The sequence below is a fragment of the Bos mutus genome, unplaced genomic scaffold, assembly GCF_027580195.1.
Source record: "Bos mutus isolate GX-2022 unplaced genomic scaffold, NWIPB_WYAK_1.1 CTG254, whole genome shotgun sequence".
NCBI classification, from domain to species: Eukaryota; Metazoa; Chordata; class Mammalia; order Artiodactyla; family Bovidae; genus Bos; species Bos mutus.
Window position 1 is genome coordinate 1 of NW_027219758.1, and position 68,926 is coordinate 68,926.

Sequence of the window (68,926 nt, forward strand, 5' to 3'; positions counted from 1 at the left end):
ACATCAAAATAATAAAACCTCTGTGTGTTTATTGGCCATCTGGATGTCTTCTTTGGACAAATCTCTATTTAGATCTTCTGCTTATTTTCTTGATTAGTTTGTTTGTTTTCCTAATATTGAGCTATACCAGCTGCTTATATATTTTGGAGATTAATACTTTGTCAGTTGTTTCATTTGGAATTATTTTCTCCCATTCTGAGGACTGTCTTTTTATCTTGTTTATTGTTTTCTTTGCTGTGCAAAACTTTTAAGTTTAAATAGGTTCCATTTGTATATTTTTGTTTTTATTTCCAATACTCTAGTAGGTGTGTCAAAGAGGACCTTGCTGTAACTTATATCAAAGAGTGTTCTGTCTATATTTTCTTTCAGAATGTTATAGCTTCTGGTCTTATATTTAGTTTAGTTTTGTTTTTTAATTCACTTTGAGTTTATCTTTGTGTATGGTGGTAGGAACTGTTCTAATTTCATTCTTTTACACATATTTGTCCAATTTTCCCAGCACCACATATTGAAGAAACTATCTTTTCTCCATTGTATATCATTGCTTTCTTTGTCAAAAATGAGATGTCCATAGGTGTGCAGGTTTATCTCTGGACTTTCTATCTTATCCCATTGGTCTATATTTCTGTTTTTGTGCCAACCCCCCAAAAATGGGCAGAAGACCTAAGTAGACAGTTCTTCAAAGAAGACATACAGATTACAAATAAACACATGGATAAAAAGAATGCTTAGCATTGCTTATTGCTAGAGAAATGTAAATCAAAACCACAATGAGGTATCACCTCACACAGCTCACAATGGTCATCATTAAAAAATCTACAAATAATAAATCCTGGAGAGAATGTGGGAGAAATGGGAATCCAATTGCACTGTTGGTGGGAATGTAAATTTATACAGCCACCATGGAGAACAGTATGGAGACTCCTTAAAAACACTAGGCATAAAACTACCATATGACCCAGTGATCCCACTACTGGGTATATACCCTGAGAAAAACAATTGGAAAAGACACACGTGCCCCAATGTTCATAGTGGCATTATGTACAATAGCTACAATGTTGAAGCAACTTAGATGTCCATTGACAGAAGAATGGATAAAAAAATGTCATACAAATATACAATGGAATATTCAGTTCAGTTCAGTCACTCAGTCGTGTCTGATTCTTTTTGACCCCAGGAATCGCAGTACACAAGGCCTCCCTGTCCATCACCAACTCCCGGAGTTCACCAGACTCACGTCCATTGAGTCAGTGATGCTATCCAGCCATCTCATCCTCTGTCGTCCCCTTCTCCTCCTGCCCCCAACCCCTCACAGCATCAGAGTCTTTTCCAATGAGTCAACTCTTCGCATGAGGTGGCCAAAGTACTGGAGTTTCAGCTTTAGCATCATTCCTTCCAAAGAAATCCAAGGGCTGATCTCCTTCAGAATGGACTGGTTGGATCTCCTTGCAGTCCAAGGGACTCTCAAGAGTCTTCTCCAGCCACAGTTCAAAAGCATCAATTCTTCAGCACTCAGCCTTCTTCACAGTCCAACTCTCACATCCATACATGACCACTGGAAAAACCATAGCTTTGACTAGACGGACCTTTGTTGGCAAAGTAATGTCTCTGCTTTTGAATATGCTATCTAGGTTGGTCATAACTTTCCTTCCAAGGAGTAAGTGTCTTTTAATTTCGTGGCTGCAGTCACCATCTGCAGTGATTTTGGAGCCCAGAATAATAAAGTCTGACACTGTTTCCACTGTTTCCCCATCTATTTCCCATGAAGTGATGGGACCAGATGCCATGATCTTTGTTTTCTGAATGTTGAGCTTTAAGCCAACTTTTTCACTCTCCTCTTTCACTTTCATCAAGAGGCTGTTGAGTTCCTCTTCACTTTCTGCCATAAGGGTGGTGTCATCTGCATATCTGCGTTATTGATATTTCTCCCGGCAATCTTGATTCCAGCTTGTGCTTCTTCCAGTCCAGCGTTTCTCATGATGTACTCTGCATATAAGTTAAATAAGCAGGGTGACAATATACAGCCTTGACGTATTCCTTTTCCTATTTGGAACCAGTCTGTTGTTCCATGTCCAGTTCTAACTGTTGCTTCCTGACCTGAATACAAATTTCTCAAGAGGCAGATCAGATGGTCTGATATTCCCATCTCTTTCATAATTTTCCATAGTTTATTGTGATCCACACACTCAAAGGCTTTGGTATAGTCAATACAGCAGAAATAGATGTTTTTCTGGAACTCTCTTACTTTTTCCATGATCCAGCAGATGTTGGCAATTTGATCTTTGGTTTCTCTGCCTTTTCGAAAACCAGCTTGAACATCAGGAAGTTCACGGTTCACATATTGCTGAAGCCTGGCTTGAAGAATTTTGAGCATTACTTTACTAGCATGTGAGATGAGTGCAATTGTGCGGTAGTTTGAGCATTCTTTGGCATTGCCTTTCTTTGGGATTGGAATGAAAACTGACCTTTTCCAGTCCTATGGCCACTGCTGAGTTTTCCAAATTTGCTGGCATATTGAATGTAGCACTTTCACAGCCTCATCTTTCAGGATTTGAAAGAGCTCAACTGGAATTCCATCACCTCCACTAGCTTTGTTCATAGTGATGCTTTCTAAGGCCCACTTGACTTCACGTTCCAGGATGTCTGGCTCTATGTCAGTGATCACACCATCGTGATTATCTGGGTCATGAAGAACTTTTTTGTACAGTTCTTCTGTGTATTCTTGCCATCTCTTCTTAATATCTTCTGCTTCTGTTAGGTCCATACCATTTCTGTCCTTTATTGAGCCCATCTTTGCCTGAAATGTTCCCTTGGTATCTCTAATTTTCTTGAAGAGATCTCTAGTCACCAGATGGTCAACACCGAAATCAGATTGATTATATTCTTTGCAGCCAAAGATGGAGAAGCTCTATACAGTCAACAAAAACAAGACCAGGAGCTGACTGTGGCTCAGATCATGAACTCCTTATTGCCAAATTCAGACTGAAATTGAAGAAAGTAGGGAAAACCACTAGACCATTCAGGTATGTCCTAAATCAAATCCCTTATGATTATACAGTGGAAGTGAGAAATAGATTTAAGGGCCTAGATCTGATAGATAGAGTGCCTGATGAACTATGGAATGAGGTTCATGACATTGTAAAGGAGACAGGGATCAAGACCATCCCCATGGAAAAGAAATGCAAAAAAGAAAAATGGCTGTCTGGGGAGGCCTTAAAAATACCTGTGAAAAGAAGAGAAGCAAAAAGCAAAGGAGAAAAGGAAAGATATAAGCATCTGAATGCAGAGTTCTGAAGAACAGCAAGAAGAGATAAGAAAGCCTTCTTCAGTGATCAATGCAAAGAAATAGAGGAAAACAACAGAATGGGAAAGACTAGAGATCTCTTCAAGAAAATTAGAGATACCAAGGGAACATTTCATGCAAAGATGGGCTCGATAAAGGACAGAAATGGTATTACTCAGCCTCAAAAAGAATGGATTTAACTCCATTCTAGGGATGTGGATGAAATTACAACCTGTTATATAGAATGAAGTAAGTAATAAAGAGAAAAACAAATGTTGCCTATTAACATACACACACACAAACACACACACACACATATATATATAGAGAGAGAGTGAATCTAGAAAAAAATGGTATTGATGAATCTATTTGCAGAAAAGGAATGGAAACTCAGATATAGAGAATGGACTTGTGGATACAGTGGAGGAAAAGGAGAACACGATGAATGGAGAAAGTAGCACTGACGTATATACACCTCCACATGTAAAACAGATAGCTGGTGAGAAGTTGCTATATAACACAGGGGCCCAGACTGGCACTTTGTCATGACTTAGAGGGGTGGAATAGGTGGAGGGGAGGGAAACCTCAGCGGGATGTGGTACATGTATAATTATGGCTGATTTGCATTGCTATATGGCAGAAAATAACAAAACACTGTAAAGCAAATTTCCCTCAATATGAAATAAAATAAGAAAACTTCTGGAAAATCTCCAAAAGCAGTTTCATCTAACACACTTATAAAAAGTCCAAAAAAATCAATAAAAGATTGATTAAAATGGACAAAATTTAGACACTTTAAAATGTATATATATATGAATGACCAGCAAATACATTGACAAATGTCCAATGTCATTAGTGATTAAGTAAATGAAAATTAAACTCACAATGAGATAATTTCATCTCTATTTCCATTTATAAGTGGATTCATTTTGATATATGGCAAAACCAATACAATATTGTAAAGTTAAAATAAAATAAAGTAAAAAAAATCCTATCCAATGATGATGATTTGCTTGCAATTTTATCATAACTTCTGAAACAGTTGTAATTTTACTGTGAGAAAGCACATCCATCTTTTTCATTGTTACTGTAATAGCTGTCTTTAAGTAAGTGTCTCCCTGCAACTGTACAGATAAATTATACTGTGTTCTTCCTTTCCTTAAACTGTTCCTTACAATTTTTCGCTAGGGAATATGCAGGTTATCCTAGGTAATTCAAAGACATCACAGGCAATTAAAAAAAAAAAAACTCATATAATTTGGGGAGAATCATCTGAATAAATTTCATACTACTTCCTCAGGGAACATCACAAGGAGAGAGGGAACATATAAATTGCCCCTACCCAAAGACAAGTCAGAGTAATCTGAGAGCAGAAATTCGAATTCTTCATTAAAGGTGAGTAAATAAGAATTGTAGATGTTGCTTAACACCACGATTTTGGTAATTTCACTTAATTCTTAACTATGGATACTCTTTCAGTCACTGACAGCTTATTCTTTACATCACAAAAATTTCATTATCTCTTTTGTTAACTGGTTTCCCTGGAAAAGCATGGCAGTTTTAGGATATTAAATCCTATGAATTGACTAGAGGTCATATATTCATTTGGTTTGTGAAAATGAAAATTGGTAGTTGGATATTGCAAGTGAAGAAGTAATTAGGAATATCTGAAAATCATCAGCAAATTAATCTGTTAAAATTAGTAAAGTTAAGATTTCCAGATAAAATACAGGATGTTCAGTTGAATTTAAATTTCAGGTAAATAATAACTATGTTTTAATATCTGGCTCATTTGGAGAAGGAAATGGCAACCCACTCCAGTATTCTTGCCTGAAGAATCGCAGGGACAGGGGAGCCTGGTGGGATGCCATCTATGTGGCCACACAGAGTCAGACACGACTGAAGTGACTTAGCAGTAGCAGCCTGTAATATTTGACTTTTTTCCTATAAATATACCCAACACAGGTCTTCTTTGGTGGATCAGTGGTAAAGAATTCCCCTACCAATGCAGGAGACTTAGATTTGATCCCTGGTCTGGGAAGATCCCCTGGAGAAGGAAATGGCAACCCTCTCCAGTATTATTTCCTGGAAAATCCCATGGATGGAGGAGCTTGGTGGTCTACAATCCATGGGGTTGCCAGGGGTTGAACATGACTTAGCGACTGAACAACAACAAAAACAAACAGCCAGTGCAATCTTAGAAAAATAATATTTTAAGATATGTGTTACTCATGAATCATTTTATGAACTGAATAATTTTACTATATTATTCCATATATATGTGAATAAACTCCCATGCTTAAATTGAGAGATGTTTTAGTTGTTTTCCCTACTGATTGCTTATGCTTATGTTTGTTCATATGTTTGTTTCTTTTCAGACAAATATTTACAAACTGAGTGAATAGACTGGCAAATGAATAGAATTAAAAAAATGTTATGGAGTTACGGAGTTTTTTTTAAGAGTTATGGAGAAAGCTATGAACCTCAAATAATTCCTAACTGCTATCACCAAGTCTGAAGATTGAAAAGTCAGTCATCCCATTGCATAATTTTGTACTCTGTGATTTAATGTCTAAGTCGTGTCTGACTCTTACGAACCCATGGACTGCAGCCCACCAGGCTCCTCTACCTGTGGGATTGTCCTCTAATGGTTAGCCCTAAATGAAAGTATATAAAATGTTTAATCAGGATATTAGAAAATGACCAGAGATATCATTTCCCAAATTAGCAGAATGGGTAGGGTTTCACTTTCTCTTAAACATCCTGATAGCAATTCCTTTTGATAAATACCTGGAAGTTGTAAGCTGGACCATATAGACAGTTGCTAATCAACAAGTATAAAGTTTCAGTTACATGAGGTGAATAAGATCTAGAGATCTGCTGCACGGCATTGTGTCTGTATTTAACAATACTGTTCTGTTCAGCCATAAATCTCTTAACAGGGCATATTTCAAGTTATGTATTCTTACCACATTGTTTAAAATAAAAATTTTTTTAAATGGGCAAGGTGCAAGGATCTGGAAATGTAGAAGAATGTAATAGCTGACACTGAAAATGAAGACATGTCTAATAAACATAAGGATGATTCTTAGTAGAAATGAAGACTTCAAAGTGGTAAAACTGATACTATAAATCTGAATTCCATTGCTTAATCCAATGTGTTTCTCTTTCTATTTAAAAAAAAAAAAAAAAGATAGCAAGCCATGTTACCCCTGTAAATCAGAGTGCGACTCAGTAGAGAAACAGCTGCTGCTGCTGCTGCTAAGTCGCTTCAGTCGTGTCCGACTCTGTGCGACCCCATAGACGGCAGCCCACCAGGCTCCCCCATTCTGGGATTCTCCAGGCAAGAACAGTGGAGTGGGTTGCCATTTCCTTCTCCAATGCATGAAAGTGAGAAGTGAAAGTGAAGTCGCTCAGTCGTGTCCGACTCTTAGCGACCCCATGGACTGCAGCCCACCAGGCTCCTCTGTCCATGGGATTTTCCAGGCAAGAGTACTGGAGTGGGGTGACATTACCTTCTCCAGAGAAACAGCAGACAACACCATCTAGAAAGAAGGAATAGAATTGGCTCAGCAATCTCCAGCACTGTCTTTCCTTCTCAACTCCACTCCTTGGATCAGACCAGATTTCTGGTTTGTGAAGTCAGAACCTCTGTAGTCTCTTAAAGAGAAAAGAAAATCTGAGGGGAAAAAATGTTTATTTTCTAGATTGCTTGTCTTTACTCAACTGGTATCTTTTAATATCAGTAGGGAAACAGAGGGACTAGTGTTGAGTGTATGTCTGGTGGAACGATATGACTAGAAAAGTGATACAGACCTGAGTGTGGAATGCATTGAATATGAGACCAAGGCTTTTTCAATTATTCTTAAAGATATCTCAGATTACATGTTTGATTAATCAGAAAGTTTTAATGACTCCTACTTACTTATCAACAAATCTGAGAGAATGGTAGCCTAAAGAAGAGAAGGATACAGTAGTCCATGAAAGTGTTAATGACAGCTTGACCTAAAGAAGGAGGAGAGGGGGTGCTTAAGATGGCAAAGAAATATGGAAATTGGCAAAAAATACAACGTGGAGCTTTAAAAGAAACTTAGAGGAAAAATATAATATCTGTGATTTAAGTGATAGCTTTTCAACATTTACTTTTGCAATTTCTCAAGCGCACATGGAACCTTCTCCAGGATAGATCACATCCTGGGCCATAAATCTAGCCTTGGTAAATTCAAAAAAATAGAAATCATTCCAAGCATCATTTTTGACCACAATGCAGTAAGATTAGCTCTCAATTACAGGAGAAAAACTATTAAAAATTCCAACATATGGAGGCTGAACAAAACGCTGCTCAATAACCAACAAATCAGAGAAGATATCTAAATTCCCATAGAAACGAATGAAAATGAAAACACAACAACCCAAAACCTGTGGGACACGGTAAAAGCAGTCCTAAGGGGAAAGTTCATAGCAATACAGGCATACCTCAAGAAACAAGAAAAAAGTCAAATAAATAACCTAACTCTACACCTAAAGCAACTAGAAAAGGAAGAAATGAAGAACCCCAGGGTTAGTAGAAGGAAAGAAATCTTAAAAATTAGAGCAGAAATAAATGCAAAAGAAACAAAAGAGACCATAGCAAAAATCAACAAAGCCAAAAGCTGGTTCTTTGAAAGGATAAACAAAATTGACAAACCATTAGCCAGACTCATCAAGAAACAAAGGGAGAAAAATCAAATCAATAAAATTATAAATGAAAATGGAGAGATCACAACAGATAACACAGAAATACAAAGAATCATAAGAGACTACTATCAACAATTATATGCCAATAAAATGGACAACATAGAAGAAATGGACAAATTCTTAGAAATGTCCAACTTTCCAAAACTGGACCAGGAAGAAATAGAAAATCTTAACAGACCCATCACAAACATGGAAATTGAAACTGTAATCAAAAATCTTCCAGCAAACAAAAGCCCATGTCCAGACAGCTTCACAGCTGAATTCTACCAAAAATTTAGAGAAGAGCTAACACCTATCCTACTCAAACTCTTTTGGAAAATTGCAGAGGAAGGTAAACTTCCAAACTCATTCTATGAGGCCATCACCCTAATACCAAACCTGACAAAGATCCCACAAAAAAAGAAAACTACAGGCCAATATCACTGATGAACATAGATGCAAAAATCCTTAACAAAATTCTAGCAATCAGAATCCAACAACACATTAAAAAGATCATACACCATGACCAAGTGGGCTTTATCCCAGGGATGCAAGGATTCTTCAATATCCACAAATCAATCAAGGTAATACACCACATTAACAAATTGAAAAAAAAAAATGATTATCTCAATAGATGCAGAGAAAGGCTTTGACAAAATTCAACATCCATTTCGGATAAAAACTCTCCAGAAAGCAGGAATAGAAGGAACATACCTCAACATAATAAAAGCTATATATGACAAACTCACAGCAAACATTATCCTCAATGGTGAAAAATTGAAAGCATTTCCTCTAAAGTCAGGAACAAGACAAGGGTGCCCACTTTCACCATTACTATTCAACATAGTTTTGGAAGTTTTGGCCACAGCAATCAGAGCAGAAAAAGAAATAAAAGGAATCCAAATTGGAAAAGAAGAAGTAAAACTCTCACTATTTGCAGATGACATGATCCTCTACATAGAAAACCCTAAAGACTCCACCAGAAAATTACTAGAACTAATCAATGATTATAGTAAAGGTGCAGGATACAAAATCAACACACAGAAATCCCTTACATTCCTATACACTAATAATGAGAAAACAGAGAAATTAAGGAAACAATTCCATTCACCATTGCAATGACAAGAATAAAATACTTAGGAATATATCTACCTAAAGAAACTAAAGACCTATATATAGAAAACTATAAAACACTAGTGAAAGAAATCAAAGAGGACACTAATAGATGGAGAAATATACCATGTTCATGGATTGGAAGAATCAATATAGTGAAAATGAGTATACTACCCAAAGCAATTTATAGATTCAATGCAATCCCTATCAAGCTACCAACGGTATTCTTCACAGAGCTAGAACACATAATTTCACAATTTGTATGGAAATACAAAAAACCTCGAATAGCCAAAGCTATCTTGAGAAAGAGGAATGGAACTGGAGGGATCAACCTGCCTGACTTCAGGCTCCACTACAAAGCCACAGTCATCAAGACAGTATGGTACTGGCACAAAGACAGAAATATAGATCAATGGAACAAAATAGAAAGCCCAGAGATAAATCCACACACATATGGACACTTTATCTTTGACAAAGGAGGCAAGAATATACAATGGATTAAAGACAATCTCTTTAACAAGCAGTGCTGGGAAAACTGGTCAACCACTTGTAAAAGAATGAAACTAGAACACTTTCTAACACCATACACAAAAATAAACTCAAAATGGATTAAAGATCTAAACGTAAGACCAGAAACTATAAAACTCCTAGAGGAGAACATAGGCAAAACACTCTCCGACATACATCACAGCAAGATCCTCTATGACCCACCTCCCAGAATATGGGAAATAAAAGCAAAAATAAACAAATGGTACCTAATTAAACTTAAAAGCTTCTGCACAACAAAGGAAACTATTAGCAAGGTGAAAATGCAGCCTTCAGAATGGGAGAAAATAATAACAAATGAAGCAACTGACAAACAACTAATCTCAAAAATATACAAGCAACTCCTACAGCTCAACTCCAGAAAAATAAATAACCCAATCAAAAAATGGGCCAAAGAACTAAATAGACATTTCTCGAAAGAAGACATACAGATGGCTAACAAACACATGAAAAGATGCTCAACATCACTCTTTATCAGAGAAATACAAATCAAAACCACTATGAGGTACCATTTCATGCCAGTCAGAATGGCTGTGATCCAAAAGTCTACAAGCAATAAATGCTGGAGAGGGTGTGGAGAAAAGGGAACCCTATTACACTGTTGGTGGGAATGCAAAGTAGTACAGCCACTATGGAGAACAGTGTGGAGATTCCTTAAGAATCTGGAAATAGAACTGCCTTATGATCCAGCAATCACACTGCTGGGCATACACACTGAGGAAACCAGAAGGGAAAGAGACACGTGTACCCCAATGTTCATCGCAGCACTGTTTATAATAGCCAGGACATGGAAGCAACCTAGATGTCCATCAGCAAATTAATGGATAAGAAAGCAGTGGTACATATACACAATGGAGTATTACTCAGCCATTAAAAAGAATACATTTGAATTGGTTCTAATGAGGTGGATCAAACTGGAACCTATTATACAGAGTGAAGTAAGTCAGAAAGAAAAACACCAATACAGTATACTAACGCATATATATGGAATTTATTCAGCAGAGTGTTGTTCAGCCTCCATATGTTGGAATTTCTAATAGTTTTTCTCCTGTAATTGAGATCTAATCTTACTGCATTGTGGTCAGAAAAGATGCTTGGAATGATTTCTATTTTTTTGAATTTACCAAGGCTAGATTTATGGCCCAGGATGTGATCTGTCCTGGAGAAGGTTCCATGTGCGCTTGAGAAAAAGGTGAAATTCATTGTTTTGGGATGAAATGTCCTATAGATATCAATTAGGTCTAACTGGTCTATTGTATCATTTAAAGTTTGTGTTTCCTTGTTAATTTTCTGTTTAGTTGATCTATCCATAGGTGTGAGTGGGGTATTAAAGTCTCCCACTCTTATTGTGTTATTGTTAATTTCTCCTTTCATACTTGTTAGCATTTGTCTTACATACTGCGGTGCTCCTGTGTTGGGTGCATATATATTTATAATTGTTATATCTTCTTCTTGGATTGATCCTTTGATCATTATGTAGTGACCTTCTTTGTCTCTTTTCACAGCCTTTGTTTTAAAGTCTATTTTATCTGATATGAGTATTGCTACTCCTGCTTTCTTTTGGTCCCTATTTGCATGGAAAACCTTTTTCCAGCCCTTCACTTTCAGTCTTTATGTGTCCCCTGTTTTGAGGTGGGTCTCTTGTAGACAACATATATAGGGGTCTTGTTTTTATATCCATTCAGCCAGTCTTTGTCTTTTGCCTCGGGCATTCAACCCATTTACGTTTAAGGTAATTACTGATAAGTATGATCTCGTTGCCATTACTTTATTGTTTTGGGTTTGAATTTATACACCGTTTTTGTGTTTCCTGTCTAGAGAATATCCTTTAGTATTTGTTGGAGAGCTGGTTTGGTGGTGCAGAATTCTCTCAGCTTTTGCTTGTCTGGGAATTTAGAAAGATGGTAACAATAACCCTGTGTACAAGACAGCAAAAGAGACACTGATGTATAGAACAGTCTTATGGACTCTATGGGAGAGGGAGAGGGTGGGAAGATTTGGGAGAATGGCATTGAAACATGTATATATCATGTATGAAACGAGTCACCAGTCCAGGTTCTATGAATGATACTTGATGCTTGGGGCTGGTGCACTGGGATGACCCAGAGGGATGGTAATGGGAGGGAGGAGGGAGGAGGGTTCAGGATGGGGAACACATGTATACCTGTGGCGGATTCATTTCGATATTTGGCAAAACGAATACAATATTGTAAAGTTTAAAAATTTAAAAAAAAAAAAGAGTATATAACCAGCCTGCGTGTGCTCAGTCACTCACTCATGTCCAACTTTTTGCAACGCCATGGACTGTAGACCACCAGGCTCCTCTGTCCATGGGATTCTCCAGGCGAGAATACTGGAGTAGGTAGCCATTCCCTCCTCCAGGTGATTTTCCTGATCCAGGGATTGAACCCATGTGTCCTGCATTGGCAGATAGACTGTACTACTGCACCCTCTGGGAAGTTATAAACCATCAGGACACTTGATTTTAGCAGAAGTAAGGGAACTGATGGGCTTCACTGGTGACTCAAACGGTAAAGAATCTGTCAGCAATGAGGGAGACCTGAGTCCTATCTGTGGGTTGGGAAGATCCCCTGGAGAAAGCAACAGCTACCCACTCCAGTATTCTGACCTGGTAAATTCCATGGACTGTAAGGTCCATGGGGTCACAAATAGTCAGACACAACTGAGTGACTTTCACTTACTCAAGGGAATGGATATATTTTCAAAGTATAATTCCAGGAAATCTTACCCCAGAAATTGCCCTTGCCATATAACAACAGTCCTGGAAATTTTTAAAAACTGTAATCACTCTCATTTCTTTCCCAGATGACTTTCTACACTCTTACATGGCTAATGGAAATTTCACCCGAGTCATTGAATTTATTCTCACAGGAGTCTCAGAACATCCAGACCTCCAGATCCCACTCTTCTTTGTCTTCCTGGTCATCTATGCACTGACCGTGACAGGGAACCTAAGTATCATCACCCTCACCAGTGTGGACTCTCGGCTTCAGACCCCATGTATTTCTTCCTCAGGCACTTGGCTATCATCAATCTTGGCAATTCAACTGTCATTGCCCCTAAAATGCTAATCAACTTTTTAGTAAAGAAACACACTACCTCCTACTATGAATGCGCCACCCAACTGGGAGGGTTCTTGGTTTTCATTGTAGCTGAGGTGCTCCTGTTAGCTGTGATGGCCTATGACCGCTATGTGGCCATTTGTAACCCCCTGCTCTACATGGCGGTTGTATCTCGGCGGATCTGTCTTCTGCTAGTTTCCCTCACATACCTCTATAGCTTTTCCACAGCTATTGTGGCCTCATCTTCTGTATTCTCTGTGACTTATTGCTCTTGCAATATCATCAATCATTTTTATTGTGATATCGCCCCTCTGCTAGCATTGTCCTGCTCTGATACTTCCTTTCCAGAAACATTTGTGTTTATATCTGCAGCTACGAATCTGGCGTTTTCCATAATTATAGTTCTCATATCTTATTTCAACATTGTTTTGTCCATTCTCAAAATACGTTCATCAGAAGGAAGGAAAAAAGCCTTTTCCACCTGTGCATCACATATGATGGCGGTATCTGTCTTCTACGGCACAATGATATTCATGTATGCGCAGCCTCAAACTAACCATTCTATGGATACTGATAAAGTGGCCTCCGTGTTTTATACTCTGGTGATCCCCATGCTGAACCCCATGATCTACAGCCTGAGGAACAAGGACGTGAAGGCCGCCTTAAAGAGATTTCTGACAAATTCATGCTGTTCTTTTAAGCTGATGCAATTTTAGAAATCTGTAAATAAATAGAGTTAAGACAAACTGCCATTTTGTCAGAAAAAGCAATGGTTAGATGACTGATTAATAGGTATGCAGCCTACTCTGGGAATTAAAAGGTGCTAGAATTTAGGATGCAGATTTAAAAAATAATCTGAAGCTCCTGGATGTATGAATTTAATACAGAAACAAAGCATTATTCACTTATTTTCTCAAGGATTATACAAACATCTACATTGAAATAAATATTTCCAGGAGTCAGGAGATATGAATTTGAAAATTTTAAATAAGTCAAAACAGAAGAAGGAAAATAATAGCTGAGGGAAGTAAGTGGGTTTTTCTCATTCTTTGGCTTTCTTTTACTTTCTGTGCATGTAGCAGATCACTGCATCTGGAATTGCAGAAGGCCTAAATCCTTTTCATCACCAAATAGCAAAATTAAACTGACAAATTTATTTCAAACAATCCTTAACTCTTTCTTAGTATGGTTTGAAGGAAAAGCTACACACTCCTCATACATTTGTATTTTGAATGATAACCAAAATGCAGTTGAAAGTATTTTTAGGGCAATGAATACAATTTATACAACTTATTAATGAAGAACACAAGGCATCATCACTGATGGCTTTCACTCTGAGCACTACTGTATGATAATTGTAGTGGAGTTTATAAGAATTTTCCTTCTCCTTACTCCAAGTGTCAGTTTTCTGTAGTATGTTTAATAAATGTACTGAGTTTTGATATAAGTAAGCATTCAATGAATCATGTTTTTGAAAGTTCCTTGCATTATTAAGAAAAAAATTTAATTGTTTTTGCAATTTTTTGATTTCTGATAGTTTTTGAGTGCATATCAAAATTTATCATACAATTTGCATATATGCAGGTGACCAGAACGGAGTTAACCAATATGAGGATAAATTAATGGAGTATTATTTATATAGTACATGTAACCAAGCTGGGCATTTCCAGTGAAGAAGAACAGTAAGTCTTGTTTGGTACTAATTTACTAAAAATGTCTGGATTTCTAGACTAGCCATGTACCTGGTACACAAATAGTATCCCTGAAAAAGGTTAGTTTCATTTGGATCCTCAAATAGAGAATATTAAAACCCTCAGTGGTTCATGATAAAATGTATCAGGTTAATTAAAAAAAAATCAGGTTGTACAAACTAACAGTGCTATGGGTGTAACTGCATTTGGAAGGAAATCTCTGAATATCCTTTTTTAATTTCAGAAATTTTCTTCTCAACAACACTGGGTAAATATTTCCCAACTGTGTCTCTTTTACACCTCTCTTCTGTGGACCAGAATAAATTTGTCTTGTCACTTACTTCTATTTATCATTTGCCTTTAAAATGATGTCATATTTAAAATACAAAGAAATTGCACAGTGAATTTGCTATATCTGTACATGTGTAATACCACTATTAATACCCTTATGGCAGAAAGTGAAGAACTAAAGAGCCTCTTGATGAAAGTGAGAGAGGAGAGTGAAAAAGTTGGGTTAAAGCTCAACATTCAGAAAACTAAGATCATGACATCTAGTCCCATCACTTCTAGGCAAATAGATGGGGAAACAGTGGAAACAGTGGCTGACTTTATTTTTGGGGGTTCCAAAATCACTGCAGATAGTGATTGCAGCCTTGAAATTAAAAGGCACTTACTCCTTGAAAGGAAAGTTATGACCAACCTAGATGGCATATTAAAAAGCACAGACATTACACTGTCAACAAAGGTCCATCTAGTCAAGGCTATGGTTTTTCCAGTAGTCATGTGTGGATGTGAGAGTTGGACTATAAAGAAAGATGAGCGTAGAAGAATTGATGCTTTTGAACTGTGGTGTTGGAGAAGACTCTTGAGAGTCCCTTGGACTGCAAGGAGATCCAACCAGTCCATTCTAAAGGAAATCAGTCCTGCGTGTTCATTGGAAGGACTGATGTTAAAGCTGAAACTCCAATACTTTGGCCACCAGATGTGAAGAGCTGACTCATTTGAAAAGACCCTGATGTTGGGAAAGATTGAGGGCAGGAGGATAAGGGGATGACAGAGGATGACATGGTTGGATGGCATCACTGACTCAATGGACATGAGTTTGGGTAAACTCTGGGACTTGGTGATGGGCAGGGAGGCCTGGCGTGTTGTGGTTCATGGGGTTGCAGGGAGTCGGACACAACTGAGTGATCAAACTGAACTATTAATACTATCATTGCAAATAGAAATGTGTGATCTTATTAGAAAATGCTATTTATTAAAGAAAATGAAAGAGAGTAGCTTGTAACCAGGCACTCAAAATTGATACTGTGGTATTTCCTTGGCAGTTCAGTGGTTGAGACTCCACACTTACAATGCAGGGGGTGCAAGTGCAATCCCTGGTCTGAGAATTAAGATCCCTTATGTCACACAACACAGACAAAAAAAGAAAAAGAAAAAGAACTGACATCGTTTCAGGTCAAACAGTGTGATATGACAGGCAAAAATAGCAACACAGATAAATAAGTCAGGTACCAACATGAATACAGTAAGACAAGAGATCAAAAGAGAATGAGGAGAACACAGAATGCATGAAGACATTATAGTATAAGGTGCACTATGTTATATTGATGAAAGTGAAAGAGGAGGGTGAAAAAGTTGGGTTAAAACTCAACATTCAGAAAACAAAGATCATGGCATCTGGTCCCATCACTTCATGGCAAATAGATGGAGAAACTGTAACAGGCTTTATTTTGAGGGGGAGCTCCAAAATCACTGCTGATGGTGACTGCAGACATGAAATTAAAAGACACTTCTTGGAAGAAAAGTTATGACCAACCTAGACAGGATATTAAAAAGCAAGAGACATTACTTTCCAACACAGGTCCGTCTAGTCAAGGCTATGGTTTTTCCAGTAGTTATGTATGGATGTGAGAGTTGGACTATAAAGAAAGCTGAGCACTGAATAATTGAGGCTTTAGAACCGTGGTGTTGGAAAGACTCTTGAGAGTCCCTTGGACTGCAACGAGATCCAACCAGTCCATCCTAAAGGAGATCAGTCCTGGGTGTTCATTGGAAGGACTGATGCTGAAGCTGAAACTCCAGTACTTTGGCCTCCTGATGTGAAGAGCTGATTCATTTGAAAAGACCCTGATGCTTTGAAATATTGAAGGCAGGAGGAGAAGGGGACAACAGAGGATGAGAAGTCACTGAATGGTTGGATGGTGTCACTGACTCAATGGACATGGGTTTGAGTAAACTCTAGAAATTGCTGATGGACGGGGAGGCCTGGCATGCTGCAGTCCATGGGGTTTCAAAGAGTCAGACATGACTGAGCTGAGCTGAACTGATGTTATATGCATTCACAACCTACAGGGGAAACACTCTACAGGTTCAAAGCCTAAACATTCTTAGAAGAAGGAAATGTCAATCCACTCCAGTATTCTTGTCTGGAGAATCCCATGGACAGAGGAACCTGGTGGGCGATAGCCCATGGAGTTGCAAAAGTTGGACAAGACTGTGAGACTAACACACACAAATGGTTTTAAGGACTGTATATAATTAGAAAGATGTAAGGCAAGAGAAACGTACTACAAGGACATGTAGTGTGACACGAGAAGACTGTGTGGTGGTGACTTGAGCATATTAACCACTTGTCATTCAGTAGCGCAGTCGTGTCTGACTCTTTGCAACCCCATGAATCCAAGCACGCCAGGCCTCGCTGTCCATCACCAACTCCTGGAGTTCACTCAAACTCATGTCCATTGAGTCAATGATGCCATCCAGCCATCTCATCCTCTATCATCCTCCTGCCCCCAATCCCTCCCAGCTTCAGGGTCTTTTCCAATGAGTCAACTCTTCATATTAGGCGACCAAAGTATTGGAGTTTCGGCTTTAGCATCACTCCTTCCAATGAACACCCAGGACTGATGTCCTTAAGAATGGACTGGTTGGATATCCTTGCAGTCCAAGGCACTCTCAAGAGTCTTCCACAACACCACTGTTCAAAAGCATCAATTCTTCAGTGCTCAGCTTTCCTCACAGTCCAACTCTCACATCCATACATGACCACAGGAAAAACCATAGCCTTGAATAGATGGACCTTTGTTGGCAAAGTAATGTCTCTGCTTTTCAATATGCTATTTAGGTTGGTCATAACTTTCCTTCCAAGGAGTAAGCATCTTTAAATTTCGTGGCTGCAATCACCATCTGCAGTGATTTTGGAACCCCAAAAAATAAAGTCTTACACTGTTTCTACTGTTTCCCCATCTATTTCCCATGAAGTGATGGGACCAGATGCCATGACCTTAGTTTTCTGAATTTTGAGCTTTAAGCCAACTTTTTCAGTCTCTTCTTTCACTTTCATCAAGAGGCTTTTTAGTTCCTCTTCACTTTCTGCCATAAGGGTAGTGTCATCTGCATATTTGAGGTTATTGATATTTCTCCCAGCAATCTTGATTCCAGCTTGTGCTTCTTCCAGCCCAGTGTTTCTCATGATGTACTCTGCATATAAGTTAAATAAGCAGGGTGACAATATACAGCTTTGATGTACTCCTTTTCCTATTTGGACTCAGTCTGTTTTTCCACGTCCAGTTCTAACTGTTGCTTCCTGACCAAATAGATGGAAGCAAAAAGTTAGAAACTAACATTTCCTGACTTAGAAAACTTTCATACAGCCTAGTAGCTTCTGATATTCAGTGGGGACTGATATTGCTCATCATGACTTATTTGTGACAATAGAGAGAAACCACAAAGACCTTTAATGTACAACAAGAATAAGATTACAATCCATGAAAAAGCAAAGTTGAACCAACTCTTAGACAAGGAACAAAAGTCATCACAATCCCTAAAATAAGAAGACATAAGAAAAGATAATTTAAAATGTTATGTCATCTATTATGACCACACTTTGAAATAAAAAGTTCATTTCAGCTTGTGAATTAATTTATGTGGAAATAGTTAATTAAATAAATAACAAAAATGGGAAAAATAATTTTTGATTGCTATACATTTTTGAAGTGTACTATTTCTGACAGTGTGTTAAGCAGTTTATAGACATATTGACTACTCAGTAGTTACATTAAATCCATTTGTTTTTTTTTTAACTCAAATCAAACAGCATTTGAATTTGAAACAGATTTTCAGATAAAATAACGATGACTTTGAGAAGAGTAATTGCCAAAATATTCCAACTAATAAATGACAAAGTTGGGATTCAAAATGGAAATTTGACTCAAAAGCTCACACTCCAAAGAACTAAACACAATTGCATAGCATCAAATCATGTTCAGTTCATATTTTCACTACACAAAATTCAACTAAATTTAAATATTTATAGCATATATATAATTGATTATACAAATGTTATAATGACTGGATAAATTGGGCCTTAGCCAAGAGATGAAAAAATATCCTCTACATTGAATTTGATAATGTTTTAACACCTTTAATAAAGTATACATATGCAACATAAAATGCACCTATTGTGAGGAAATAAATTTTAAGTGAATTAGTATTCTTTTATTAGAGTAAATTTATAGTAATTATGCAACCATATCATTATCCAGATTTAGTTCCAAAGTTGCAAGTTTATAAAGTATATATTTATAAATAGAGTTGTACATATGCAATCATGTTCCAGTTGTAAACATTTATGTTGTCACCACATAAAGTTTCTTTCTGCTGATTTCCTGTTAATTTTCACTTCCATCCATATCTCCAGGCAGCTTGTGATCTACATTCTGTCTCATATATTTGCCATTTTAGGAATTTTCATTAAAATAGAGTCATAAAATGTGCAAACTTCTATGTCTGACTTCTTACACTAATAAAAGATTTTGTGTTTCAGTCATGTTGTAGCATGTGTTAAAAATATTTTTTTATTACTGAATAGCATTTGCTTATATGCATATACCATTTTTGTTTCTTCATTTATTGATTTGTAGACATTTGGATTATTCTACTTTTTTGCTTATTATGAATACTATTGGTATGTATATTTGTGTGACTGTCTCATGTTCATATTTTTATCTTTCTTGGATTGATATTTTGGAGCAGAATTGCTAGGGTGATTGGAAAGTCTTATGTTAAATCTTTTATGAAAATACCAATAGAAGTTTTCCAAAGTTTTTATTCTAACAGACAAATGAGTATTTTAACATCTTTACACTTGGTATTGACAGTAATTTTCGTTAAAGTCATTCTAGTGTATTCGTAGTGAAGCAGTGCTGTGGTCTTAATTTGTTTTTCCTTAGTGGCTGATAATTTTGAGTTTGATATTGCTATTAAATAGGCAGCTGATCTGCTAGTCTATTGTTTTTGTCAACCAGTACTGTGACTTCACATTATCTACAACTTTAGTGTTTCCAAGAAAAGCCACTGAGATCACATTTGCTTTGAAATTCATCTCTAGAAATGGATTTCTTCAAGCTCTGCATCATATTAAATTAGCCCATATCTAGCAGCAAAGCTGTAGATCTCATGACACCTCCAAAATGACATTTCTAGATAGTTAGCCAATAGATTTTCTTTATTCAAACTGCAATTTTATTTATTGCAGCCATATTTATAATTAATACTGAAAACAACCATTTATCCTTTAGTAGGTGAATGGATAAACAAATTGTAATACATCCATACAATGGAATACTATCCAGAAATAAAAGGGATTGAGATATCAAGGTACAAGCAGAGATGGGACATTTGTTCAAATGTAGATTCATTTATAAATTTAATTAATGAAATAAAACAGGCATTGCATATTCATAGAATATTTAATATTTCCAATATACTTTTTCTGCCTATATAATTCCTATCCTGATCATCACTTATAGAATATAATCAAGCTGCTATTTTTAAAATATTTAACGCCTCATTGAAAGGACTGATGCTGAGGCTGAAGCTCCAATACTTTGGCCACCTGATGTGAAGAGCCGACTCATTGGAAAAGTCCTGGATTCTGGGAAAGATTGAAGGCAGGAGCAGAAGTGGACAGCAGAGAATGAGATGGTTGGATGGCATCAATGACTCAGTGGACATAAGTTTGAGCAAACACCTGGGGATGGTGAAGGACAGGGAAGCCTGGTGTGCTGCAGTCCATGGGGTCACAAAAAGTTGGATATGACTGAGTGAACAATAACCCTTTAGATATTTCATGAAATTTTTAGCTGTAGATATGCAGTTCTTCAAAAATGGACTTGTGTTAATATATCTTCAGTCAGCCTTCGCCTCCCAACTGAGCACAGACTATAATTTTTTTGATGATCTCACTTACATTACGCTCAGAGATAAAGTCCTTTCGGACAGAGATACTGGCAAAAGCATGCAGTCATCTGTTACTCAAACTATTAGGAAGAGAAATTTGTGCGGCCTCTGCTCAGGTAGGTTAGAAGAATGCATTTCAAAATGGCAAGCTATGAGTCACAGATGTGGAATAACATTGCTATAGTTGCTCAAGATAAGAATTTTTAGAAATAAAGAGTATAATATTAATACAATAAAGTGAAAATGAAGTGAAGTCACTCAGTCGTGTCCAACTCTTTGCTACCACATGGAATGTAGCCTACCAGGCTTCTCCGTCCATGGGATTTTCGAGGCAAGAGTACTGGAGTGGGTTGCCATTTCCCTCTCCAGAGTATCTTTCTGACTCAGGGATTGAATCCAGGTCTCCCGCATTGTAAGCAAGACGGTTTACTGTCTGAGGCACCACATAACTGGGCTAAAGTAAGACAATTTGAAATAAATTTTGTAACCTAAAGATAGTGCTTTATCTGTATTTATATTAGTTTTGGCAAAAGTATCAAAAGCATCTAGTTTTTCAAGTAAACAGTTAAAGAATTAGAAGGAAGTGGAGAGATAACCTATCCTGCTGCTGCTGCTGTTAAGTCTCTTCAGTTGTGTCTGACTCTGTGCGACCCCATAGATGGCGGCCCCCAGGCTCCCCCATCCCTGGGATTCTCCAGGCAAGAACACTGGAGTGGGTTGCCATTGCCTTCTCTGATAACCTAGTCTAGTGCCTTTTTTTTTTTTTTTAAACTTTACAATATTGTATTAGTTTTGCCAAATATCGAAATGAATCCGCCACAGGTATACCCACGTTCCCCATCCTGAACCCTCCTCCCTCCTCCTCCCCTACCCTCGCTCTGGGTCGTCCCAGTGCACCAGCCCCAAGCATCCAGTACCGTGCATCGAATCTGGACTGGTGACTCATTTCATACATGATATTATACATGTTTCAATGCTATTCTCCCAAATCTCCCCACCCTCTCCCTCTCTCACAGAGTCCATAAGACTGATCTATACATCGGTGTCTCTTTTGCTGTCTCGTACACAGGGTTATTGTTACCATCTTTCTAAATTCCATATACATGTGTTAGTATACTGTATTGGTGTTTTTCTTTCTGGCTTACTTCACTCTGTATAATAGGTTCCAGTTTTATCCATCTCATTAGAACTGATTCAAATGTATTCTTTTTAATGGCTGAGTAATACTCCATTGTGGATATGTACCACAGCTTTCTTATCCATTCATCTGCTGATGGGCATCTAGGTTGCTTCCATGTCCTGGCTATTATAAACAGTGCTGTGATGAACATTGGGGTACACGTGTCTCTTTCCCTTCTGGTTTCCTCAGTGTGTATGCCCAGCAGTGGGATTGTTGGATCATAAGGCAGTTCTATTTCCAGTTTTTTAAGGAATCTCCACACTATTCTCCATAGTGGCTGTACTAGTTTGCATTCCCACCAACAGTGTAAGAGAGTTCCCTTTTCTCCACACCCTCTCCAGCATTTATTGCTTGTAGACTTTTGGATCGCAGCCATTCTGACTGGCGTGAAATGGTATCTCATAGTGGTTTTAATTTGCATTTCTCTGATAATGAGTGATGTTGAGCATCTTTTCATGTGTTTGTTAGCCATCTGTATGTCTTCTTTGGAGAAATAAAATACATATTGTTGTTAGTTGTTCACTCACTAAGTGGTGAGTGACTCTTCATGACCCAATGGACCTTGCGACATGCAAGGTCCCCCCTATCCTTCACTATCTCCTGGAGTTTGCTCAAATTCATGTCCACTGAGTTGGTAATAATATCTAAACATCTCATCGTCTGTCATCCTCTTCTATCCTGCCTTCAACCTTTCCTGGCATCAGGGCTTTTTCCAACAAGTCAGCTCTTCGCATCAGGTGGCCAAAATATCAGAGCTTTAGCTTCAGCATCAGTCCTTCCAATGAATATTCAGGGTTGATTTCCTTTAAGATTGACTGGTTCAACATATATACATGAATAACTTGAACTCCAAAATGTTCAAGTGGGTTTCCCAAGCTCATGTAACTAATTAAAGACAGAACCAAGTCTAGAAGGTAAAGTTGAATACGCATGATGTATGCATATGTCTAGAATTTACAGAAATTATGCATGTACTTAACTAGTTGCTCAGCGCCTAAGCTCCTAAGCTGAGTGCTGAAGGATTGATGCTTTTGAACTGTGGTGTTGGAGAAGACTCTTGTTGTCCCTTAGACTGCACAGAGATCCAACCAGTCCATCCTAAAGGAAATCAGTCCAGAATATTTATTGGAAGGATTGATGTTGAAGCTGAAACTCCAATATTTTGGCCACATGATGCAAAGAACTGACTCATTTGAAAAGATACACTATTGTAAAGTAAAAAAGAAAAGAAAAGACCCTGATGCTGGGAAAGATTGAAGGCAGGAGGAGAAGGGGACGACAGAGGATGAGTTGGTTGGATGGCATCACCGACTGGATGGACATGAGTCTGAGTAAACTCTGGACATTGGTGATGGACAGGGAGGCCTGTCGTGCTGCAGTCCATGGGGTCTCAGAGAGTTGGACACGACTGAGTGACTGAACTGAACCAAACCATCTAGTTGCTTTTTCACATATTCTCTGCTTGAAACTTCCCTTGTCTTAAATCTTTCCATGTTAAGTTTTACATGTATATCCAGGGAAATCTTCCCTTAACCGTCCCCTCCTCAAAGTCTTCTAGTTTTCAGGCCTCCTCTCATACGTGTTTCTGGTGTACAGCACTGAGCTCCATGAGATTATTATACAGTAACTCACTATTCCGAATAGGCTTGATTGCTCTCTTCCTGTTTTTACTCGCTGATATCTGAAGTCTGACTTTTATTTGATGTCCCCTCAAAACACAGAAAGGTATTTAATAATATGGAGTCAGTAAAGATGTTTTAATGCATTCAAATTGCAAATTAATGACTTATGTTGCTCTTATATATGTGTATATGTTTGTTATTAAAAAATAAAGAGTACAGTTTTGACTCTATGAGGAGATTTGAAAAAAGCAGGCATATGATTGACGACATTGCAATCTATGTTAAAACTATGCTTTCTACTTTGGGAGGATTATATTAGATAAATGTCATCATTATATGCTTAGAGATAGCCACCAAAATGAAGAATATAACTTAAGAATAAGGAAATGAAATGGTTAAATACAATTAGCATGATATGAATCTTTAATTAACCCAGATAAGATTTAATTTCCCATTACCCTGGTGGCTCAGTGTTAAAAGAATCTGCCTGCCAATGCAGGAGACCTGAGTTTGATTTATCCCTTGATCAGGAAGCTCCTCTGGAGGGGGAAATGGCAATCCACTCCAGTATCCTTGACTGGGAAATCAATGAACAGAGGAGTCTGGTAGGCTACAGTCCTTGGGATTGCAAAGAGTCGGACACAGCTCAGAGACTAACACTTAACCTAACATTTAGAAGAGACATCACTAAAAAATAATTTTAAAAAATAACAAAAACAAAAGCACTGAGAACAAGGCTGTCAAACACAAAGTATCAAAACTCTATCAAGGACAGAGTTATGGAAACATTTGGTTTTATAAATGTGAGAGAAGATAAAAATAGAGTATGTCTGAACTGATTTTACAACACAAATATGAAATGTGTTAACTAAACTTGGGAAGCAACTTCAAAGAAGAGGTGATAATTAAATGGGCCTTAAAAGTAAATAGTTTTCCCTTTGTGTATTTTTCTTGTAGGGAAGTGTACTAGGAATGGCAAAGACAAGTGGAAGAGAAGCAAAGCAAGTCATGTTTTTATTGACAAAGAGACCAGTGGGCATTCCTTCTTGGCTGAGAGAGTTGAATGGAATCAGAACAATAAGACTATTCAGGGACACAATTATGAAAGGTCACATATATTGTAAAATATAGTTCACACCTTATTTTTGATATACAGCAAAATGATTTGAAATGTATAAATGTCAAAGTTTTGTGTTTTGGAAGTAGAGAAAGATGACTGAGAGGAAGAGCCCAGAAAAATAAAGAACGTGTGAATAGAGCTTTTTTTTTTTTTTCTTTTTTCTTTCTGATCTAGTCTACTGTCTTTTCTTTGAGACTGTAAGTAGTATTTAGAAATTAATAATTCTCAACATATATTCTTGAATGAGAGAATGAGTGAACTGAAATAGGCTCCTAAAGAAGCAGCATTTAGACATGAAAAGCCCTGAAGGTGAAGTTGCTCAGTCGTGTCCTACTCTTTGCGACTCCATGGACTGTAGCGCACCAGGCCCCTTGGTCCAGGGGCTTTTCCACGCAAGAATACTGGAGTGGGTTGCCATTCCCTTCTCCAGGAGACCTTCCCGACCCAGGGATTGAACCCAGGTCTCCCACATTGTAGGCAGATGCTTAACCGTCTGAGCCACCAAGGAAGTCCTTTAGACATAATCAAGACAAATGTTACGGATAGGAGATGCACAGTCTTGGCTATAGATCAGAGAGGGAGGTGTAGCCTAGACCTGTTTATCCATAAGTTGTTTATCTGTGTGTGTGAAAATGGTGATGGTGGGGGATGGGCTAGATTACAGTTTTTGATATTGTGCTTGTAGTGGCCTCTATATAATGAACTCAATTTTTAGAGTCTTGGCCTGTATAATTTGGACAAATTACAATAGAACAGATTATAGTACAACACAATGGACCATGCAAGGTAAGCGATGCCAGGTAATCAGAGTAGTATTCTAGATGCATTTATTTGTCAACACCATCAAGTAAAAGGTATTTATTTCTGTGATTTGTAGTCAAAAAGTTTGAGTCTGAAAGCTAGTTGTCTAGAGAAGTGGCTTGGTCTGGGCAGTTCTATGAACAAAAACATTGTCTCTTTTTTTTCTTTTTTTTATTTATTCAAAAATTACATTTTTTTTTTAAATTTAATTTTATTTTTTAACTTTACAATATTGTATTGGTTTTGCCATGTATCAACATGAATCAGCCTACTCAGCCATTTGTTTTTTAAAATGCAAATTATTTTCATTTCTTTTGATCATGTAAATTCCTGCTTTAGAGATAAAAATGTGCAATATATTAAAGCAAAAAAAATCTGGAAATAATTTGCTTCTTACCATAGAACTAATAAGATATAGTGATAGGATAGTAATAAGGTGTGGACTTAAGTCAGAAAATTCACAGATTTGTAACACAACTAATCATATGCAGACCAGCCTGCTGATTTTGTTTGAGATGCTTGTTTTGATCTCCTTTTCCTCATATGCAGAATGAGTGTAATGATATGATTTTAGGTTTAAAGTTTTGGTAAAACAAATGAAGTAAATAAACTCCTCATTGTTTCCTTCCATACTTACCTATTTTCAGTACTTGCATTATTAACATAACTAAGAAGATAGTCTATAATTGATAGTGACCTTTTAGTGATAAATTATTAAAGGAAAACAGAAAATGCAGAACTGTTTCCGCCTGCCTTGGAATAATATGGAGTTCTGTCTGCACAGGTACAATGACAGATACATCAAAGACACGTACCACTGCAGAATATTTCCTTTATGCTATTAATGCTAACAGTTTCTCAATAAAAGAAAAATAGCTATGGACTTCCAGTGGTTAAGACTTTGCCTTTCAGTGCAGGGGTATGGGTTCCCAGATGGCACTAGTGGTAAGGAAGCTGCCTGCCAATTCAGGAGACTCAAGAGAAGTGGGTTCTGTCCCTGGGTTGGGAAGATCCCCTGGAGGAGGAAATAGCAACCTCCTCCAGTATTCTCGCTGGGAGAATCACATGGATAGAGGAGACTGGCAGGCTACATACAGTCCACTGGATCACAAAGATTCGGACATGACTGAGAGTCTGAGCAATAACTGGATAAAATAAAATAAAACAGATTAATTAGGTAAGATACCACTTGACTCAAGGCCAAAAAATAAAATAAAATAAAACATAAAGCAGAAGCAATACTGTCATGAATTGACCAAAGACTTTCAAGAATGGCTGAACATTTTAATAAGTCAGATTAAAGTTGCAGACAGCTTAATGTTCAGGAACTTTCAACAGAAACCAGAATGTTCCACAGCTCCCTTCTTTGTATAAACAATGAATCCGGGAAAGGAGAGCTATGCCTTTCCCATGTTTATCTGTTTCTACTCTCCATCCCATTCCCAGAATCCCTGTATGCTAACTATATGTTAGCATTAAATCTCCTTACAAAATATCAAAGCATAAAAATACCACTTATATAACGGCAACTTGAATTTGTCTTTTTTTATACTTCCTCATGCAGATATCTGGAAGAGATATGGCACAGATCAACTGCACTCAGGTAAAGGAGTTTATTCTCGTTGGCCTCACGGATCAAGAGGAGTTGAAGACGCCCCTCTTTGTCCTGTTCTTATCCATCTACCTCTTCACAGTAGCAGGCAACCTGGGTCTGATCCTAGTCATCAGAACAGATTCAAGACTCCACACGCCAATGTACTTCTTTCTTAGCAGCCTGGCCTTTGTTGATTTCTGTTATGCTTCTGTCGTTACACCCAAAATGCTTGGAAATTTCTTGTATAAGCAAAATGTTATCTCTTTCAACTCATGTGCTGCCCAGTTAGGCTGTTTCCTCACTTTCATGGTATCCGAGTGCTTGCTACTGACTTCCATGGCCTACGATCGATACGTGGCCATTTGTAACCCTCTCTATATGCCCTCAATGTCCCAAAGAATCTGTATTCAGCTCATAGCTGTCCCCTACAGCTATGTCTTTTTGATGGCGCTGTTTCACACCATCTTCACTTTTCGTCTCTCCTATTGCCACTCAAATACCATCAATCATTTCTACTGCGATGATATGCCTCTTCTCAGGCTCACCTGTTCAGATACACGTTCCAAACAGCTACGGATTTTGGCCTGTGCTGGTGTTACTCTCATCTCCTCTGTTCTGATTGTCTTTATCTCCTACATGTTTATTATTTCTACCATCCTGAGAATGCACTCAGCTGAGGAAGACACAAAGCATTCTCCACATGTAGCTCCCATATACTTGCAGTCACCATATTCTACGGGACCCTCATCTTTATGTACTTACAGCCAAGTTCTCAGCATTCTCTTGACACAGATAAGATGGCCTCTGTCTTCTATACAGTGATCATTCCCATGTTGAACCCTTTAATCTACAGCCTCAGAAATAAGGATGTTAAAAATGCCCTGAAAAAAATCATCACCAATAAAAACCAGACTTCTGTGTTCACATTTAAAATATGATTCGAATAAATAAATGTGGACATTCTCTCATGGTGCATTTTTTTTTTTTAGTTGACTATGAAAAACTAGTCAAATGACTTGACCTTATTTGGTGTTCAATAAAGATTTCTTCAAACTAAAATAAATTCATTCCCTGAATTCTTTGTAATCAAACTTGACTTAGAATAATAATTTATATGTAGAAAGTATCATAGGAACTTACATTCCATTTCTCAAATTTTATATATGCATATATATATTTACACATAAAAGTACATATAAGTATATTTATATATTTATAAAAATCCATTTCATCTGATATCAACATAACTAGACATAAGCCAAAGGTAGGCAAAACTGAGTTCCCTTTAATACCCAGTTTAAAATTATAAGAATGCTTTAGTAATGTATCTTAGAGTGCTTTTGTAATATATTCCCAATTAAATGCTAAGAGACAACTGTAAATCAGTGATTTCAATCTGAATTGATTTTTCTCCCAGGGGCTATTTGGCAATGTCTGGAAATATTATTGATTTTCACCATGATAAGGTGGTGTAAACGAGTAGCCTTGTTATGTAGACAATCAAGGGTGTGGGTGTGTTAGTTGCTCAGTCATGTCCGACTCTTTGTGACCCCATGGCCCATAACCTGCCAGGCTTCTCCGTCCATGGGATTCTCCAGGCAAGAATATTGGAGTGGATTGCCATCTCCTTCTCCAAGGCTGTAGATGCTGCTACATAAACTGTAGTGGACATGAAAAATTCATCACGCATAAAACAATTATACAGTTCTAAATGCTAAGTTTCAATGCTGGGAAAGTCTTCCCTCAACAGCTGTTTTCTAAGAATTGTAGACTTCATCCTGGTCATACTGGTGAATGGTGTTACTAAGGCTTCCTATGTTCTTGGCCACTCAGTCGTGTCTGACTCCCTGTGGCCCCATGGACTGTAGCCCATCATGTTCCTCTGTCCATGGAATTTTCCAGGCAAGCATACTGGAGTGGGTTACCATTTCCTCCTTTTGTGTCTCCTGCCTTAGCAGGTAGATTCTTTACCACTAGCCACCTGAAAAGTCTCCTATAGACTTGCCGATTTTCCCTTTATTTTTTTTCCATCAGTTCAGTTCAGTCGCTCAGTTGTGTCCGACTCTTTGTGACCCCATGAATTGCCGCACGCCAGGCCTCCCTGTCCATCACCAACTCCCGGAGTTCACTCAAACTCACGTCCATCGAGTCGGTGATGCCATCCAGCCATCTTATCCTCTGTCGTCCCCTTCTCCTTCTGCCCCCAATCCCTCCTAGCATCAGAGTCTTTTCCAATAAGTCAACTCTTCGCATGAGGTGGCTAAAGTACTGGAGTTTCAGCTTTAGCATCATTCCTTCCAAAGAAATCCCAGGGCTGATCTTCAGAATGGACTGGCTGGATATCCTTGCAGTCCAGGGGACTCTCAAGAGTCTTCTCCAACACCACAGTTCAAAAGCATCAGTTCTTCGAGACTCAGCTTTCTTCACAGTTCAACTCTCACATCCATACATGAGTACTGGAAAAACCACAGCCTTGACTGGACGGAACTTTGTTGGCAAAGTAATGTCTCTGCTTTTGAATATGCCATCTAGGTTGGTCATAACCTTCCTTCCAAGGAGTAAGCATCTTTTAATTTCATGGCTGCGATCACCATCTGCAGTGATTTTGAAGCCCCCCAAAATAAAGCCCTACACTGTTTCCACAGAAAACTAGTCAATCTTTTTTCCATCAAGTGCCATTAAATCCCCAGTTGAATTATGCTTTTCTGTTCACATATGTCACTTTCTATTTCATAAATCTTGAGGTGACTGTGTCACTTGTTCATGAATTTATAATTGCAAATTTACTGTGTTTTCCTGTTATTATTATTAAAAACCTGTCTTTGTTTACTGTAGTCCTATTTTTCTATGACTTTAATATAAAATTTCAGCTCTTTTATAGTTACTATTTTCATGGAATCACTTTCTATCATTTTACTTTAAAATATATATTTATTATTTTATTTTTGGCTGCACTGGGTCTTCTTTGCTGTCAACTGGTTTTCTCTAGCTTTGGTGAGTGGTACTACTCTCTAGCTATAGTATCTAGGCTTCTCACTATGGTGAGTTCTCTTGATACAGAGTTCTGGCTCTTGAGCACAGTCTCAGTAGCTGCAGTGCACAGACTTAGTTGCCTTGAGGCATATGGAATCTTCCTGGACCAGTGACTGAACCCATGTCCCCTGCATTGGCAGTGGCAAAAACTGAGTGAAAATTGTGTCTTTTTTAGACAGGCAGCTGTTGGATTTTGCCTTTTTAAAGTAACTAAATATATATGCCTTTTCATTGGTGTAATTAGTACCTTTCTACTTAATGACATCTGGAGGGCTTGTTAGAACACTTATTGGTGGATCAAACTTCCAGAGTTTAAGACCAGTAGGTCTGATTCTTTGAGGGATTCCCTGGTGGCTCAGACGGTAAAGTGTCTGCCCACAATGCGGGAGACCCAGGTTCGATCTCCGGGTCGGGAAGATCCCCTGGAGAAGGAAATGGCAACTGACTCCAGTATTCTTGCCTAGAAAATCCCATGGATGGGGAAGCCTGGTGGGCTACAATCCATGGGGTCGCAAAGAGTCGGACGTGACTTAGCAACTTCATGGAGGTTTCATGGAGGTCTGATTCAGAGCAAGAAAAAAAAAATTGCATTTGCAACAGCTACTTATAGTTTCCAAGTGTTGAATGAGGTTACTGAGAGGATGTGACCTTTGGTTGGCTCTTGAGCTGGACCTGGACAATCAGAGGGTCCTCACTATCAATCCCTGCCTCCATGCTTTTGGAGTGCACTTTTCTGCCTCTTGCTTCCATGGCAGGAGCCATTGTCAAGGATGCAGCCTGGAGAGCCTAAGGTGTTGAAACCATCTGGATGGTAGGCATGCTGCTGCTGCTAAGTCACTTCAGTCGTGTCCGACTCTGTGCGACTCCATAGACGGCAGCCCACCAGGCTCCCCCATCCCTGGGATACTCAAGGCAAGAACACTGGAGTGGGTTGCCATTTCCTTCTCCAATGCATGAAAGTGAAAAGTGAAAGTGAAGTCACTCAGTGGTTGTCCAACTCTTAGCGACCCCATGGACTGCAGCCTACCAGGCTCCTCGGCCCATGGGATTTCCCAGGCAAGAGTACTGGAGTGGGGTGCCATAGTCTTCTCCATGGTAGGCGTGAGTGAACCCATAAGTCTTTTAGGAGTCCAGGGGGCCTTTGCAGAGATTTATTCATTTTATAGCCACCCAAGCCAAGACTCATAGGTATATTCCCTTGTTGTTTAAAATTGCCACTGACCAATATGGGTTGATCCACTTCTTTGTCTTTTTTCTCCCTGCCCTTCATGTATGCTTGTCTAGTTTCAGATTTCACCTGGGAAACTCTGTTTGCAAACCAATATCAAGTTATCTTGATGTTGCTTGTCCAGGGCTCCACTTTTATAGCCATTGCCTCAAATGATCTCTTTATCATATCTATATTCAGCTTCTGGTGGCTGTTCTCAATTAAGAGTCAGTGCCTACATTTCTTTATTGGAGAACTGCATCAAGTTCCCTGAAGCTGTTATGTCTGTGGGCCAGGTAAGACAGAAGCAACTGGAAATTTACATCCACAGGGACTAGCCCTTAGCAATGATTGATGCCAGCACAGGAGTGTACAGGTTTACATCCCACAGGGACTAGCCCTTAGCAATGATTGATGCGAGCACAGGAGTGTACAGGTTTACATCCACAGGGACTAGCCCTTAGCAATGATTGATGCGAGCACAGGAGTGTACAGGTTTACATCCCACAGGGACTAGCCCTTAGCAATGATTGATGCGAGCACAGGAGTGTACAGGTTTACATCCACAGGGACTAGCCCTTAGCAATGATTGATGCGAGCACAGGAGTGTACAGGTTTACATCCACAGGGACTAGCCCTTAGCAATGATTGATGCGAGCACAGGAGTGTACAGGTTTACATCCACAGGGACTAGCCTTTAGCAATGATTGATCGAGCACAGGTGACAGGTTTACATCCACAGGGACTGATTGCAATGATTGATGCGAGCACAGGAGTGTACAGGTTTACATCCACAGGGACTAGCCCTTAGCAATGATTGATGCGAGCACAGGAGTGTACAGGTTTACATCCACAGGGACTAGCCCTTAGCAATGATTGATGCAAGCACAGGAGTGTACAGGTTTACATCCACAGGGACTAGCCCTTAGCAATGATTGATGCGAGCACAGGAGTGTACAGGTTTACATCCACAGGGACTAGCCCTTAGCAATGATTGATGGGAGCACAGGAGTGTACAGGTTTACATCCACAGGGACTAGCCCTTAGCAATGATTGACAGGAGTGTACAGGTTTACATCCACAGGGACTAGCCCTTAGCAATGATTGATGCGAGCACAGGAGTGTACAGTTTTACATCCACAGGACTTTAGCAATCCACAGGAGTGTACAGGTTTACATCCACAGGGACTAGCCCTTAGCAATGATTGATACGAGCACAGGAGTGTACAGGTTTACATCCACAGGGACTAGCCCTTAGCAATGATTGATGCGAGCACAGGAGTGTACTGGTTTACATCCACAGGACTAGCCCTTAGCAATGATTGATGGGAGCACAGGAGTGTACAGGTTTACATCCACAGGGACTAGCCCTTAGCAATGATTGATGCGAGCACAGGAGTGTACAGGTTTACATCCACAGGGACTAGCCCTTAGCAATGATTGATGCGAGCACAGGAGTGTACAGGTTTACATCCACAGGGACTAGCCCTTAGCAATGATTGATGCGAGCACAGGAGTGTACTGGTTTACATCCACAGGGACTAGCCCAGCAATGATTGATGGGGCACAGGAGTGTACAGGTTTACATCCACAGGGACTAGCCCTTAGCAATGATTGATGCGAGCACAGGAGTGTACAGGTTTACATCCACAGGGACTAGCCCTTAGCAATGATTGATACGAGCACAGGAGTGTACAGGTTTACATCCACAGGGACTAGCCCTTAGCAATGATTGATACGAGCACAGGAGTGTACTGGTTTACATCCACAGGGACTAGCCCTTAGCAATGATTGATGGGAGCACAGGAGTGTACAGGTTTACATCCACAGGGACTAGCCCTTAGCAATGATTGATGTGAGCACAGGAGTGTACAGGTTTACATCCACAGGGACTAGCCCTTAGCAATGATTGATGCGAGCACAGGAGTGTACAGGTTTACATCCACAGGGGGAACACAGGAGTGTACTGGTTTACATCCACAGGGACTAGCCCTTAGCAATGATTGATGGGAGCACAGGAGTGTACAGGTTTACATCCACAGGGACTAGCCCTTAGCAATGATTGATACGAGCACAGGAGTGTACAGGTTTACATCCACAGGGACTAGCCCTTAGCAATGATTGATGCGAGCACAGGAGTGTACTGGTTTACATCCACAGGGACTAGCCCTTAGCAATGATTGATGGGAGCACAGGAGTGTACAGGTTTACATCCACAGGACTAGCCCTTAGCAATGATTGATACGAGCACAGGAGTGTACAGGTTTACATCCACAGGGACTAGCCCTTAGCAATGATTGATCTTGAGCACAGGAGTGTACAGGTTTACATCCACAGGGACTAGCCCTTAGCAATGATTGATACGAGCACAGGAGTGTACTGGTTTACATCCACAGGACTAGCCCTTAGCAATGATTGATGGGAGCACAGGAGTGTACAGGTTTACATCCACAGGGACTAGCCCTTAGCAATGATTGATGCGAGCACAGGAGTGTACAGGTTTACATCCACAGGGACTAGCCCTTAGCAATGATTGATGCGAGCACAGGAGTGTACAGGTTTACATCCACAGGGACTAGCCCTTAGCAATGATTGATGCGAGCACAGGAGTGTACTGGTTTACATCCACAGGACTAGTGCAATGATTGATGGGTTTACAGGTTTACATCCACAGGGACTAGCCTTAGCAATGATTGATGCGAGCACAGGAGTGTACAGGTTTACATCCACAGGGACTAGCCCTTAGCAATGATTGATGCGAGCACAGGAGTGTACAGGTTTACATCCACAGGGACTAGCCCTTAGCAATGATTGATACGAGCACAGGAGTGTACTGGTTTACATCCACAGGGACTAGCCCTTAGCAATGATTGATGGGAGCACAGGAGTGTACAGGTTTACATCCACAGGGACTAGCCCTTAGCAATGATTGATGCGAGCACAGGAGTGTACAGGTTTACATCCACAGGGACTAGCCCTTAGCAATGATTGATGCGAGCACAGGAGTGTACAGGTTTACATCCACAGGGACTAGCCCTTAGCAATGATTGATGCGAGCACAGGAGTGTACTGGTTTACATCCACAGGACTTTAGCAATGATTGATACGAGCACCAGGTTTACATCCACAGGGACTAGCCCTTAGCAATGATTGATGCGAGCACAGGAGTGTACAGGTTTACATCCACAGGGACTAGCCCTTAGCAATGATTGATGCGAGCACAGGAGTGTACAGGTTTACATCCACAGGGACTAGCCCTTAGCAATGATTGATGCGAGCACAGGAGTGTACAGGTTTACATCCACAGGGACTAGCCCTTAGCAATGATTGATACGAGCACAGGAGTGTACTGGTTTACATCCACAGGACTAGCCCTTAGCAATGATTGATGGGAGCACAGGAGTGTACAGGTTTACATCCACAGGGACTAGCCCTTAGCAATGATTGATGCGAGCAGAGGAGTGTACAGGTTTACATCCACAGGGACTAGCCCTTAGCAATGATTGATTGAGCACAGGAGTGTACAGGTTTACATCCACAGGACTAGCCTTAGCAATGATTGATGGGAGCACAGGAGTGTACAGGTTTACATCCACAGGGACTAGCCCTTAGCAATGATTGATGCGAGCACAGGAGTGTACAGGTTTACATCCACAGGGACTAGCCCTTAGCAATGATTGATGCGAGCACAGGAGTGTACTGGTTTACATCCACAGGGACTAGCCCTTAGCAATGATTGATGGGAGCACAGGAGTGTACAGGTTTACATCCACAGGGACTAGCCCTTAGCAATGATTGATGCGAGCACAGGAGTGTACAGGTTTACATCCACAGGGACTAGCCCTTAGCAATGATTGATGCGAGCACAGGAGTGTACAGGTTTACATCCACAGGGACTAGCCCTTAGCAATGATTGATGCGAGCACAGGAGTGTACTGGTTTACATCCACAGGGACTAGCCCTTAGCAATGATTGACTGAGCACAGGAGTGTACAGGTTTACATCCACAGGGACTAGCCCTTAGCGAGCACAGGAGTGTACAGGTTTACATCCACAGGGACTAGCCCTTAGCAATGATTGATGCGAGCACAGGAGTGTACAGGTTTACATCCACAGGGACTAGCCCTTAGCAATGATTGATGCGAGCACAGGAGTGTACAGGTTTACATCCACAGGGACTAGCCCTTAGCAATGATTGATGCGAGCACAGGAGTGTACAGGTGGCCCTTGGACACTGCGAGGTCTACCTATGCTATGCTATGCTAAGTCACTTCAGTCATGTCCGACTCTGTGTGACCCCATAGGCGACAGCCCACCAGGCTCCCCCGTCCCTGGGATTCTCCAGGCAAGAACACTGGAGTGGGTTGCCCTTAGCAGCCCACCAGGCTCCCCCGTCCCTGGGATTCTCCAGGCAAGAACACTGGAGTGGGTTGCCCTTAGCAGCCCACCAGGCTCCCCCGTCCCTGGGATTCTCCAGGCAAGAACACTGGAGTGGGTTGCCATTTCCTTCTCCAATGCATGAAAGCAAAAAGTGAAAGTGAAGTCGCTCAGTCGTGTCCGACTCCTAGCAACCCCATGGACTGCAGCCTACCAGGCTCCTCCATCCATCGGATTTTCCAGGCAAGAGTACTGGAGTGGGGTGCCATTGCCTTCTCAATGCATGGAACAGTTGTGTCCGACTCCTAGCAACCCCATGGACTGCAGCCCACCAGGCTCCTCTGCCCATGGGATTTTCCAGGCAAGAGTACTGGAGTGGGGTGCCACTGCCTTCTCCGACAGGTCTACCTACACATGTATAATTTTCCATTAGTAAATATTATAGTACTACAAGGTCACTGATTGTTTGAATCCAATAATGGAGGGAGGAATCACTGATACAGTAGGCCAATGCTAAGTTATACACAGATTAATACATACATTTATGGGTTATGGGTTGTTCAGGGTCAGCTGTTTATATCCAAGCTCTTTTGCCCACTCATATCAACTTGAGCTACCTCTCTCCAGAACTCTTCCATGGAATCTAACCAAAATTCCTATCATGGGGACTTTGATACTATATCCTTGCTTGGCTTACTTTCTTACCAGGTGCCACTTCCCACTCAATCCAATAGCTATTCGTGGGAAAAATTCTTAACAAATCACATTTACACCAATTATTGATTCAGTATCTCATTTTGGGGGAACCCAAATTAAGATGGGATTATAATTTTTTGAAATATATTATTTGTGTAATTTTCCAGAAAGAAAAGTCCTCTTGATAGTCATATATATTGAAACATTAAAATTGTTTAACATTCATCAACTTTTATCAGCCTACTTAATAGGAAGTGCTTCTAGCACCTCTTCTTATCACAAAAAGGGCTCAGAAGTTTAAAAAAGTAAAAGTCTGAAGAATTATTTAGGCTATGTTGTCAAATCTAGTTTGCTCTTAGCCATGAAATTCTGGGTCCTTTTTCTTCTGGGGCCTTCCCTGGTAGCGCAGATGGTAAAGAATTTTTCTGCAATACAGGAGACACAGGTTTGATCCCTGGGTCAGGAAGGTCCCCTGGAGAAGGGAATGGCAACCCACTTTAGTATTCTTGTCTGGAGAATCCCATGGATAGAGGAGCTTGGCAGGCTATAGTCAATGGGGTCTCAAAGAGTCAGACATGACTGAGCACCTTCATTTTCTTTCTTTTCTTCTGGAAAAAGAAAACTAACTGAATGGATGTGGATATCAGGAGGCATGAATTTGACTCCTGTTAGAACCACTAACTGTATTTCCTATTTAAGATGTGAGCTTTGTCATTGGTAAATGATTGGGTTGTGTTAGATATATGATTTTATTTTTTGTAGAATTATTTTGGTTAGAGTTTTTTATGTTATTAATAATAGTATCAATGTGTGCATGGGTGCTAAGTCATGTCTGACCCTTTGTGACCCTATGGACTGTAGCCCACCAGGTTCCTACGTCCTTGGGATTCTCAGGCAAGAATACTATAGTGGGTTGTGATCTCCTCCTCCAGGGGATCTTCCCCATCCAGAGACCAAACCTGCATCTCTACATCTCCTGCATTGGCAGGTGGGTTCTTTACCAGTAGCACCACCTGGGAAGCTCCAATAAACGATAATAACTAAAATTAGTCTGGTGGAGTGGGGTGGCATAACCAAAGCTCTGACCAGTTTTTCCTCTTAACACGTTTTCCAGTGATCTTCCTTCTGGTCACTCAGAAACAACTTGAGTCATTGCCACAAGACCAAGTTGCTTTCACAGCACTATCTGAAAGGTATGAGACTAAACATGATCTATGGTCCCATGCTGCCTGGTAGTTCTTTGAGTTCCAATCTTTTCATAAGCATCATAGGAATTCTATTTTGACAAGGGAAATCTCTCTCACCAGTGCTGTTTCTGACCTGTTCCTAAATCTCCCCCAATCCTCACAATATTAATGTCCAGTTGTTCTTCCAATTACAAACTTTCTTAAATGTAGTATCATTCATGAGGGTGTAAATTCTACCAGGACTTCTACCAGCCTGAAAATGGCAAAACCTAAATTTGAAAAAGGAAACTTTATTTATTTTTTCTGGTTTGTTGGTTTTTGGCCACATGGCTTGTGAGCTTTTAGTTCCCTGAACAAGGATTAAACCCAGGTGCTCAGCAGTGAGAAGCCGGAGCCCTAACCACTGGATCACCAGGGAACATCCAAGAAAGCTTATCTCTTGAAAACTTTGAGATCTAGGTAACTAGCATTGCTTGGAAAACAGTTGTGATTTTCAAACTGTTAAGTATAACTTTTCTTTAATAATTCTGTTAAGGAAAACATGAAATGGTGAAAATTGCTGTGTGGGTCTGATTTAAAATGTGTTATTGAAATGAGGTTAATTTTATTGATGTGTTTGGGGATTCGAGGTTTCAATGATCATTATTTGTCATAATTTTTGTCATAATCTATTCTACAAAGTTTCTAAATAACTGTAGTAATACATTTGCTTTATTTACAGAGGTTCAATTCCCAAGTTCTCACAGATCAGTTTCTTGTGACAACTCAGAAAGGAATGTGAGATAAATGAGTCCCAAAGGTACTTTTTCATGGAGATGGCATGAAATCATTTTTCAGGTTCTCCCAGGCTTTCAAATGAAGATCTTGGGAGAGAAAAAAAAAAAAAAAAAAGCAAACTCACAAACATCCCAAACTCTCTCTCTACAAGTGAAAATCCCATTGTTGAAGACTATTTTCCAGGGAACAGCAGCCAGAAGCACTGTCTAAATTGCATGTTTATTTGTAAAACTCCTGCCACAACAGCATGCTTATCTCATTTGCAAGTTTATGTATCAAGTTTCTCTCCAGCAGTGAAAAACCTTGTCCCACTACTTAAAAGCCATTTAATCACTTGTTCAACACCAATATACATGTACAGCCTTTCAGAATTAACTTGGACCACCATGAGAAACATATTTATAAACCAGAATGCAAAGTTTATATTCAGTTCCTTTTCTCTGTAATTTTACAATGACTAATCAAAGAGCCATTTTCTAAAGTTACTCATGACAATAAATCTCCCATCTTAAGTGTGATTATGTCATACATTCATAATACAGTTAAATACATTTGTATGCAATTTTTCCTGGCATTGTCTGACAATCTCACTAACTTTTCTGTTTATATATATATATATATATATATATATATATATATATATAAAATTTAGTCTTTGCAATATGAAGTTCTATGAATTTATGGTAATTGCAGAGAGTTAAATAACAAGCCCCTAGGTAACATGCAGAACAGTTCCTTCACCTTAAAAATTCCCTTAATGTATTTCCTAGTCAAATACTCAACCTTCCCAAAAACTTTGATCAACTGAACTGAACTCCTTCTCCTAAAGTTTAAGAAATGGAAAGATGAACCTTTCCTGGGAAGAGCTCTTGATGACATATATATATATATATATATAACTAATGCTGAAATAGCTTTATAAAAACTCAATCCTAAGAAGTTGTGGTTAATAATTCCTCTTTATTGTCACTTGAGATGAGTGCAATTGTGCGGTAGTTTGAGCATTCTTTGGCATTGCCTTTCTTTGGGATTGGAATGAAAACTGACCTTTTCCCGTCCTGTGGCCACTGCTGAGTTTTCCAAATTTCCTGGCATATTGAGTGCAGCACTTTCACAGCATCATCTTCCAGGATTTGGAATAGCTCAACTGGAATTCCATCACCTCCACTAGCTTTGTTCGTAGTGATGCTTTCTAAGGCCCATTTGACTTCACATTCCAGAATGTCTGGCTCTAGGTCAGTGATCACACCATCATGATTATCTGGGTCATGAAGATCTTTTTTGTACAGTTGTCCTGTGTATTCTTGCCATCTCTTCTTAATATCTTCTGCTTCTGTTAGGTCCATACCATTTCTGTCCTTTATCGAGCCCATCTTTGCATGAAATGTTCCTTTCATATCTCTGATTTTCTTGAAGAGATCTCTAGTCTTTCCCATTCTGTTATTTTCCTCTATTTCTTTGCATTGATTGCTGAAGAAGGCTTTCTTATCTCTTCTTGCTATTCTTTGGAACTCTGCATTCAGATGTTTATATCTTTCCTCTTCTCCTTTGCTTTTCGCTTCTCTTCTTTTCACAGCTATTTGTAAGGCTTCCCCAGACAACCATTTTGCTTTATTGCATTTCTTTTCCATGGGGATGGTCTTGATCCCTGTCTCCTGTACAATGTCACGAACCTCATTCCATAGTTCATCAGGCACTCTATCTATCAGATCTAGGCCCTTAAATCTATTTCTCACTTCCACTGTATAATCATAAGGGATTTGATTTAGGTCATACCCGAATTGGCATCCGGTCCCATCACTTCATGGGAAATAGATGGGGAAACAGTGGAAATAGTGTCAGACTTTATTTTTCTGGGCTCCAAAATCACTGCAGATGGTGACTGCAGCCATGAAATTAAAAGACACTTACTCCTTGGAAGGAAAGTTATGACCAACCTAGATAGCATATTCAAAAGCAGAGACATTACTTTGCCAACAAAGGTCCGTCTAGTCAAGGCTACGGTTTTTCCTGTGGTCATGTATGGATGTGAGAGTTAGACTGTGAAGAAGGCTGAGCACCGAAGAATTGATGCTTTTGACTGTGGTATTGGAGAAGACTCTTGAGAGTCCCTTGGACTGCCAGTCCATTCTGAAGGAGATCAGCTCTGGGATTTCTTTGGAAGGAATGATGCTAAAGCTGAAACTCCAGTACTTTACCACCTCATGCAAAGAGTTGACTCATTGCAAAAGACTCTGATGCTGGGAGGGATTGGGGGCAAGAGGAGAAGGGGATGACAGAGGATGAGATGGCTGGATGGCATCACTGACTGGATGAACGTGAGTCTCAGTGAACTCCGGGAGTTGGTGATGGACAGGGAGGCCTGGTGTGCTGTGATTCATGGGGTCGCAAAGAGTCAGACACGACTGAGCGACTGATCTGATCTGATTGTCACTTGAATTCAACTAATGTATTTGCATGCAGGGATTTATACAGAAGATTTCTACTTAGTTAATTTTACAACATTCCTATACCAAGTAGAAGTCAAGCCATTTTACAGTTAAACATAAATGAGATCAGAACATTTTTCCAACTGCATTAACCATGTTTGACATTTAAAATAAAATACAGAATAATTATGTAATTTACTAAGCATAATTCATGTTAATTCATATAATCTTGATTGATGCTGACAAATTGTGATCATGTCAAGCTGTGAAATGCAAGGATTTGCTGCTTTTCCTGTTCACTGAACCACTTATGTTAATTCATCGTGTACAAACAGTGTTAGATACTAACACTGACACTCCCCTGCAGCCATTATATTAAAGCCCATAGTTATCACTGGAAATTTATTTCATAGAAAACTACATGGTAAAATTTATATTCAAAATCACTGTACAAAGCAGACTAATCCCTCACTGTATTCTCACAAACCATATGCAGGATAATCTGGTTATCCATCATTAATCCAGAATCCTTAGGGATGCAAACTTCTCCTTGCTTTGGGCCTCACAGTGTACATCGAATGTTTTACTGATCCTCTCATTTATGTCTTTTAGGTTCACTATGTGTAACTGAAGTTTTGTTTTTCACCTCCTATCCGAAACCTCTGGAAGATATAATTAAAGTATCTGGTGAATTCTCAGTTAATTGCTGGATGCCCTAAATTATGGAGAAGGCCAGAAAGAAAAGCACCAATACAGCATACTAACGCATATATATGGAATTTAGAAAGATGATAACGATAACCCTGTATGAGAGACAGCAAAAGAGACACAGGTGTATAGAACAGGCCTTTGGACTCTGTGGGAGAGGGAGAGGGTGGGATGATTTGGAAGAATGACCTTGAAACATGTATATTATTATATGTGAAACAAAATGCCAGTCCAGGTTCGATGCATGAGACAGGATACTCAGGGCTGGTGCACTGGGATGAGCCAGAGGGATGGTATTGGAAGGGAGGTGGGAGAGGGGTTCAAGATGGGGAACACATGTTCATCCGTGGTGGATTCATGTCAATGTATGGCAAAACCAATACAGTATTGTAAAGTAATTAGCCTGCAATTAAAATAAATAAATTTATACTAAAAAAATTACGGAGAAGGCAATAGAAATTGCTTTATATTGGAAAAATAAAGATAATTCCATAGTTCCTTTCTCCCTCATCACCCCCTCCCACAAACCCAACAAAACTGTTTCAATGTAGAGGATTATTGTTTCCATAAACATGCTGTCTTTGTCCATTCAAGCTATCATAACAAAATACTATAAAAATGAGTGATTTTTAACAATAGGAAGTTATTTTCTCATAATTTGGGGGGCCGGTAAGTCCAAGATCAAGGTCCTGATCATTTGGTTCTTTGTAGGAACTCTCTTGCTGGATTGTGTGTGGCTGCTCTCTGTGCTCTCCTCACATGACCTCTTCTGTGTGTGTGTGTGTGTGTGTACCAGAGAGTGTGATGTTTGTGTGTGTTTAATATGTAAAGAGAGAGAAGAGGAGAAGGCAATGGCACCCCACTCCAGTACTTTTGCCTGGAAAATCCCATGGATGGAGGAGCCTGGTAGGCTGCAGTCCATGGGGTCGCTAGAGTTGGACACGACTGAGCAACTTCACTTTCTCTTTGCACTTTCATGCATTGGAGAAGGAAATGGCAACCCACTCCAGTGTTCTTGCCTGGAGAATCCCAGGGACAGGAAGCCTGGTGGGCTGCCATCTATGGGGTCGCACAGAGTCAGACACAACTGAAGCGACGCAGAAGCAGCAGCAGCAGCAGCATGTAAAAGAGAGAGAACTAGTGTCTCTCCTTGTAAGGCCACTAATTTATCATGAGGATCCCATTCTCATTATCGCTTCTCACCCTACCTCTCTCCCTAAGGACCATCTGCAGATACCATCACATTGGGTTTGGGCCCTTGATCTATGAATTTGGGAAGGATACAATTCAGTTTACAGCAGACACATTGTTTCCAAGTAAATTTTAAAACCATTTTCTCTCTGTACACCCTTGTTGTAGACACAGAAGAGCTAAGAAAGCTCTCTGCGAGAGTATTCTTTAGACTAGGTCACCAAGGAAATCAAGTAATGATGGAGAGAGACAACCTAAAGAGAAAATGAACACTTCATGAGCATTTCAAAGAATAAGACAATGATGTTCAGAAACAGATTCTTGGAGGAGTTATATATGTAGTTCTTTGAAAGAGATGTAGTTAGAAAATTCACAAGGTAATTTTTATTTTTCTTCCAAGGATAGATTTAAATCCTTTTGTTGAACAACAACAACCACATAACAATTAAAGCAACAAATAAATAAGAGTAACTCAAAAACTAGAAAATCTTAGGGCAATGATATCAAACGCAGAACTGTACACCTGAAGTTCTTCAAAACAGAATAATAATGCTAATTGATCTCCAGCCTGCCTTGGGATCCCTTTGGGGTGTGGGCGCTAAGCTTTCTGACTATTTTCCTTGCCTCTTCCTCTAAGTGAGAAAGAGCCCTGGGACACGTCAGGGACAAAACCTTGCAGTGTGCTGCTGCCCAGACCTGTTTGGAGAAGAAACAGGAACAGTCTGCCCAGGTATAGTTTAGCAGAGTATATTTAAAAATTGGGATACAAATGACAGTTTTCAAATGAGTTAGAATAGAATAAATTTTAGAATAAAATATTTTGGATGGCATTTTGGAAACAAGGGAAAGAATATCTCCTCTAATCTTATTTCAGTTATGCAGACATGTGGTATTGTATAAAATGCATTTTTAGTAGTTTGGGATGAAAAAAATATTTGAAATCTCTGAGATAGAATCTATTCAAACATTTAGACAAGTTAGGCACTTAACTGATTAGATTGTAAACTATGTCAAGACTCTCCTTTCCATTTTAGCAAATCTAGTCATTTTACCCAGAATGAGGGATAAGCACATTAAATTAAATCATCATTATGACCCTTAACATATTTGATACAAATAAAAGTATGAATTATGAACAGGGGCATAAATGAAATAGCGTGACAAAATTAATATTTAATTCATTATCACCAAGCATCTAGAAAGGGCTATATTAAGAAATGAATAAAGAATTCATGACTCCCACCCATGGAGTAGATAATCTATCAAAAGAATAAATATAGAAACAGACGGAAATCATAAATTATATGTAAATAAATTATGTATAAAATGTTTCCAGAACATAAAAATGAAAACTGGTAAGTAACAGAGGAACTGGAATTTACAGAAGTCTCTTCTCAGGAAAGGTTGAGTTTTGATAGGCTTTGAAGAATAAATAAGCTTTTTTCTTCCAACTCTTTAATTACCATTCACCTGGTAGATATAAGTATAGGATAAAACACACAGGAAGTAGGGAAAATGGAAAGTCATACTGTAATTGAGGATTGCAAAATAATTCTGTGTGTTGATTACAGCATAAGAGACATGAGTATATAAAATCTGAATATAAAATATCATGAGTTAGATCATAAAAGATCATATATAATATACTTTCAAATATATTGTCAAATATATGCATGTGCTACCTTTAAGATAAGATAAAATGGCATACTGAAGCATGTCTAGTTGCTAAACAATGAACTCTTAGCTGCTGTCTTGAAACTAGTAAACCAAACTTCCAATAAAATACTTGCTTAATTATTTCAAAGTGGAATTCATTTTTTCGTGGGACCACAAACTAGGCTTTTAAACACTCTGATGACTTGCTTCATGTATTGGTCAATACCATCAAAAATTATCTTCTTCCCATAGAAAGTTGTAGAAACATTCACACATGCCCACTTAAAAATTATTTTTGATTTTGATGAAATAGGCACCACTTTAAATTAGGAAAATGAGGAACAAACTGAATTTTTGACATACTAAAATTAATGTATTTTGAGGGTGACAGAGCATTCAAATAAAGATCTCCCAATTTCATTCAGGGTTTTTTCTGCTGTGCCTTGCTTGGCATAAACCTCAGTGAAATGGCATTTTTCAACATTTATCTGTTAGAAAATCAATGGTTCATGACTGAGACTCCATTGTATTTTTTTCTCATAGATAGAATAAGTGAAATAAAATAGAAATTTTACATTGACTTTAAAATTTTTATTGGAGCATATTTTTTATTGATTTATAATATTTCAATTTCTGCTGAACAACAAAGTGACTCACTTATACATATACATCTATCCAATCTTTTGTAGATACTTTTCCATTTCGGAGTATTGGGTAGACTACCCTGCATTGTAAGGTAGATGCTTGTTAGTTATCTAATAGTGAGTGGGCTCCTGCATCAGAAGAACACTCGTTTGAAAGCCCTGTGCTACAGACAGTCTGTCTGAGCTTACTTCAGGTGGTTTACCTCTCAATGTTTCTTCCCTGTCTATAAGATGGGAATATAAGAAGCAAAGTAGGACTTCCCTCATGGTCCAGTGGTTAAGAATCCACCTGCCAATGCAGGGGACATGAGTTTGATACCTGATCCAGGAAGATCCCACATGCCATGGGGCAACTAAGCCCATGTGACACAACTACTGAGCCTGTGTTCTGCAACAAGGAAAGGCAGCAAAATGAGAAGCCTGGGCACCACACAGAGGAGTAGCCCTGGTCGCTGCAAGCCGAGAATGCCTGAGTGCACTGAGGAAGACCAAGGCAGTCAAATAAAAAATTATATTATATTTCTATAATATAATTTTTTTATATTATAATTTATTTTTAATAATATATATATTTTTTTATTTGACTGTCCTTGTCTTCCTCAGTGCACTCATAAAATAGCAAACAACCCATGAGGTAGCTATAGTCCTTCATAAAGTTGCCCATTTTCAACATTTGCACTTGTGAAGATTATGTAGCAATCAATGGTGGCCTCCCTGCAATAAGTACTGAGAATAGAATAGATGGATAGAGCATGCTGTTCATTGCTCTGTCAGGACTGCAACAACGTGGGGTCTGTATCACATATGCAAGTCTGTCAGAGTGATGTCACTGCAGGGGGCTCATTTTCCTTTATATTATTAATGTTAGGATTTTTTTATAAAAGCAATAGCTTTAATGTTCTGAAAACATAATGGTAAATTTTAAACAGCGTAAGAGCTTTGAGCAAAGTCAGTGTGGACTGAATCCTATCTACAGCTGTTACTTTCATAAAATGCAGTTGATTTGGGGGAGATAAATATGTCTCTCCTATAAAAACATCTCCATCTACTCTTTGTCTCATCGCCAGACTCAAGGATGCTAGCACTCTCACTGTTAGCATTTTCATGCTGATAATACCAATTGCTTTAAAGGATATTAAGACTTGAATTTAATTAAGTTGGATTTCATTATCCTCTCTTCATCCAGACATACTGAAGACACATGATCCAGATAAATTGCAGCCAGGTGACAGAATTTGTTCTCATGGGCCTCACAGATCGTCAGGAGTTGAAGATGCCCCTCTTTGTCCTGTTCTTATCCATCTACCTCTTCACAGTAGCAGGCAACCTGGGTCTGATCCTAGTCATCAGAACAGATTCAAGACTCCACACGCCAATGTACTTCTTCCTTAGTAACTTGGCTTTTGTTGATTTCTGTTATTCTTCTGTCGTTACACCCAAAATGCTGGGGAATTTCTTGTACAAAAAAATGTTATCCCTTTCAATGGATGTGCTGCCCAGCTGGGCTGTTTCCTGGCCTTCATGACTGCCGAGTGTTTGCTGCTGGCTTCCATAGCCTATGACCGGTATGTGGCCATCTGTAACCCTCTCCTCTATATGGTTGTAATGTCCCCAGGCATCTGCATTCAGCTTGTGGCTGCCCTCTATGACTACAGCTTCCTGGTTGCCCTATATCATACTATCCTCACCTTCCGCCTCTCCTACTGCCATTCCAACCTCATCAATCATTTCTATTGCGATGACATGCCTCTTAGGCTCACTAGATCAGACACTCACTCCAAGCAGCTATGGATTTTTGCCTGTGCTGGCCTCATGCTCATTTCTTCCCTTCTTGTTGTCTTTATCTCCTACATGTACATTATTTCTGCCATCCTGAAGATGCACTCCGCTGAAGGCAGACGCAAGGCTTTTTCCACCTGTGGCTCCCACATGCTGGCAATCACCATATTCTATGGGACCCTCATCTTTATGTACTTACAGCCAAGTTCTCATCATTCCCTTGACACAGATAAGATGGCCTCTGTCTTCTATACAGTGATCATTCCCATGTTGAACCCTTTAATCTACAGCCTTAGGAATAAGGAAGTGAAAGATGCCCTGATAAAAGTCATCATGAATAGAAACCAGGCTTTTATGTTCATGGAATTAAGAAAGTGACTGGAATGAATAAAAACAGAATTTTCTTCACAGTCTGATTTTTTTCTCTTAAGCTACCAAAATGCCTATTCTTAATACTGGATTTCTACATGTATGTTCATGGTGCAGTAAAATTTTCTAAAGATTTTCACTTAGAATGAGATTTCAGATATAAAAGTGCCCATTAGAATTTTTTGCCAATTCTCTCATTTTCAGATGAAATTATATTAAAAAAATAATTCTTTGTTCCATAAGAATTTATACCAATGTTTTTTATTTCTCAAATGAATAATTGCTAGAAAAATATAACATTATAAAACTGTTCCATAAATTAAGTATACTTCAAGAAAAATAATTGTAAATTAATGAATGAATTAATAAAACTGCTCCATATTTATACATTTAACAAATTGTCTTTATTTTTTTTAATTGTCTTTGTTCAGAGGAATAATACATCTGAAGTTTACCTTAGTCACTGATTTAACATGGCCTGGCATCTGGTCTGATCTCTGAAGATTAATTTTTTTTTTAAATTTTATTTTATTTTTAAACTTTACAGTATTGTATTAGTTTTGCCCAACATCAAAATGAATCTGCCACGGGTATACCCGGGCTCCCCATCCTGAACCCTCCTCCCTCCCTCCACACCCTCCCTCTGGGCCGTCCCAGTGCACCAGCCCCAAGCATCCAGCATCGTGCATCGAACCTGGACTGGTGACTCGTCTCATACATGATATTACACATGTTTCACCCCACCCTCTCCCTCTCCCACAGAGTCCACAAGACTGATCTATACATCAGTGTCTCTTTTGCTGTCTCGTACACAGGGTTATTGTTATTGTTACCATCTTTCTAAATTCCATATATATGTGTTAGTATACTGTATTGGTGTTTTTCTTTCTGGCTTACTTCACTCTGAAGATTAATTTTTAAGTGAACTTCTTTTTTTAAAACCTATGAGATCTTGTTATATTTTTTCAAGGTATCTAAAAAAGGTGTAACTCAAGAATGGAATCCCAGGGGTATCATATATTATAATTAATATACACAAAATAATTGAAACTTCATAGATCATTTTTCAGTAGCAAGGATCCTATGCAATTATACTGGGCAGATCTCAGGTAAGTTGGTCATCACTGGATAAGATATAGTTTATAATATGATGAGCACACTAGGCCATGCAGCCTAGCTTGGAAAAGAACACATGCCTTGTAGTCAAAGGATGGACTTGAACTGTGTGTGGGCTTCCTGTAGCTTATTTGTCAATTAAATAAGGACAACATTACAAAATTTGGAGTCTTCTAAAATATTGAATATACAAAAGAGTAATAATAAATCATAAACATTTGCACATCATCTCTTTTGCTAAAGAACCTGAATTCTAGCCCCAACTGTACTATACGTGAGAGGCCAATTTATAAATGAGGATTAATGTACACAACAGATAACTGTGATATAGATAGATATAGATATATAGGTATGCATATATAATTTCAGATAAGTGTAATGATAATTGAACAGTTTGCAATTACACAGAAAATGGTTTTGAGTTTGTAATTTGCATATCATTTTAATATATATTAATGAATGTATATAGTATGTGTGTGTGTGTGTGTTCAGTTGCTCAGTTATGTCTGACTCTTTGCAACCCAATGGACAGTAGCCCACCAGGCTGCTCTGTCCATGGAATTGTCCCGGCAAGAGTACAGGAGTGTGTTGTCATTTCCTACTCCAGTGGATCTTCCTGACCAAAAAATTGAATCTGTATCTGCTGCATCTCCTGAGTTGGCAGGCAGATTCTTTATCACTAGAACCACCTGTGAAGACCATATGTGTGAGAGTGTGTGTGTGTGTGTGTGTATGCCATTTGAATGTTTAATGAAACATAATCAGAGAAAGGAAATAGGGTATATATTTTGGTGAATCATAGAGATACAGGGTTGACTTAATCTACAGTTCTCAAAAGTTTCTTTTTTTTTTTGTCTTTCTTTACACACATTTATCCACTATTTGAACATTTCAGTGGTTTCTGCAGCAAATTTTGAGTCTCTATTCTGTATACTCAAAGCCTGTCATTAACATATTTGAATTCACACTGTACTGTCTTGTCAAGATGAAGCTTTTACCATGATACAGCTCTTCAATTAAAGAGCATAGATTCCTTGGTGTCTGAAAGCCCGAATCTGAATGCTAGGTGTGACCTTCGAGGAATCAAAACATCTCAGACACTTATGTACTCCTCCATCTCTTCAACAGTGTGAAGGTGAAACAAATACCAAACCCTAAATCTATTGTCATGAGACCAAGACCATAGATGAATTTCTTTTCTAAATGTCATTCTACCGAAAATAATGTGAAATTATGAATTTATTTGACTTAAACATAAATAACATGAATATATAAGATGAATATAGCAATTTAATATTGCTAAGCTCAATATTAAATTAAGCTTTATGTTTATATGTTTTGTTTATCATATGAAGTGGAATTCTGAAAACTATGCTTTCACTTTTCTTTGAAGTTTCACATTTTGGTGAAAATTATAATTTTCATTACATAGCATTCTTCTATTGTAATAGAAGACATTGTCACAATCATAAAAAAAATCAAATATCATCTTTTCACTAAACATATTGGTTTAGATACACTTTCATACTTTATACATAACTATATTTCACCTTTTCCTTCATTGCATTCCTTCATTGCTAAGGCTAGCACATTAAGAATAATATTTAGAAAGAGTCATGATTGTGTTAATTCTAGTTGAAATGCCTTGTGTTTCATCTTAATATATTACTCTTAATATATTCATGGCCATCTCTTTAACTCTTGAAATATTTATCCTGCTATACTACCTATGATGCTGGAATTTTGTATATATGATATCCTATATTTTAATTCAAGATATTCTGTCTTCCTTAACAAATATCCTGACTACTGATTGTGTTGGAATTCCTGCCTGCAGCAAGTCCCTTCAAATCCAAAGCAGGCAGCACTGAAATCTGAGAATGGTCTATTGACCAGTGAAGATTTTTCTTTCCAATATGGTCACCATAAAATAAGCATGAGAGAAGTCCTTAATCCACAGCGTGAAAGAGTACCTGCAACAGATGTTCTGCACATAACAGTATGATATGCTTCTATATACAATTCATGGCCAAACACAATAATTCAGAAGTAACTGAATTCATCCTCTTGGGACTCACAGACAGTCCTGAGCTTCAAGCCCTTCTTTTTGGGATCTTTTTAGTGATCTATTTGATTAGTGTCATGGGTAATCTTGGATTAATCATGCTAATTCGTGTCAGTCCTCAGCTTCACACAGCTATGTATTATTTCCTTAGCCACCTAGCTTTTGTTGATTTTTGCTATACCTCCTCAGTCACTCCTAACACTCTGGTGAACTTCCTCCAAGAAATTAAAAGAATATCCTTACCTGCTTGTGCCATTCAGTTGTTTTGCTTTATCATGTTTGTGGTTTGTGAATTGTATATGCTCTCAGTCATGGCTTATGACAGGTATGTGGCCATTTGTAATCCTTTACTCTATACCATTGTCATGAATAAAAGGGTCTGTATTCAGATGGTGCTTAGCACATATCTGTATAGCTTTTCTGTGGGACTCCTACAAGCAACTCTTACATTCCACTTATCTTTCTGTCATTCAAACATAATAAATCACTTCTACTGTGATGATGTCCCCTTGGTTGCCCTGGCCTGTCATGAAACCCATCACAAATATATCAAAAAGTTGTTATTGTTCACACTTGCTGGGTTCAATATCTTTTTCTCTCTTTTTATTGTCCTTGTCTCCTATGTATTCATTCTATTTGCCATTCTAAGGATTAAATCAGCTGAAGGCAGAAAAAGGCATTTTCTACTTGCGTTTCCCACTTGACTTCCATCACTATATTTTATGGAACAATCATCTTCATGTATATGCAACCAGAAACAAGCCATTCCTTGCATACTGATAAAATATCTTCTGTATTCTATATAGTGGTAATTCCCATGCTAAATCCTCTCATATACAGCCTGAGGAACAAGGAAGTAAAAAACGCTTTGAAGAGAACTATGGAAAAAGTGTATTCTACTATAATATAAGTGATCCATGCTTTAACTGAAAGCCTTCACATTTAGGAGCCCCCCCCCCAAAAAAAAGCAAATAAGCAAAAAACAAATAGTTTTTCTGCATGATCATGCCTTTAGTGACATGCTTTCTAACACTGCAATGTTTAAAAAGTGAAAGTGGTAGTGTTGTCTCATCCTGTCCGACTCTTTGCGACCCTATGGACTGTAACCCACCAGGCTCCTCTGCCCAAGGACTCCTCCAGGCAAGAAGACTGGGGTGAGTTCCATTCCGTTCTCCTGTGGATCTTCCTGACAGGGATGGAGCCAATTTCCCGCATTGCTGGCAGATTCTTTACCATCTTGAGCCACCAAGTGAAAGTTAATATTAATACAGAAGATACATTTAGTTTCTAATTTTATTTTTATTATTTTGTAAATTATAACTTCTGATAATGCTGAATATGCATTGGAAAGACTGATGCTGAAGCTGAAGCTCCAATATTTTGGTCAACTGATGTGAAGAGCTGATTCATTGGAAAAGACCCTGATGCTTGTGAAGATTGAAGGCAGTAAGAGAAGAGAACGACAGAGGATGAGATAGTTGGATGGCATTCTCAACTCAATGGACGTGAGTCTGAGCAAACTCCAGGAGATAATGAAGGAGAGGGAAGCCTGGACTGCTATAGTCTATGGGTTTGCAAAGGTTGTACATGGTTAGTGATTGAACTACAACAGCAATATTGAAAGATATGAGTCTGAAATAAGTTCAGTTGCAAATAGTGGGTTAAATTTTCTTTTGTAGATCACTTAAAATCTCTCTCTTTTTTTCATAGTGGAATTTTGACTTGAATGCTTCAATTCATAAATTTTACATGATAAAAATCATATCATCTTTACTAAAGCAGCTTTCAATTATTAGTATGGTATAAAATACACTCATGCACACACACGTATACACACACACACAGGGTAAGAAGAATCTGAAAAGAACTGTTGATTCTAAAACTCTAACATGGACACTGATATCAACACTGACAGAAACTCTGACTTAAAAAGACTGAAACAGTAACTTGAATTTTAACAAGGGAAGCATGTCCTTCTGCAAAGAGTAAGGTCTATAGATCCAATAATGCAGTTAATTTGCTGATTTTTACTGAAGTTATTTGGTCTTTGAAGCATGTCCTTGCTCTGAGTAACATACAACTATGACCATATGAAAACAATTACACTGAATATATAAACTGCCTTGGAAAATATAATTATTTTAACAAAACTAACGAGCAGAATATATATTTTCATTTATTTTGTCTTTAATTTTATTCATAAATGTCATTGATTTCTGAGAAAATTCTTTGGCTAGATTTGTTCCCAGATATTTTATTCTTTTTATTCAATTGTTAATGAGATTGTTTTCTTAATTCTTATGATGATTCATTATCACTATATAGAAATATAACAGATTTTTATTTATTAAATTTGTGTCCATCAATTTTATTCATTGGTGAGTTCTATCAGTTTTTTGGTGACCTCTTGGAATGTTTTATACAGAAAATCATATCATCTGCCACTGTTCCTTTCTTTTTTTTTTAATTTTATTTTATTTTTAAACTTTACATAATTATATTAGTTTTGCCAAATATCAAAATGAATCCACCACAGGTATACATGTGTTCCCCATCCTGAACCCTCCTCCCTCCTCCCTCCCCATACCATCCCTCTGGGTCGTCCCAGTGCACTAGCCCCAAGCATCCAGTATCATGCATCGAACCTGGACTGGCATCTTGTTTCATACATGATATTTTACATGTTTCAACGCCATTCTCCCAAATCTTCCCACCCTCTCCCTCTCCCACAGAGTCCATAAGACTGTTCTATAAAGAAGATATTTCATTGAAGGTTTTTGTATCTATGTCCACCATGAATATTAACCTGTAATTATCTCTTTTGGTAGTGTCTTTATCTGGTTTTGGTATCAAGGCCATACCTGCCTTGTAAAATGAGGTTGCAGGGAAATGCAAATTAAAACCACAATGAGATATTACCTCACATCTGTCAGAATGACTATTACCAAAAATGTAACAAATAACAAATGCTGCCAATACAATAGAGAGGACACTCTTGTGCACTGTTGATACAGCAACTACTGAAAAGAGTAGGAGACTCCTCAGAAAACTAATAGTAGATATCATGTGATCAGAACTCCATTTCTGGGTATTGTTCTAAAGGAAACAAAACAGTAATTTGAAAAGATATATACACCTTTATGTTCACTGCAGAATTATTTACAGTAACCGATTTATTAAAGTATCATAAATATCCATCAAAGAAAATGGAATTTTACTCAGCCATTAAAAAAAAAAAAAGAATGAAATCCTGTCATTTGTGATAACGTGGGTTAATCTACAGGGTATTATGCTAAGTGAAATGTCAGATGGAAAAAGACAAATACTGTACAATTCAACCGGTATGTGAAATCTAAAGAAAGACTTAATAAAACAGAGAATAAGTAGTTTCTTGAAGAAAGTGGAGTGGGGAGATGTGTGAACGAGGTGAGAGACCTTAAGAAGAACAAACTTCCAGTCACAAAATGAATGAGTCTCTGTGTGAAATGCAGCCAGCGTGGGGAATATAATCAATTGCACTGCAACACATGCGTATGGTAACAGACAGTGACTAGACAAGCCACGGTGACTGTTTTGTAACGTGTAAGAGTCCTCAGTCACTATGTTGTGCAGATGGAACCAACACAGTGTTGTAAGTCAGTTAGTTTGTTATTGTCGTTGAGTTGGCCAGTTGTGTCTGACTCTTTGCAATCCCTTTGACTGCAACACCCCAGGCTTCCCTGTCCCTCACCGTCTCCTGGAGTTGGCCCAAGTTCAAGTCCATTGCATCAGTGATGCCATCCAGCCATCTCATCCTATGATGCCCTCTTCTCCTTCTTCCCTCAATCTTTACTCAAATCAGTGACTTTTCCGATGAGTCAACTATTTGCATCAGTTCAGTTCACTTCAGTCGCTCAGTCATGTCTGACTCTTTGCAACCCCATGGACTGCAGCACGCCAGGCTTCCCTGTCCATCACCAACTCCCAGACCTTGCTCAAACTCATGTCCATCAAGTCGATGATGTCACACAACCATCTCATCCTCTGTCGTCCACTTCTCCTCCTGCCTTCAATCCTTCCCAGCATCAGGGTCTTTTCAAATAAGTCAGTTCTTTGCATCAGGTGGCCAAATTATTGGAACTTCAGCTTCAGTATCAGTCCCTCCAATGGGTATCCAGGACTGATTTCCTTTAGGATGGATTGGTTTGATCTCCTTGCAGTCCAATGGACTCTCAAGAGTCTTCTCCGACACCACAGTTTCAAAGCATCAATCTTTCAGCTCTCAGCTTTTTTTATGGTCCAACTCTCACATCAGTTGACCAAAACACTGGAGCTTCAGCTTCAGCATCACTCCTTTCAATGAGTATTCTATAATTCAACTTTAACAAAAAAAAAAAGAAAAAAAGAAAAAGTAGGCACTGGGGTAAAAGCAAATGAAGGTTATCTCTGAGAATGGAGATTATAGGTGATGGTTAATTTTTACTTTAGGTTTTTCTGTGTTCCTATTTGTGGGCAATGAAAAGTATTGTTTATATAATTAGAGAGAAGACAATAAATGTTATAAAAAGTAGTATATAAAAATAAAGAGATATCATGTATTTGACAATCAAAGAGTTAAAAGAAAAAAATGTGTTAAAATGGTTAATATTTAAGGAATATGGGCAAAGATTATACTGGAATTCTTTGTAATATATTAGCAAATTTTCTTGAAATTCTGAATTTATGTCAAAATAAAAAGTTAAGTCATCTAGCACTTGCTATTTAATTTTAATTTAATGTTTTAATTGAATAATATTTTTAACACATATCTTATTTTGATGCTCTGATTCATAATCCTTTGTAATTTTAAAAGGCTATAACTTCTTGCCTGCTGCTGCTACTGCTGCTAAGTCGCTTCAGTCGTGTCTGACTCTGTGCGACCCCATAGACGGCAGCCCACCAGGCTCCCCCATCCCTGGGATTCTCCAGGCAAGAACACTGGAGTGGGTTGCCATTTCCTTCTCCAATGCATGAAAGTGAAAAGCAAAAGTGAAGTCGCTCAGTCGTGTCTGACCCTCAGCGACCCTATGGACTGCAGCCTTTCAGGCTCCTCCATCCATGGGATTTTCCAGGCAGGAGTACTGGAGTAGGGTGCCATTGCCTTCTCTGAATTTCTTGGCAGTAATACTTAAAAGTAATATATCTTTCCTTAAGAAAATAAATAAAACAATTCATGGATCTTCCCTAAAGTTTATTTTAACACAATTGCCTTTTGCTTTATAAGGGCTTATTACTAAGATTGTAGTTTTCATTTGTCACAGTCTGTCACAAAGCAATATACTATACTTTTAAAGAAAACTTTAAATTGCAATTTTGTATAATATTTTTAAATGGCTGTATATTTGTTAGTAACTTTATGATCAGCCTTAAAATTACAGCCAAAGTAATGAATATATCAAGGTATCTTCTCAAGTATTCAACTCTTTTAAGTTAGGAGGATAAATGCAGCTCTTTTAGACTCAGTTTCATTACTTCATGTTGGGAGGTCAAGTACTTTGCAGGCATGACAGAGGAAAACCAACCTCTGTATCATTTTTATTGTGCCTCCTGGCCAAGCAGAGAAGGCTTAAATCATAGCCACCACCTATCAGATTCCAGGTCACTTCCGCAGATTCCACTGTGCCTGCATCACTATGTACTATGTGCTATGTACTCTTAAGACGGGTCTTCTCAAGTATGTTTCAAGATATTATAGACTCATAGTGATGATCTATAAAAGGTAATTCAAAGCTGAAATAAGTTTTAAAAATGGTTTATGATACAGTCTCTTGCTTGAAGGCATAATTCCCATTAGCATAAAAAGAACAGACATGTTTACATTCTTTATTTATTGAAGTAACATTGGTTTACAATATTGTATAAGTTTCAAGTGTACAACATTATATTTCAACATCTTCATACACACAGCACAAGAAAAGGGGGATTACATATATATGCCTGCGTGTGTGCTCAGTTGTTTTAGTCCTGTCTCTTTCTGACCCTATGAACTATAGCCCACCAGGCTCCTCTGTCCTTGGGATTCTCCAGGCAAGAATACTGGAGTGGGTTGCCATTTCCTCCTCCAGGGGATCTTCCCAACGCAGGGATCCAATCCATAACTTCTGTATCTCCTGCATTGGAGGTATATTCTTTACCCCTGGAATAGGCACACCCCTCCAGTATTCTTCCCTGGAAAATTCCATGGACAGAGGAGCCTGGTGGATTACATTCCATGGGGTTGTAAAGAACCGGCTACAACAGAGCAAGCATATAAAAAATCACAAGATCCAAAAAACAGGGTGAGATCAATCTTTATATAAACCTCAAACATGCTCTTCAGGATCCAACCCAAGCCCCCAAAAATTTTCCCTAATTTGTAGCATATTTGAGAAAGGCAGATGTCTTTTCACCTGAAATTTTTTCGGTGACCTTCCCTGTTGCCTCACGACATTAATCCAGTACATCAGGATATGTTAGATTTCAGGGACTTCACCTTAGCCCGCTTGGAGAAAGTCTAAGACAAATTTATCAGCAACCACTACTTGCTTCCACTGTGTGTGGCCACAGATCTCTCTGTGTGCAACTTTCCATGTGGCAGGCTGAACAGCGAGGCCATTGGCAACAGCCCAGGAACCAAAATACAATAATTAATACATAGTAAGTTTTTTTTTTTTAAGGAATTCAGAATGTCTCATTTAAAACAAGCTCCTGACTAAGGCTCCCTGGACACCAGCATCTCCTTGAGGATGAGTGGGCCCTCCTGGGCCCTCCCTAACCCTGCAGACAGGGTGGCTTCAGGAGGCTGGTCATGCTCAGGGCTGGTTGTTGGATGTGGACTCTGAGTATTGCCATTCCTCAATCTGTGTGTCATCCCTTCCTCCCACGGCAGACCACTAGTGGACCAGCGTGTGCTGGGCATGGCCTGGGAGGTTCCAGCTGACAAGCTGACAGACTCTGTGCTGGGACATGGTCAGACTGTTGTCCAGGCTCACCTCGAACACTCCTGGTACAGGCTCCTGAGGGACTCGTGGTCAGGACGCTGTGTCCACTGGCCGTGCGTGCTCACCAGAGAGGCCTGGGGCAGCCCCGAGGGCACGTCCTCTTGGGTGCCTTTGTCCAAACCTCAGTCAGCTCCCAGCTCATCGAATTTTGTTTCTCACTCTTCCTTGGCTCTTTCCCTTTGTTTCATTACACAAATAATCTCACCCTATATCACAGAAAGAGTCTTCCTTATTTGGGACAGAAGAGGATGTATTCAAATGCATGATTGTAAAATTCATCTCTGATATCACAGGAGGGGAGCCTGATGAAACAAAGAGGTGTGGAGAGCAGTGTCTGCCTCTGTCTTTGGCTGTTTGACCGGTTACAGCTTTCCAGCTTCACCACTTGTGTCCTTTTAGTCCATCACTGGAGTAAGGAACCCACTGCTCCTTCCTTTGCAGAAGATTCAAGCCCTGCAAGTCTTTCCTGCACATGGGAATCACTCAGTCCCACTCACTCATCACATTAAAAAACTTCCAGCCCCGTAACCATTACTGGCTCCTCCTAGCCATATTTTCAGGTCAGACTGGGAATTCACCTTCCTCTCCCTAGAAAACCCCATTATGTGAACAAAACTCTTATTATCTTTTCTTCTTAGATGTGCGGTATCATCTGGCTGGACATCTAAAGCAAGTTGTGAATGGAGTGGTCCATATATTTCTGTGAATGTCAATTGACCTATGATTTGTATGTTTTATCTTCTAGATACTGAAGAGAAAGAAATGAATACTATTTTAATCTTTGCAGCTGAACTGAAATGTCAATTATAATATTGATTTGAACATTAATCTCAGAAGGAAGGAATAAAAGTTATTTATTGGGAAAGTCATTTTTATTCAATGGTTTCCAAAGACTAAATACAAGGCCCATAGATGTAACATTTATTTTAAATAAATTTATAATTTTGATATAAAGCCAATGCAGCAGACTTCAAAACAAATAATCAAAGCAGACATAGCAACTAATCAAATTGTTTTCCCAAAAGAGATCATTAAATTTTTTTACTCTGGATTCTTTAACTAAACATAGCTGAAAAAGTGATCTACCATTTCAAGGCAAACAGTTTTTCCCCCAGTTACTAAACGTTAAATAATTATGTTCTTGTGTGTATAATTATATTGTCTTTCAATGTTTGTTAAAAAGAATGTAGTACAGAAAGGAATCTCCCTGAGGGACCACATACACAAAATACAAAGTTGTCTCATAAATACCCAGGTAATTTAAAATGTTACTGGCCTCACAAAGATTCCTTTCAGGTACACTGAACTATTTAGGGGTTTGTTGTTGAACTGAATGATGACATATTGAATATTGAAAGGCATCAGGTTGTAGAAAAATATGTTCAATCCCTTTTTTGGGGGAAACAATTTGGACGTACAAAAATATAACTTTTATCCACTTAATCATTTAAGGATAATTATTGACCATCTTCTGTATACTAGGTACAGTTGGAGGTAATGATTAAATTGAATATGAGACAGAAATATTATTGCTTTCCAAAAGGAGTTGACGCTTAGGATGTGTTATAGATATATTGATAGCTGTCTTCAATATAGTGTGGTTTAAGTATTATGAAGGAATTAGTGGCTGCAAAAATGTATATAAGAGGAGGACTTAAACTGCTTTGAAATCCTCTAAGAGGAAGTGATTCAATAGAAGAGAGAAAATTAAGTAGAAGGATAATCAGGCAAATAGAATGATGGCAGAGGAAAAGTGTTCTAGGAAAAGCATAAAGGATGTATAAAATTTTGTCTCATATTTAAATATATACAGCAATTTGGAACACCTGTGACATAGAAACTAGATAAAAAATGTTTCAGGAGGAACCTGATCTGAGATGCAGAAATGAGGTTTTCAAGGGCTATGCTAGAAAGAACTTGAAGTTTATCCAAATGGCAATGGGAAGACACTGAAGGATTTCATCAGGACAAAATAAGAATAAAGTTTCTGTAAAATTTCATATAAGCTGATAACTGAGGAACAGAGAACAATGACTGGAGACAAGACTAAAAGTTAGGTTTCATTTGCAAAAAATAAATAAACAAAGCATCATTGTGCTTGGACCAATAAAGCAATAAATAAGAGCAGATTCGAAAATTGTGTAAGGGATAAATTGTTAGCGTTGTCATTGTTTAGTCACTCAGTCATGTCCGACTCGTTGGAGTAACCCACCTGTAGCCCACCGGGCTCCTCTGTCCATGGGATTTCCCAGGCAAGAATACTAGAGTGGGTTGCTATTTCCTCCTCCAGGGGATCTTCCCAACACAGGCATTGAACCCGCATCTACTGGGTCTCCTGCTTTGACAGGCAGATTCTTTATCAGTAGTAGGGGGGCAAATTGAACATGGGCATGAGGATCAGGAAAGCATAGTAAAAGAAACTGCTCTCTGATTTGGAGAGCAAATGGATAATGGCACTGTTCATTTTGACTCTTTGTGACCCCATGGACTAGAGCCTGCCAGGCTCCTCTGTCCGTGGAATTCTCCAGGCAGGAATACTGTAGTGGGTTGCCATTTCCTCCTCCACGGGATATTCCCTACCCAGGTATCGAACTCACTTCTCTTATGTCTCCTGCATTGGCAGGCAGATTCTTTACCACTAACGCCATCTGGGAAGCCCATTCATTGCACTAGGAAATATGTATTCCAAGTCTTGTGTTTTGGGTCCCATGTGCAGAAATATCAAGTTCTTTTCTGTGTGCAATACTTCTGATGAAAGTATTTTTACTTTTGATAAATGGTAATTTCTGAGAGATATTTAGATGTATAAAGCTATAGCAGAAAAAAGATAATTGGAAAATTAATTTATTAATATATTTGCTCATAATCTGCATATAGATGCCTATTCAGCACATAGGATTGGCTAACTGATCAAGAAGGTGCCAAAAAGAGAAGAAGGAGCTTTGGCGAGAACATGAAGAACATGCCATCTAAAGCATAGTAATAGGAACAGACTCCAAGGTTGAGAATCAAAATGAACAAATAAATTCAAAAGACTGCTTTAGAATGCAAACTTGTATTCAATAGAGTTCAGTGCTACAGTGCTGCCAAAAAATACAGGTTTTATTGGATTTGAAAATAGGGAAGTTGATAATAAACATGCTGAGGGAATTTTTTTGTTGTTTTAATGGGAAAGAGAGGTGGATTACACCTTGTTAAGTTATAAATGGAGCTTCCAAGGTGGCACTAGTGGTAAAACAGTCTGCCTGTCAATGCAGGAGACATAAGAGATGCAGGTTACATATCTGAGTTGTGAAGATCCCTTGGAGTATGAAATGGTAACCCACTCCAATATCTTTGCCTGGAAAATTCCATGGACAGAGAAGCCTTGTGGGCTACAATTCATTGGATCACAAAGAGCCACTCTAATGGCAGAAAGTGCTTCTTGATGAAGGTGAAAGAGGACAGTGAAGAAGTTGGCTTAAAACTCAACATTAAACAAACTAAGATCATGGCATCCAGTCCCAACTCTTCATGGCAAATAGAAGAGGAAAAAGTGGAAACTGGCAAGTTTTACTTTCCTGGGCTCCAAAATCACTGCGGATGGTGCCTGAAGCCTTGAAATTAAAAGATGCTTGCTTCTTGGAAGAAAAGCTATGACAGGTCTAGGCGGCATATTAAAAAGCCAAGACATCACTTTGTTGACAAAGGTCCGTATAGTCAAAGCTATCATTTTTTCCAGTAGTGGTGTATAAATGTGAGAGTTTGACCATAAAGAAGGTTGAGCACCAAAGAATTTATGCTTCAAAGTGTTTTGCTGGAGAAGACTCTTGAGAGTCCCTTAGACTGCAAGGAGATCAAACCAGTCAATCCTAAAGGAAATCAACCCTGAATATTCACTGGAAGGACTGATGCTGAAGTTGAAGCTGCAATACTTTGGCCACCTGATGTGAAGAGCAGCCTCATTGATAAAGACCCTGGTGCTGGGAAAGATTGAGGACAGGAGGAGAAGAGGATGAGATAGGATGAGATGTTTGGATGACATCAATGACTCAAAGGACATGAATTTGAGCAAATTCTTGGAGAGAGTGAAGGACAGGGATGCCTGGCATGTTGCAGTCCATGGGATCACAAAGATTCAGATACAACTTAGCAACTGAAAATAGTTATAAATATATTTGAGAAATTGGGGACAGATACCTGTTCCAAAAAGTTTGGTTGAAAATTGGTGATGGGAACAGAAAGAGAAAGGAATAATCAAGATAAGTTTTCAAGGGGATGTCAACCCAAATTTAACATGGGAGGAGCTCTTATGTTTATTTTGTCATGTTTTAAGGTGCATGTGAAGTAACCTGAGACAATACAGTGATAAATAAAAATCGTATTAACTTATCCTCTGCCCTGTTAAGAAAGGATGGGAACAAATTCAGTTGTACCAGTTCTTGAGCATTGAGAATCCACCTTGGGTCTGTATCAATCTTCTGTGAAATGAAGTTCTTCTAAATGCTGTCCAAATGGTATTCACTTGGGACCATTTAATACTTCAAGATAGAGCTTAAAAACATATATCTTAATTATTTGAAAACATTTTACAATCTGGAAAATTGTTCACTGATGTGTATTTTCCCAAAAGATACCTAGAAAGTTTCACAATGCAGTTTTCCTAAATATCAATATTATGTATGTACTGAAAAAATAGAATATAAAGATAAACAAAATGAAGAAAATTTTAATATTATACCAAACTGGTTCCCTAAAGATACATACTCTTAGTATTTTGATTTTGGACTTACACTTTCCATGCTTGATTTTTCTAATTTTTAATATTCTTGTGAAATGATCAAATGAGTTCTGTGAAAGAAATTTACAACTTAAGAAATTATGTTAATGTATTTACTATCAAAGAAATTTTATATTCTGAATGTTTTTTTTTCCTTTAAATAAAAGTACAACACAGGCTTTGCTATTTTATTGATTATAAAATTTTAATTGAAATTTTCCCTTTCTTCTTTTACAGCTTCTTAGTGGAATTTCTGCCATATTTTTTACAGTAAATTCACAAGTAAATCTACACATAATTCAGAACGCTTATCAAGATTCAACTTTAACTGAATTAAGCATAACATCCTGGAGAGCCAGAGATACCTTCTTACAGTTAATCATTCCTTACGGAGTCAAGATTATTCAGATTGTGTGCTCTGGTGGAATTTACTGTAGAACTGTTTGTTTCATGGCAGAAAGCAATCATTCAGCAGTTACTGAGTTCATCCTCTTAGGCCTCACGGATAACCCAGAGCTTCAGCTCATTTTCTTTTGTGTTTTATTGTTGATCTACTTGATTACTGTCCTGGGTAATCTTGGTTTGATTGTGCTAATACAAGTGAGTCCTCAACTTCACACACCCATGTATTTTTTCCTCTGTCATCTGGCTTTTGTGGATTTTTATGGTTCCTCCACCATCACACCAAACACCCTTGTAAACACTTTTCGTGAAATTAAAAGCATGTCATTTTATGCATGTGCCACTCAAGTGTGCAGCTTTATCACATTTTCAGTTTGGGAATTACTAATGCTATCTGTCATGGCTTATGATCGGTATGTGGCAATATGCCACCCTTTACTCTATGTAGTTCTTATGCCTAGAAAACTCTGCATCCAAATGGTCACCAGCTCTTATACTTATGGATTCCTGGTGGGATTCATACAAGCAGTGGCTACATTCCACATGGCTTTCTGTGGCCCTAATGTCATCAACCAGTTCTACTGTGATGATGTTCCTTTGATTGCTCTGGCCTGCTCTGATACGCGAGTCAAAGAGCTGATGTTATTAGCCATTGCAGGATTCAATGTCTTCTGTTCCCTTCTCATAGTTCTCATATCCTATGCGTTCATCGTCTTTGCCATCATAAGGATCCATTCTACTGTAGGGAGACAGAAAGCCTTTTCTACCTGCGCCTCTCACCTGTTTTCTATTACTATGTATTATGGGACCCTCAGTTTTATGTATCTGCAGCCCAAGTCAAGCCACTCACTAGATAAAGACAAATTTGCCTCAGTTTTCTATACTGTGGTGATCCCTATGCTAAACCCACTGATCTACAGCTTGAGGAATTGGGAGGTAAAAAATGCTTTGAGAAAAATAACTGAAAAGATGTATTTGAATAAAAAATAAGAATGATGTTGTTACTAAAGATATGCTGGGTATAGATTTCAGTTCATTTCAGTCACTCAGTCGTGTCCACCTCTTTGCAACCCCATGGACCGCAGCAGTCAGGCCTCCCTGTCCATCACCAACTCCCGGAGTCTACCCAAACTCATGTCCATCGAGGCGGTGATGCCATCCAGCCATCTCATCCTCTGTCGTCCTTTCTCCTCCTGCCCTCAATCTTTCCCAGCATCAGGGTCTTTTCCTTTTTTTTTTTAATTTAAATTTATTTATTTTAAATGGAGGCTAATTACTTTACAATATTGTATTGGTCTTTTCAAATGAGTCAGCTTTTTGCATCAGGTGGCCAGATTATTGGAGTTTCAGATTCAACATCAGTCCTTCCAAAGAACACCCAGGGTTGATCTCCTTTAGGATGGACTGGTTGGATCTCCTGCAGTCCAAGGGACTCTCAAGAGTCTTCTCCAACAACACAGTTCAAAAGCATCAATTTTTTTTTTCTCTAATTTTATTTTATTTTTAAACTTTACATAATTGTATTAGTTTTGCCAAATATCAAAATGAATCCGCCACAGGTATACATGTGTTCCCCATCCCGAACCCTCCTCCCTCCTCCCTCCTCCCTCCCCATACCATCCCTCTGGGCCGTCCCAGTGCACCAGCCCCAAGCATCCAGCATCATGCATCGAACCTGGACTGGCAAAAGCATCAATTCTTTGGCTCTCAGCTTTCTTTATAGTCCAACTCTCACATCCATACATGACTACTGGAAAAACCATAGCCTTGACTAGATGGACCTTTGTTGGCAAAGTAATGTCTCTGCTTTTCAATATGCTATCTAAGTTGGTCATAACTTTCCTTACAAGGAGTAAGCATCTTTTAATTTCATGGCTGCAATCACTATCTGCAGTGATTTTGAAGCCCCAAAGAATAAAGTCAGCCACTGTTTCCAGTGTTTCCCCATCTATCTGCCATGAAATGATGGGACCAGATGCCGTGATCTTAGTTTTCTGAATGTTGAGGTTTAAGCCAGCTTTTTCACTCTCCTCTTTCACTTTCATCAAGAGGCTCTTTAGTTCTTCTTCAATTTCTGCCATAAGGGTACAGATGTAGGACATTTAAAATCAAGGCTCGTACAATGATTCAGTATCAATAGGCAGAGGAACCTTTGTCCTTTGTCACTCAGTTTGCTGATGTTTTATTTCCTCCTTGAAAACAGATATTTTCCTGTTTTGACTTGCATGTAGTAGATATCTCATAAATATTTTAATGGTCTAATTCTAAAAGGGAGATAGAAATTACCCATTGTCTTTGAACATAAAATGCTTTGTCAATAGAGATGAAAAATAAAGCACTTTAAAATCATAATTTCATCTCATTTCTCCCTAATATTGAGGATTTGGGGCTATCTTGAGAGACACAAACTATACAAATAGTATAAACACTGTGTAAATTTTTTCCTCCACTTTGAACCAAAGTTAAATATAATATGTTGCTTGGTTAAAGTGTTTTGGTTTTAAACTGTCCGTAAAATGAACTTATTATTATCTTTACAGTGTTACATTTATATGGTTGGGCATGTTTTGAAAGGCTTTATTTTTTAGAGAAGTTTTAGATTTACAACAAAATTGAGAGGGAGATGCAGAGCTTTGGTCTTATACCCTTACTATCACAGATTCATAACCTCCCAGTTATCAACACCACTCACCAAAATGGTGCACTTGTTCCAATAGATGAATCTTCATCGATGTATCTTAATCACGCAATGTCCATAATTTACCTTAGGTTTCACTCTAGGTACTGTGCATTCTGTGATTCTGGTCAAATTTGTAATGACTTAATCCCTCATTGCACTTCTGCACAGAGTATTTTCACTGCCCTAAGGATTCTTTCTGCTCTGTCTATTCATCTCATCCCTACTGCCCTCACCCATGGCAAACATGGATTTTCTGATCGTCTCTGATGTTTTGCCTTTTCCAGAATGTCATAGAGTTGTAATTATATAGTATGTAGCTTTTTCTGGTTGTCTTTTTTCACTTAGTAACATGCGTCTAAGGTTCCTCTGTGTCTTTTCAGAGCTAATAGCCCATTTCTTTTTAGCTTTGAATAACATTCCTTTGTCTGGATGTACCACAGTTTATTTATCCATTCACCTACTGAAGGACATCTTGGTTGCTTCACAATTTTAACAATTATGAATAAATCAGCCATAAATATCTTTATGCATATTTTTATGTAGATGCATGTTTTCAAATCCTTTGGATAAATTGTTGATTTGTATGATAAAAAATGTGTTTATTTTTGTATGAAACATCCAAACACTCCTGGTTGAACATTTTAACATGATCATTTAAGCACAGTCCTTTTATGTTCAGCGTGCACTTTAGCTCCACTGATTACTTATGGGTGTAGTGACATAAATTTTAGTCTGCATGATTACTGAGAAATTAATTGCCCCGTCTTTGTTAATGTATATTAATAGTTTGTGCAGTTTCCCACTGGTGGTAGCATTACACTGGGCACAGAAGTTCTAAAGATGCCATATGAACCCCTGTGTTTCATATATATTTTTCCTGGTTCCGTTGTGCATGGGTACCCCTAATTTCTTAAGCAAATCAGAGTTGATCACCTTAACTGGCACACGAAGTCCTTCCTGTCTGCCAGTCTGTTGGTGTGAAGTAGTCAAAGATCCCAGTTTCTCAAAACACTAATTCAGCTGCTAGTGCAAATATTTGCCCTCTAGGATGCTCATCCTACAATCCAGAGAGCCTAATATGATAGGAATAGGAGACATAAAATCAGAAAATTGGTCACAGGATGTAATGATAACGATCAATTCTGCTATAACATCTTTGTTTCCAGACCCACGATCCCATGCTGTTAGGGACGCTGTAACTTATGTTCTCATCGGTTCATTACCTACAGCGTATCATGGAGGACGGTGCACCAATGCAGCCAAATCATTTTCTGAGCTGGTGACTTGGCTGTGTGGTCAGGTTGCCATCCATAAGTCCAATCAAGCCAACTGAGTCCTGACAGGAGATAATCGGTTAAGACCATTCATTATTTGCCATGGCCATGTCAAACTTTCATTGCTGTGGAGTGAGTGTATTCCTTCTGAGGGAGTATTGTATGGCTTATTATTTAAAGAACAAAATGCCCTTTAAACTATTGAAAGATGACACATCCTAGGATAATGAGTCTTGGGAAGAAAAATTCCTTTTCAATCTATTGGTTTCAGTGAGGATGAACTGCTGTGCCGCCCAACATTGAAGGGGTCTGATATAACTGTTGCATCATGTGTTTCTGATTTTTATCTCAAAAGAGGGGTGCCACACTCAGGGCTTGGCATAGGTCTCTGCTTCTAACAGATTGGGCACTCAGTATTGGCAGCAGTAGAAAGGAGCCGTGTTTTCGGGAACATACATGGTCTTCATTCCTGACACTGTGACTATGCTGTCCATGATGTCCCTGGGGCTGTGAGGCAGAAGGGAAGGTGGTGAGTATGCCTGTGATGGCTTTTCCAATCCTTCTCATCAGTGCAGACCTCTTCTGCAGTAGTTACTCCTTGCTGTTTAGTCACTAAGCCATGTTCTATTCTTTGTGGCCCCACAGACTGGAGCCCACCAGGCTGCTTGTCCATGGGATTTCCCAGGCAAGAATACTGCAGTGGGTTGCCATTTTCTTCTCCAGGCAGTCTTTCTGATCCAAGGATCAAACTCTTGTCTCCTGCTTAGCAAGCAGATTCTTTCCCACTAAGCCACCTGGGAAGCCCAGTGACTCCTTGGAAGTTTAAAAAAAAAATTAAATCAGCATGCTTTGTGCTTGTCACAAGTTCATCTAAAGTCCTCTTCTTCAAATGCCAGGTTCTCGGACACTTGATATCCTCAGTCCATAAACAAGTGTCCAGAGATATTTATCACCATCTATGGATCAGAGAGTGGCCATGATCTTCAGGCCACAATCTCCCCATTTGAAATGGGGCTTCCCTGGTGGCTCAGACAGTAAAGTGTCTGCCTGCAATGTGGGAGACCCGGGTTTGATCCCTGGGTGGGGAAGATCCTCTGGAGAGGGAAATGGCAAACCCACTCCAGTACCTTTGCCTGAAAAATCCCATGGACAGAGGAGCCTGGTATGCTACAGTCCGTGAGGTCGCAAAGAGTTGGACACGACTGAGCGACTTAAAAAAAAAAAAAAAAATGGGTCAGAGACTGGCCATGATCTTCAGGCCACAATCTCCCCATTTGAAATAGAAGACCATATTCGACCCACTGAGATAAACTGCTTTCATCACTATCATTCAGGACCACCTCTGTTTCCTACATGCTGTAAAAGCCCTTCTTTGCACTTGGCTCAAATCTTATTTGTGCGTGTGTGCTCAGTCAGGTCAGACCCTGTGACTCCTTGGACTGTAGCCAGCCAGGCTCTTCTGTTCATGGAATTTTCCAGTTGGTTGTCATTTTTTACTCCAAGAAATCTTTCCGACCTAGGAACTGAACCCCCATCTCTTGCATCTCCTGTTCGCTACCACTCTTGCCACTCCAATTTTATTTGGAACCTATTTCTTTGGACCCTCTTAAGCTCCAAATTAAAAAGCAGAGACATTACTTTGCCAACAAAGGTCCATCTAGTCAAGGCTATGGTTTTTCCCATAGTCATGTATGAATGTGAGAGTTGGACTGTGAAGAAATCTGACTGCTGAAGAATTGGTGCTTTTGAACTGTATTGTTGGAGAAGACTCTTGAGATTCCCTTGGACTGCAAGGAGATCCAACCAGTCCATTCTAAAGGAGATCAACCCTGGGTGTTCTTTGGAAGGAATGATGCTAAAGCTGAAACTCCAGTACTTTGGCCACCTCATGCAAAGAGTTGACTCATTGGAAAAGATTCTGATGCTGGGAGGGATTTGGGGCAGGAAGAGAAGGTGATGACAGAGGATGAGATAGCTGGATGGCATCACCGACTCGATGGACGTGAGTTTGAGTGAACTCTGGGAGTTGGTGATGGACAGGGAAGCCTGGCGTGCTGCGATTCACAGGGTTGCAAAGAGTCGGACATGACTGAGCAAATGAACTGAACTGAAATGAAGCTCCAAATATTATTTGGGACCTCCTAATTTGGAACCCCTAGCTTATTAAACTGTAGCACGGACTGTGTGGGGGTCTGTGTGGCAGAGATAGGCAATATAAAATCTGCATCCATTGTTCAAATAATTTGTTGCTAACATTTCAACCTAATTTAACCAGGTTGTAAGCAAATGATTTCCATTTGATGGATTCCTATTGGGCTGGACTGAAATTTGAGTTGGTGGATCCTGTAATATCCAGCACAGAATAAGCAGCAGATGCTAAATGTTTACTTGCTGTCTTATCATCTGGCACTTAGTTTCTAATGGGGTGCACTAGAACACAGAACACCATTTTATTTCTTCATCAGAAGGTCTGGCTTTTCTCCAAGGCCTGTGCAGTAATGCTGATTTCAGTTTTCCAGAGACTCAAACATCATTGTTTGTCAACACAGATATTTCCAACATCTTTGGATTACTTGCAGAAGCTACT

The 68,926-nt window shown here is 38.8% G+C and overlaps 5 protein-coding genes across 5 annotated transcripts; all 5 read left to right on the forward strand.

The window, feature by feature from the left end:
- Positions 1–12,504: 12,504 nt before the first annotated feature.
- LOC102288152 (olfactory receptor 8J3) lies at positions 12,505–13,457 on the forward strand. The gene is given in 2 exon segments (XM_005908385.2): positions 12,505–12,670; positions 12,673–13,457. Coding segments are annotated over 2 exon segments (951 nt in total).
- Positions 13,458–26,977: 13,520 nt separating this feature from the next.
- On the forward strand, positions 26,978–27,930 carry LOC102287868 (olfactory receptor 8U1). Its single transcript, XM_005908384.2, is given in 2 exon segments — positions 26,978–27,665; positions 27,668–27,930. Coding segments are annotated over 2 exon segments (951 nt in total).
- Positions 27,931–46,098: 18,168 nt separating this feature from the next.
- On the forward strand, positions 46,099–47,054 carry LOC102287007 (olfactory receptor 8U9-like). Its single transcript, XM_014482411.2, is given in 2 exon segments — positions 46,099–46,360; positions 46,363–47,054. Coding segments are annotated over 2 exon segments (954 nt in total).
- A 3,132-nt stretch (positions 47,055–50,186) lies between these two features.
- On the forward strand, positions 50,187–51,136 carry LOC102287583 (olfactory receptor 5AL1). The gene is given in 2 exon segments (XM_005908383.2): positions 50,187–50,895; positions 50,898–51,136. Coding segments are annotated over 2 exon segments (948 nt in total).
- Positions 51,137–62,433: 11,297 nt separating this feature from the next.
- Positions 62,434–63,375, forward strand: LOC102287294 (olfactory receptor 5AL1). The gene has a single exon (XM_005908382.2). The coding sequence runs from the start codon at positions 62,434–62,436 to the stop codon at positions 63,373–63,375; it is 942 nt and encodes a 313-aa protein (XP_005908444.2).
- Positions 63,376–68,926: the final 5,551 nt, after the last annotated feature.

What these genes read in the sequence shown, in the direction of transcription:
- LOC102287294 (XM_005908382.2), top strand. Translation starts at nt 62,434, where the DNA reads ATGGCAGAAAGCAATCATTCAGCAGTTACTGAGTTCATCCTCTTAGGC.